The following is a 72089-nucleotide window of genomic DNA, read 5'->3' as shown; positions in this document are numbered from 1 at the left end:
GTCAAAGAGATGGTGTGGCCTAATTAACGGTCATTCGAGCCCTGAGCTTAGTGTTCCACTGGAACTATCTGTGTCAAAGAGATGGTGTGGCCTAATTAACGGTCATTCTAGCCCTGAGCTTAGTGTTCCACTGGAGAGGAACTGCTGCCCTCCAAGCTGGAGCTTCCCTGGTGCTGCCTGCCTCTCTGCTCTCTCTCTCTCTCTGTTCTCTCTCTGATAGACTTAACACGAGGGGATAGTGTCAAGTGCTTATGTCCAGGGTGGATATAACAATGGATGGAACATTCTAGATCCTGAGGAATATTCCTGTTATGATTTCTGTCATGATTTGTCGATTTATTTGAACCCATGGGAGAGACCTGCAGTGGAGAACCCTGAAACCAGGAGTAGAGAACAGAGAGGATTTATAGGTTATTATCCTACACCAGAGGATTCTAGTTTTATGTGTGATATTTGAGTCTGTTTAAAAGCTATAACCGCATGGCTGAGAAAAAAGAGAACGTCTCCAAGTTTGAGATGTTGAAACTCCTGGAGAAATGCAGGAAGGAGAGAGACGATGCGATGCACGGGGAGAGTATTATGAGGGAGAAGCTGAGACAGTACGAGTCCAGGATGAGGTCAACGGAGGTGCTGAAACAGAAAGTCAAGACCATGACTTCGGAGAACAAGGAGCTACGCAAGCATGTCAAGACTCTCCGTCAAGAGATAGGCCTGGAGGCGAGCCCCAAGTTCAACGGCAAGACCACCAAGGACATCATCTCTGACATGCAGGAGAAGGAGCGTCAGTGCAGTTCCCTGGTGGAGAAAACAAGTAGACTCAGTTTGACCATTGATGATCTGACATCAGAACTGGCAAATGCTGTCACGTCCAAAACTCTTCTGGAATATCAGGTGCAGTCATTACAGCAGAACCTGAAGGACATGACGAATAATCAACGCCGTTTGTTGAAACTCTGGGAGGATAAGAGATCTCAGAGAGAGCAGCTCACTCTCCCTGCGATAGGCCTAGCCCAGAGGCCCGGAGAGAAACCTGTGTCTCACAAGGGAGCACAAACGGAGATGTCTATCAATTCAGCCCAGAAACTACCACCCAACGCGTTTGAGACCAAACCTTCTCCTTCACCACGGTCACGACACCACAAGACAAGGTCTTCTATAGATAAACAAGGGGGTTTAACAACACTGGGAAATGGTCATCAGCTGGGGAACGGGAATCACCAGCTGGGGAACGGCAACCATCATACATTGGGAAATGGCCTCCAGCAGGGAAATGGGAATCATCAACGTGAAAAGGAGGATTTATTTCACTATGAAACCAATGAACACTTACTGTAAGGCTTTATAACACATGCTGTGAGGCTTTATAACACATACTGTAAGGCTTTATAACACATACTGTAAGGCTTTATAACACATACTGTAAGGCTTTATAACACATGCGGTGAGGCTTTATAACACATACTGTAAGGCTTTATAACACATACTGTAAGGCTTTATAACACATGCTGTAAGGCTTTAACATACTGTAAGGCTTTATAACATACTGTAAGGCTTTATAACACATACTGTAAGGCTTTATAACACATACTGTAAGGCTTTATAACATACTGTAAGGCTTTATAACACATACTGTAAGGCTTTATAACACATACTGTAAGGCTTTAACACATACTGTAAGGCTTTATAACATACTGTAAGGCTTTATAACACACTGTAAGGCTTTATAACATGCTGTAAGGCTTTATAACACATACTGTAAGGCTTTATAACATGCTGTAAGGCTTTATAACACATACTGTAAGGCTTTATAACATGCTGTAAGGCTTTATAACACATGGTGTAAGGCTTTATAACACATACTGTAAGGCATTATAACATGCTGTAAGGCATTATAACACATACTGTAAGGCTTTATAACACATACTGTAAGGCTTTATAACATGCTGTAAGGCTTTATAACATACTGTAAGGCTTTATAACACATACTGTAAGGCTTTATAAAATGCTGTAAGGCTTTATAACACATACTTTAAGGCTTTATAACACATACTGTAAGGCTTTATAACATACTGTAAGGCTTTATAACATGCTGTAAGGCTTTATAACACATACTGTAAGGCTTTATAACACACTGTAAGGCTTTATAACACATACTGTAAGGCTTTATAACATATTGTAAGGCTTTATAACACATACTGTAAGGCTTTATAACACACTGTAAGGCTTTATAACACGCTGTAAGGCTTTATAACATACTGTAAGGCTTTATAACACATACTGTAAGGCTTTATAACATACTGTAAGGCTATAACATGCTGTAAGGCTTTATAACACATACTGTAAGGCTTTATAACACACTGTAAGGCTTTATAACACGTACTATAAGGCTTTATAACATACTGTAAGGCTTTATAACACATACAGTAAGGCTTTATAATACACTAAGGCTTTATAACATGCTGTAAGGCTTTATAACACATACTGTAAGGCTTTATAACACATACTGTAAGGCTTTATAACACACTGTAAGGCTTTATAACATACTGTAAGGCTTTATAACATACTGTAAGGCTTTATAACACATACTGTAAGGCTTTATAACATGCTGTAAGGCTTTATAACACATACTGTAAGGCTTTATAACACACTGTAAGGCTTTATAACACATACTGTAAGGCTTTATAACATGCTGTAAGGCTTTATAACACATACTGTAAGGCTTTATAACACACTGTAAGGCTTTATAACACATACTGTAAGGCTTTATAACATGCTGTAAGGCTTTATAACACCTACTGTAAGGCTTTATAACACATACTATAAGGCTTTATAACATACTGTAAGGCTTTATAACATGCTGTAAGGCTTTATAACACATACTGTAAGGCTTTATAACACATACTGTAAAGCTTTATAACACATACTGTAAGGCTTTATAACACATACTGTAAGGCTTTATAACACACTGTAAGGCTTTATAACACATGCTGTAAGGCTTTATAACACATACTGTAAGGCTGGCCATGCTTTCCACCTGGCTACCCCTACCCCGGTCAACAGCCCTGCGCTCCCCACAGCAACTCGCCCAAACCTCCCCCACTTCTCCTTCACCCAAATCCAGATAGCTGGTGTTCTGAAAGAGCAGCAAAATCTGGACCCCTACAAATCAGCAGGGCTAGACAATCTGGACCCTCTCTTTCTAAAATTATCTGCCGAAATTGTTGCAACTCCTATTACTAGCCTGTTCAACCTCTCTTTCGTATCATCTGAGATTCCTAAAGATTGGAACGTTGCCGCAGTCATCCCCCTCTTCAAAGGGGGAGACACTCTAGACCCAAACTGTTACAGACCTATATCCATCCTACCCTGCCTTTCTAAGGTCTTCGAAAGCCAAGTTAACAAACAGATCACCGACCATTTCGAATCTCACCGTACCTTCTCCGCTATGCAATCTGGTTTCCGAGCTGGTCATGGGTGCACCTCAGCCACGCTCAAGGTCCTAAACGATATCATAACCGCCATCGATTACTGTGCAGCCGTATTCATCGACCTGGCTAAGGCTTTCGACTCTGTCAATCACACCATTCTTATTGGCAGACTCAACAGCCTTGGTTTCTCAAATGATTGCCTTGCCTGGTTCACCAACTACTTCTCCAATAGAGTTCAGTATGACAAATCAGAGGGCCTGTTGTCTGGACCTCTGGCAGTCTCTGTGGGGGTGCCACAGGGTTCAATTCTCGGGCCGACTCTCTTCTCGGAATACATCAATGATGTCGCTCTTGCTGCTGGTGATTCTTTGATCCACCTCTACGCAGACGACACCATTCTGTATACCTCTGGCCCTTCGTTGGACACTGTGTTAACTAACCTCCAGATGAGCTTCAATGCCATACAACTCTCCTTCCGTGGCCTCCAACTGCTCTTATATGCAAGTAAAACTAAATGCATGCTCTTCAACCGATCGCTGCCCACACCTGCCCGCCCGCCCAGCGTCACTACTCTGGACGGTTCTGACTTAGAATATGTGGACAACTACAAATACCTAGGTGTCTGGTTAGACTGTAAACTCTCCTTCCGGACTCACATTAAACATCTCCAATCCAAAATTAAATCTAGAATCGGCTTCCTATTTCGCAACAAAGCATCCTTCACTCACGCTGCCAAACATACCCTCGTAAAACTGACCATCCTACCGATCCTCGACTTCGGCGATGACATTTACAAAATAGCCTCCAACACTCTACTCAACAAATTGGATGCAGCCTATCACAGTGCCATCCGTTTTGTCACCAAAGCCCCATATACTACCCACCACTGCTACCTGTATGCTCTTGTTGGCTGGCCCTCGCTACATATTCGTCACCAAACCCACTGGCTCCAGGTCATCTACAAGTCTCTGCTAGGTAAAGCCCCGCCTTATCTCAGCTCACTGGTCACCATAGCAGCACCCACCTGTAGCACGCGCTCCAGCAGGTATATCTCTCTGGTCACCGCCAAAGCCAATTCTTCCTTTGGCCGCCTCTCCTTCCAGTTCTCTGCTGCCAATGACTGGAATGAATTGCAAAAATCTCTGAAGCTGGAGACTCTTACCTCCCTCACTAGCTTTAAGCACCAGCTGTCAGAGCAGCTCACAGATCACTGCACCTGTACATAGCTCATCTGTAAATAGCCCATCCAACTACCTCATCCCCATACTGTATTTATTTATTTATCTTGCTCCTTTGCACCCCAGTATCTCTACTTGCACATTCATCCTCTGCACATCCTACCATTCCAGTGTTTAATTGCTATATTGTAATTACTTTGCCACCATGGCCTATTTATTGCCTTACCTCTCTTATCCTACCTCATTTGCACATGCTGTATATATATTTTCCTACTGTATTATTGACTGTATGTTTATTCCATGTGTAACTCTGTGTTGTTGTATGTGTCGAACTGCTTTGCTTTATCTTGGCCAGGTCGCAGTTGTAAATGAGAACTTGTTCTCAACTAGCCTACCTGGTTAAATAAAGGTGAAATACAATTAAAATAAAAAGGCTATATTTCTCTATGAAACCAATGAACACTTACTGTAAGGCTTTATAACACATACTGTAAGGCTTTATAACAGATACTGTAAGGCTTTATAACACACTGTAAGGCTTTATAACACATACTGTAAGGCTTTATAACACATACTGTAAGGCTTTATAACACATGCTGTAAGGCTTTATAACACATACTGTAAGGCTTTATAACACATGCTGTAAGGCTTTATAACAGATACTGTAAGGCTTTATAACAGATACTGTAAGGCTTTATAACACATACTGTAAGGCTTTATAACACATACTGTAAGGCTTTATAACACACTAAGACTTTATAACACATGCTGTAAGGCTTTATAACATGCTGTAAGGCTTTATAACACATGCTGTAAGGCTTTATAACACATACTGTAAGGCTTTATAACACATACTGTAAGGCTTTATAACACATACTGTAAGGCTTTATAACACATACTGTAAGGCTTTATAACACACTGTAAGGCTTTATAACACATGCTGTAAGGCTTTATAACACATACTGTAAGGCTTTATAACACATACTGTAAGGCTTTATAACATACTGTAAGGCTTTATAACACATACTGTAAGGCTTTATAACACACTGTAAGGCTTTATAACACATGCTGTAAGGCTTTATAACATACTGTAAGGCTTTATAACACATTGTAAGGCTTTATAACACATACTGTAAGGCTTTATAACACATACTGTAAGGCTTTATAACACATGCTGTAAGGCTTTATAACACATACTGTAAGGCTTTATAACACACTGTAAGGCTTTATAACACATTGTAAGGCTTTATAACACATACTGTAAGGCTTTATAACACATACTGTAAGGCTTTATAACACATGCTGTAAGGCTTTATAACACATACTGTAAGGCTTTATAACACACTGTAAGGCTTTATAACACATACTGTAAGGCTTTATAACACATACTGTAAGGCTTTATAACACACTAAGGCTTTATAACACATGCTGTAAGGCATTATAACACATGCTGTAAGGCTTTATAAGACATACTGTAAAGCTTTATAACACATACTGTAAGGCTTTATAACACATGCTGTAAGGCTTTATAACACATACTGTAAGGCTTTATAACACATACTGTAAGGCTTTATAAGACATACTGTAAGGCTTTATAACATACTGTAAGGCTTTAACATACTGTAAGGCTTTATAACACATACTGTAAGGCTTTATAACACATGCTGTAAGGCTTTATAACACATACTGTAAGGCTTTATAACACATGCTGTAAGGCTTTATAACACATACTGTAAGGCTTTATAACACATACTGTAAGGCTTTATAACATACTGTAAGGCTTTTTAACACATACTGTAAGGCTTTATAACACATACTGTAAGGCTTTATAACACATACTGTAAGGCTTTATAACACATGCTGTAAGGCTTTATAACACATACTGTAAGGCTTTATAACACATGCTGTAAGGCTTTATAACACATACTGTAAGGCTTTATAACACATGCTGTAAGGCTTTATAACACATACGGTAAGGCTTTATAACACATACTGTAAGGCTTTATAACACATACTGTAAGGCTTTATAACACATACTGTAAGGCTTTATAACATACTGTAAGGCTTTATAACACATACTGTAAGGCTTTATAACACATACTGTAAGGCTTTATAACATACTGTAAGGCTTTATAACACATGCTGTAAGGCTTTATAACACACTGTAAGGCTTTATAATACATACTGTAAGGCTTTATAACACATACTGTAAGGCTTTATAACACATACTGTAAGGCTTTATAAGACATACTGTTAGGCTTTATAACACATACTGTAAGGCTTTATAAGACATACTGTTAGGCTTTATAACACATACTGTAAGGCTTTATAAGACATACTGTTAGGCTTTATAACACATACTGTAAGGCTTTATAAGACATACTGTTAGGCTTTATAACACATACTGTAAGGCTTTATAAGACATACTGTTAGGCTTTATAACACATACTGTAAGGCTTTATAAGACATACTGTTAGGCTTTATAACATACTGTAAGGCTTTATAACACATACTGTTAGGCTTTATAACACACTGTAAGGCTTTATAAGACATACTGTAAGGCTTTAACATACTGTAAGGCTTTATAACACACTGTAAGGCTTTATAACACATACTGTAAGGCTTTATAACACATACTGTAAGGCTTTATAACACATGCTGTAAGGCTTTATAACACATACTGTAAGGCTTTATAACATACTGTAAGGCTTTTTTCCCATTATGAAACGAATGGACACATACAATAAAGACAGAATAGTATATAAAGTATGAATGGAATATATAAAAAGGCTAATGTGGAAACATGAGGATGAATAAAAATAAATGAAGATAAAAAATAAAGATGATTTGGAAAGAAAAACATGATGTTTTCTTGTTTTGATCTTTTCCTGAAAACATCTCAGAGGAGATATGGCTTGTCATGTGATCTGAAAACATCTCAGAGGAGATATGGCTTGTCATGTGATCTGAAAACATCTCAGAGGAGATTATGGCTTGTCATGTGATCTGAAAACATCTCAGAGGAGATATGGCTTGTCTTGTGATCTGAAAACATCTCAGAGGAGATATGGCTTGTCATGTGATCTGAAAACATCTCAGAGGAGATATGGCTTGTCATGTGATCTGAAAACATCTCAGAGGAGAAATGGCTTGTCATGTGATCTGAAAACATCTCAGAGGAGATATGGCTTGTCATGTGATCTGAAAACATCTCAGAGGAGATATGGCTTGTCATGTGATCTGAAAACATCTCAGAGGAGATATGGCTTGTCATGTGATCATCAGTTAATGTTGTTGTTATGCCCTCTGTTGCCTAAAACAGACTGCAAATGGTCCAGTCTATGTTTTTATTTAACAGAGCATTCGGAAAGTATTCAGACCCTTTACTTTTCCCACATTTTGTTGAGATACAGCCTTATTCTAAAATGGATTGTTTTTTCTCCCTCATAAATCAACATTTTTGCAAATGTATTTACAATAAAAAATAAAAAAAGGAAATATTACATTTACATAAGTATTCAGACCCTTTACTCAGTACTTTGTTGAAGCACCTTTGGCAGTGATTACAGCCTCGAGTCTTCTTGGGTATGACGCTACAAGCTTGGTACACATGTATTTGGGGAGTTTCTCCCATTATTCTCTGCAGATCCTCTCAAGCTCTGTCAGGTTGGATGGGGAGCGTCGCTGCACAGCTATTTTCAGGTCTCTCCAGAGATGTTAGATTGGGTTCAAGTCCGGGCCCTGGCTGGGCCACTCAAGGACATTCAGAGACTTGTCACGAAGCCACTCCTGCGTTGTCTTGGCTGTGTGCTTAGGGTTGTCGTCCTGTTGGAAGGTAAACATTCGCCCCAATCTGAGGTCCTGAGCGCTCTGGAGCAGGTTTTCATCAAGGATCTCTCTGTACTTTGCTCAGTTCATCTTTCCCACAATTCTGCCACTGAAAAGCATCCTCACAGCATGATACTGCCACCACCATGCTTCAATGTAGGGATGGTGCCAGGTTTCCTCCAGACGTGATGCTTGGCATTCAAGCGTTCAATCTTGGTTTCATCAGACCAGAGAATCTTGTTTCTCATGGTCAGAGAGTCCAAGTGGGCTGTCATGTGCCTTTTACTGAGGAGATGCTTCCATCTGGCCACTCTACCACAAGGCCTGATTATGGAGTACTGCAGAGATGGTTGTCCTTCTGGAAGGTTCTCTCATCTCCACAGAGGAACTCTGGAGCTCTGTTAGAGTGACCATCGGGTTCTTGGTCACCTCCTTGACCAAGGCCCTTCTCCCCTGATTGCTCAGTTTGGCCAGCTCTAGGAGGAGTCTTGGGGGTTCCAAACTCCTTCCATTTAAGAATGATGGAGAAACTGTGTTCTTGAGGACCTTTAATGCTGCAGAAATGTTTTGGTTTCCTTCCCCAGATATGTGCCTTGACACAGTCCTGTCTCGGAGCTCTAAGGACATTTCCTATGACTTCATGGCTTGTTTTTTTCTCTGAATTGCACTGTCAACTGTGGACCCTTATATAGACAGGTGTGTGCCTTTTCCAAATCATGTCCAATCAATTGAATTTACCACAGGTGGACTCCGATCAAGTTGTAGAAACATCAAGAATGATCAATGAAAACAGGATGCACCTGAGCTGAATTTATAGTCTCATAGCAAAGGGTCCGAATGTTTTTTCTTTTGAATAAATTTGCTAAATTATCTAAAAACATGTTTTTTGCTTTGTCATTATGGGGTATTCTGTGTAGATTGAGACATTTAAAAAAAAACATTTTAGAATAAGGCTGTAACGTAACAAAATGTGGGAAAAGGAAAGGGGTCTGAATACCTTCCGAATGCTCTGTAAGTTAACAGATTTCCAGAATTGAAAATGAAGAGAGTATTGCCAATACCAGGGTAGTTGAAGAATCTATGGTAGCGTTTTGTATAGGCAAACCTGTAACGTCCAGTAATGGACACCAACAATCTTTGTTTAAATCACGTTTTCTGGTGTACAATCTGTAGCTAAGTGGCAGTAGGATGCAGAGCCTCTATCCTTTTCCTTGTAGCCCGGTTGGTGTCATTTATTTAGTCTGTGAGGATGTTATTTTCTTGCTCATAAAGTACAATCCTTTGCTGTGATTCATTCTTCTCTCACTTTTGTCTTCCATGATCTATTCAGCTGTCCTCTCCTTTGTCCTGCTCCCAGAGACCAACCAGGTGCTATTCAGCAAGCATGGGCTCAGCTGATTCCCTCACCTGTGAGGACAACCATCCTACTGCTGTTTGAACTAGCCCCGCCATCACTGTTAGACATTCAGACCACATATGCATTGGCCTGTTGTCTTTTCTTTGTGGGTTTTGTCTTGTAGGTCAGTTAGGATCACCACTTTATTTTATGAATGTGAAATGTCAGAATAATAGTAGAGAGAATGATTTATTTCAGCTTTTATTTTTTTCATCACATTCCCAGTGGGTCAGAAGTTCACATACACTCAATTAGTATTTGGTAGCATTGACTTTAAATTGTTTAACTTGGGTCAAACGTTTCGGGTAGCCTTCCACAAGCTTCCCACAATACACCAGCTCCTGACAGAGCTGTCACAACTTTGGAAGTATGCTTGGGGTCATTGTCCATTTGGAAGACCAATTTGCGACCAAGCTTTAACTTCCTGACTGATGTCTTGAGATGTTGCTTCAATATATCCATATAATTCTCCTTCCTCATGATGCCATCTATTTTGTGAAGTGCACCAGTCCCTCCTGCAGCAAAGCACCCCCACAACATGATGCTGCCACCCCCGTGCTTCACGGTTGGGATGTTTTTCTTCGGCTTGCAAGCCTCCCCCTTTTTCCTCCAAACATAACATTGGTCATTATGGCCAAACAGTTCTATTTTTGTTTCATCAGACCAGAGGACATTTCTCCAAAAAGTACAATCTTTGTCCCCATGTGCAGTTGCAAACCGTAGTCTAGCTTTTTTATGGCGGTTTTGGAGCAGTGGCTTCTTCCTTGCTGAGCGACCTTTCAGGTTATGTCGATATAGGACTAGTTTTACTGTGGATATAGATACTTTTGTACCTGTTTCCTCCAGCATCTTCACAAGGTCCTTTGCTGTTGTTCTGGGATTGATTTGCACTTTTCGCACCAAAGTATGTTCATCTCTAGGAGACAGAACGCATCTCCTTCCTGAGCGTTATGACGGCTGCGTGGTCCCATGGTGTTTATACTTGTGTACTATACTTGCGTACGTAGTTTGTACAGATGAACGTGGTACCTTCAGGCGTTTGGAATTTTTTTTTCTGAGGTCTTGGCTGATATCTTTTGATTTTCCCATGATGTCAAGCAAAGAGGCACTGAGTTTTTAAAGGTAGGCCTTGAAATACATCCACAGGTACACTTCCAATTGACTCAAATTATGTCAATTAGCCTATCAGAAGCTTCTAAAGCCATGACATCATTTTCTGGAATTATCCAAGCTGTTTAAAGGCACAGTCAACTTAGTGTATGTAAACTTCTGACCCACTGGAATTGTGATACAGTGAATTATAAGTGAAATAATCTGTCTGAAAACAATTGTTGAAAAAATGACTTGTGTCATGCACAAAGTAGATGTCCTAACCGACTTGCCAAAACTATAGTTTGTTAACAAGACATTTGTGGAGTGGTTGAAAAACGAGTTTGAATGACTTTCGACTTCAACTGTTTGTCACCTGGGCACATGAATGTTCCTAGAGAGAAGGGGGAATACTGAAGCATGGGTTGATGACAGTACTACATTCTCCATTAGCGGCCCAGCCTTTTGGCATAGATGGTAAAGCTCTCATATCTGGACAGCAACATTGTAAAGATTGTGCCTCCCGCAGCACTTCTCTCTCTATAAACTGCCTGAGACACCTTTACAATCTCTCCCCGTACTCAATAAATGGTGAAACATTAAATGTGTTTGTGTTTGTATGTATATGTGTGAAATGTACATTATGTTAAACACTTCTCACACTCAGTCATAGTCAGTAGAACAATGGATGGATTGGAAAGAATTTAGAAAGTCAGGCTCTTTATCATTCTCCAGACTTTATATATTATTTATCTTTATCATTCTCTTTACTTTATAGTTAAATACATCCAACATTATCCATTCCCACCATGGTATTGGGCAGCTGCTATTGGAGAACTCATCTGGTTTAGAAATCAAACTCTGGTCATCTTTTTGCAGAGCACATTGTACAACTGTTTTTTACAGAAGATTGTATTGCAAGGTATGGTATATGTGTAGGCTAAGATTTGTTGGCTAATATGCAAATGTTACTGTAGTGTTTTTAACCTCCATTCTAGCATACATGAGACACATCATTCTATCTACGTGCTTTTATTTGGGTTTCTATGCAAAGTATATGATTTAATGTTTATTTAAGCCTGCAGCTAGTTACTTAAAATGAGACATATAATTATGCCAAAACATGATTCAACAATGTAATTCACTGACAGTGAAACAGCTAATGAAACACTAGCCTCCTGAGCAGGTAAATGGACATTTACAGTAGCTGGCTTGGCTAGTCAGACTGTAACATTGGTTAGCTTTTAATACATTGGCTATGGCAGTGGTGTAAAGTACTTAAGTAAAAATACTTTTAAGTACTACTTAAGTCGTTTTTGGGAGTATCTGTAATTTACTTTACTATTTATATTTTTGACAACTTTTACTTTTACTTCACTGCATTCCTAAAGAAAATGATGTACTTTTTTACTCCATACATTTTCCTTGACACCTAAAAGTATTCGTTACATTTTGAATGCTAAGCAGGACAGGAAAATGGTCCAATTCACACACTTATCGAGAGAATACGTGGTCATTCCTACTGCCTCTGATCTGGCGAACTCACTAAACACAAACGCATCGTTTGTAAATGATGTCTGGGTGTTGGAGTGTGCCCCTGGCTATCCATACATTTTAAAAACACGAAAATGGTGCCGTTTGCTTTGTTTAATTTAAGAAATTTGAAATTATTTATACATTTTCTTTGGATACTTAAGTATATTTAGAACCAAATACCTTTAGACTTTTACTCAAGTAGGACTTTACTGGGTAACTTTCACTTTTACTTGAGTAACTTTCTATTATGGTTTCTATACTTTTACTCCAATACTGTTGGAGTAAAAGTAAAAGTATAACAATTGGAGACTTTTTACACCACTGGTCAACGGTGTTACCTCTTCATACGATCAGGACAATTCCTATTGCATGCTGCATATTTCACTCCAAAACAGATCTTATTTCCGTCTCTGGAGCACGCGCACACATACACGCACGCACAGGAAGCAGCTCGAGTTTTCATTGGAAGCTGTGTTTACATCCGACAGCCATTGGCTACCTTCATCACGAGGGGTATGTACGGGAGATCCTATTGGATCCAAGTTTAGCAGTTTGCAAATTTGCCTGAGTAGACAGGGTGTTGAAATATAATTTTTATGACAAGTTAAGGTGGCACATTTTTTTTATAGTCATCATAAGAATGTTGTACTGTCATATACAAAATATCAGGTCCTCCCTCAACGGGGATCGATCAACTTCACGTTTTTAGGCTTCGGCCCACCACCTAATTTCTATGTGACAGACCACAGAGTTTCTAAACCCAGAGGCGCAAGATCACGACCCATCTGGGAACGCTTCCAAACAGACTAGGCCGGGGGTTGGGGTTTGAGAAGTCAAAAATATTCATTAATTGTTAATTTTCTCGAAATCTAAAGGCAGAACTGAGATTCAAGCCAACGTCTTAAAAAGTGACATGTTTTCATTTTCGTCAAAAAACAACTTTATATCGATGGAGTGCCTTTGATTTTGACGTCGTGCACATGCGCAGTTCGGCGGCGAGACCGGATGAAGTGTTTTCTACGCATGAGTTTAATTAGCCAACGTCGCCATGACATCGCTTACAACTGTGAAGGGGATTTGTCTTGGAGAAGCAGTTTTAGCTTCTCTTCATACTGTAGTCTCTTTGGACAGACTTTGAAAGGGGTCCTGACTTGTCCTTTGAATGCATGTGCCGCGCGATATGCGAAACTGCACAAGAATATAATGTTGTCTAGAAGTTTGACAACTAGCTAGCACACTTTTTTCAAAAATCAAAAATCTTTATATCGAAAAAAAAATGTTTTCAGCGGATCAAAGTTGTTGGTTCGTTCGTAAGGTAAGCACTGCCCTATTAAAACAAATCAACCACAGTTAGCTAGCTAGCTAGTTAACGTTAGTTACCCGTGGTTGTTATCCAATTACAGTAGCTAGCTTGCTATTTACTAACTAGTTAGCTAGTAACAGTAGCTACATTTCATGGCTAGTATAACAACAAGAACACTAGTTGTTGCTGGCTGTCTGTAATTGTAGAAAAGCTAGCTATATTTTCAAGTTTCACATAAACTAGGTAACTTAGTAGTTTAACGTAGCGAACAGCTTTGACCAGAGGGTCTGTCTCCAATTTCTAGCCCAATACATACTACTCAAAACCCGCACAAAAGGCCTGGTAACCAGCCCAATAGTTGTTTTTTTTTCACAGCAAGAGTGGAGTTGCCGTATTTATACAATACACCCTATATACACACATTTCTATAATGTTATCGCTCCAATTAGAAGGAATAACATAGTAACTTGTAACGACATTAGAAGTGTAATTCGTGTTTCCTCAAAATAATAGTTATTGCAAGCTATGACTGACTATGTGGCAAGAGATTAAATAATTCACCCTTATTAAACTCGCCAGATCATTTTCCATCAATGGATGTCGATTTAACTCGTTTGACTGCTATGATTAAGCAATAAGGCACAAGGGGGTATGGTATATGGCCAATATACCACTGCTAAGGGCTGTTCTTAAGCATGACGCAAAGCTGAGTGCCTGGATTACAGCTCTTAGCCGTGGTATATTAACAACACAGCCCCGGGGTGCCTTATTGCTATAATAAACTGTGTACCAACGTCATTAAAAGTCATGTTTTCTCATACCACATGGTATATGGTCTGATATACCGATGCTTTCAGTTAATCAGCATTCAGGGCTTAAACCAGGTTTATAATTGTAAATAAATCCCCTTTGCGTATGTCCGTAACATAGATGAATCCAACAGGAGAGTTTGAGTGATGAAAGTTGGACAGAGGATCTCAATCTCTGAGCAAGAACCACTTGGACTAACTTTTAATAAATTAATTTGAGGTTATTTTCTGGCAATTTATCTGTTATTCTGTGCCAGATGTTAATACTATAAACCGTTATAAACGGCCCATTTCCTGAGATTGACTTGTCATTTCAATAGGTGTATAAACTACAGACTAAAATCTGGGTTGATGATTGTGATTCAGTTTTGCCATGGTGTGGTTAGATAAAAGCAGGTTGCCTATAGCCCCTGATAGGCCTACATCTAATCTCAGGTAGCCTATAGTATCCTAGACAAGATTTAGACTGAAACATTTAGCAACTTGCTTAAGACTAATTTATTCAACATAAATAGCGAGGTGATTTTTTAAAAGTTTTTTTTTTAGGTAAGTGCTTGTGTTTCCCCAATAGCCTGCATGAATAGCTTACTGATGAAGGGGCTCATAATTTCAGGCAAAAGTTTGGACACACGTACTCATTCAAGGGTTTTTCTTTATTTGACAATTTTCTAAATTGTAGAATAATAGTGAAGACATCAACTATGAAATAACACATATGGAATCATGTCGTAAGCAAAAATATAATTTAGATTCTTCAAAGTAGCCACCCCTTGCCTTGATGACAGATTTGCACACTCTTGGTGTTCTCTCAACCAGCTTCATGAGGAATGCTTTTCCAACAGTCTTGAAGGAGTTTCCACATATGTTGAGTACTTGTTGGCTGCTTTTCCTTCACTCTGCTGTTCAACTCATCGCAAACCATCTCAAATTGTGTTGAGGTCGGGTGATTGTGGAGGCCAGGACTCAAACTCTCATTCTTGGTCAACTAGCCATTACCCAGCCTGGATGTGTGTTGGGTCATTGTCCTGTTGAAAAACAAATGATAGTCCCACTAAGTGCAAACCAGATGGGATGGCGTATCGCTGTAGAATGCTGTGGTAGCCATGCTGGTTAAGCGTACCTTGAATTCTAAATAAATCACTGACAGTGTCACCAGTAGGGTTGCACATTTTGGGGAATATTCAGAGGTGGAAACCTTCTGTGGGAATTATTGTGAATATATGGGAATTAACAGGAATATATGCAAATTAATACAATTTAAATGTAAATGTTTTTGCGTTGGATATATTTACCATATCATATGGAGATAGAAACAGAAACCTTTTCCCTTATCATAAGTAGACATAATTGCAAATAGGTAAATCCTTCCAAAAGAAATACATTCGTAACTAAATAGTTTTTTAAAAATTTAAATGAGTTGACTCTTCACATGGAATGATTTCACTGAACAACAAAAGAAAGGGGAATATTGAATGATCCCCAATGATCCATCACATCTCCCCAAAAACATTTTCAACATACATCTGTAAAATGATAGTCTAGAAACTAAGGCTTTGGTTGTCTTCCTCTCAGGCTTCCATGTCTTCTCCCTGGACCTCCTCAATGTCCACCTCTTGAACATCAGACTCTGAGGCCTCCTCTTCACTGTCACTTTACAACCTTGTCGAGAATGGCTCGTTGTCAGGCTCAAAAAGCCTCATTTGACCGGATGGCCACCAATTTTTCAACCCTTGTATTGATCAGCCTGTTGCGTGCTTTGCTATGTGTGTGTGTGTGTGTGTGTGTGTGTTCCCAAACAAGGACCAGTTGCGCTCTGAGGCAGCTGATGTTGGTGGGATTTGGAGGATGATGGAGGCAACAGGGGAAAGAGCCTCTGATCCACAAAGTCCCTTCCACCAGGTGGCTGATGAGATATGTTGGCACGACTGCCATATTGCATCTACATCCCAAAGCCCTTGCTTGGAAGTGTACTTCGCCAGACTGCCAAGAACCTTGCCCTCGTGCAGTCCAAGGTGGTGAGACACGGTAGTGATGACACCATAGGCCTTGTTGATCTCTGCACCAGACAGGATGCTCTTGCCAGCATACTTGGGGTCCAACATGTACGCTGCGGTGTGTATGGGCTTCAGGCAGAAGTCTTCACACTTTTTGATGTATTTCAGAACTGCAGTTTCCTCTGCTTGGAGCAACAGTGAAGTGGGCAGGGCAGTACGGATTTCTTCTCACATCACTTCTCTTACATCTGCAAGCAGAGTCTGAACATCAGACAGGATGGCAATTGTCTCCGTCAATCTGTGCAATGGCTACTGCTATAGGTTTCAGGAGTTTCAGGCTGCTTACCACTCTCTCCCAAAATACACCATCCAGGAGGATCCTCTTGATGGGGCTGTCCATATCGGCAGACTGGCCATTCCTTGGAGAGACTCCTTCCCTTCCAGGAGACTGTCAAACATGATGACAACACCACCCCAACGGGTGTTGCTGGGCAGCTTCAATGTGGTGCTCTTATTCTTCTCACTTTGCTTGGTGAGGTAGATTGCTGCTATAACTTGATGACCCTTCGCATACCTAACCATTTCCTTGGCTCTCTTGTAGAGTGTATCCATTGTTTTCAGTGCCATGATGTCCTTGAGGAGCAGATTCAATGCATGAGCAGCACAGCCAATGGGTGTGATGTGAGGTTAGGACTCCTCCACTTTAGACCAAGCAGCCTTCATGTTTGCAGCATTGTCTGTCACCAGTGCAAATACCTTCTGTGGTCCAAGGTCATTGATGACTGCCTTCAGCTCATCTGCAATGTAGAGAGACCGGTGTGTCTGTTCTTTGTGTCTGTGCTCTTGTAGAATACTGGTTGGAGGGGTGTATGCTGGGCGAAGAACATTCAGGAATCTCTTCCAATACACATTGCCTGTGAGCATCAGAGGTGAACCAGTTGCATACACAGCTCGAGCAAGACATTCATCAGCATTTCTCTGACTACGTTCCGCCATTGAGTCAAAAAAACTACTGATTCCAGGAGGACCATGAGCTGTTGCTATCGATAAGGTGTCTGATTCATCCTTTTCACCTCGAATAGAAGTAGAGGGACTTTTGTCAGAGGTAGCTTGTTGTGAGCGCTGAGGGAACTTTATGCACTTGGCCAAATGATTCTGCATCTTTGTTGCATTCTTCACATATGATTTGGCACAGTATTTGCAAATGTACACAGCTTTTCCTTCTACATTAGCTGCAGTGAAATGTCTCCACACATCAGATGGTGCCCGTGTCATTTTCCTGTGAAGTTTAGGAATAGAATTAGTAAAAAATAAAATAAAAATACAATTCCATGTACAGATAAATAGTTAAGCAGTTAGATTAAACAGCTCCTTTTGTAAGATGTTTTAAAATGAAACATGTATGGAAACGGGTGAATTAACACTCCTCAGATAGCAGGCTCAAGCAAGCTAAAACCCACATGGTAGCAAAAACTAACTAGCAGAAATTGTTAAGAGGTTATAAATGATTTAAGCACACTTTGCTGTCGGCTACTATTTACTAGTTAACAAAAAATCATGTATGTCATATAAAATATATTCACCCCACCCAGTATTGTAATCAAAACTTACCAGAAAGCATGTAGTCCTTGGCTCAGACAGTGTAGTAGTGTGGGCTCAATAGCATCTCTTTAGTGTGCAAGATCTTGAGAATCAGCTGTACATGTGATGGAAGAATGCACTGTGCATGCAGAGGGTTGCAATCCCATTGAATTGGGGATAGTTTAACCAAAATATGCCACAAGACCTAGAATTGCCTTGTGTGTATCCCACAAAAAAAGGTTCGCTGTTATAAGCGAACTTTTTGTTGATTAATTTAAGCAAAATTCTCCATATTCCTGGGCTTCACTTCCCATGGAAAAATTCAGGAAATTTCCCGGAAAGTTTCCGACCCTTTGCAGTCCTAGTAGAGGTTTATTCTAGCTGAAGAACGATCGACGACGTTCTCTTATACCGAGCTGGAGTGCCATTTTCTAGGAACAACATTGAGGCACCATCAGTCGACGCTTGTAAAAATGTCAATTTTGAAAACCCTTACGTGTACCTACGTTTGTCCTCTACAACTATGTACCATTTACTGAGTTGAGTAACACAAATGAGGAAAAAGTTGTGGTTTTATTCGCAATGTTTTAAAATATATTTTTTCAGGTATGAATTTCAGCACCCTGTGGGAGGAATGCGATTGTACACAACAAACATAGTTACAGGTTATCGTTTTCAGAATTGGCGTTTTTTTCATTTTTATTACAAGCGTCGACTGATGTTGTTGCTAGCAGATCACGCGACCAGTGATCAGAACTCAACTCCACCTCGATATATCAGAGAACAGAGTTCGAGCGTTCTTCAGCTAGGCTCATTCAGGCAAACATTTTCAGGGAACACAGTTATGGCATACGAGTCACTTCCCAATGTGATGTATCTGTGTATGAATGTTGGTGTTTCCAGGTGATTTGTTGGAGAGCAGTAGCCAGTGTGGCGTGGTCTGTCCTCCTGCTGCTTCCCACCACAGCTCTGTTTGTACTTCTCAGCAGATTCAGTCTGTTTCACCCGATACTCTGGATATCAGGTGAGAGAACCTTTCAGAAGCCAATACACTCACCTTGTACACAATGTCAAAATGTATTAGCTCACTGTAGTCGTTCTCTGGCTGTGTAGCCAGTCAGACTAACCTACCTTACTGTAGTCGTTCTCTGGCTGTGTAGCCAGTCAGACTAACCTACCTTACTGTAGTCGTTCTCTGGCTGTGTAGCCAGTCATACTAACTTACCTTACTGTAGTCGTTCTCTGGCTGTGTAGCCAGTCATACTAACCTACCTCACTGTAGTCGTTCTCTGGCTGTGTAGCCAGTCATACTAACTTACCTTACTGTAGTCGTTCTCTGGCTGTGTAGCCAGTCATACTAACTTACCTTACTGTAGTCGTTCTCTGGCTGTGTAGCCAGTCAGACTAACCTACCTTACTGTAGTCGTTCTCTGGCTGTGTAGCCAGTCATACTAACCTACCTTACTGTAGTCGTTCTCTGGCTGTGTAGCCAGTCAGACTAACCTACCTTACTGTAGTCGTTCTCTGGCTGTGTAGCCAGTCATACTAACCTACCTTACTGTAGTCGTTCTCTGGCTGTGTAGCCAGTCAGACTAACCTACCTAACTGTAGTCGTTCTCTGGCTGTGTAGCCAGTCAGACTAACCTACCTTACTGTAGTCGTTCTCTGGCTGTGTAGCCAGTCAGACTAACCTACCTAACTGTAGTCGTTCTCTGGCTGTGTAGCCAGTCAGACTAACCTACCTTACTGTAGTAGTTCTCTGGCTGTGTAGCCAGTCAGACTAACCTACCTTACTGTAGTCGTTCTCTGGCTGTGTAGCCAGTCAGACTAACCTACCTTACTGTAGTTGTTCTCTGGCTGTGTAGCCAGTCAGACTAACCTACCTTACTGTAGTCGTTCTCTGGCTGTGTAGCCAGTCAGACTAACTTACCTAACTGTAGTAGTTCTCTGGCTGTGTAGCCAGTCAGACTAACCTACCTTACTGTAGTCGTTCTCTGGCTGTGTAGCCAGTCAGACTAACCTACCTTACTGTAGTCGTTCTCTGGCTGTGTAGCCAGTCAGACTAACTTACCTAACTGTAGTAGTTCTCTGGCTGTGTAGCCAGTCAGACTAACCTACCTTACTGTAGTCGTTCTCTGGCTGTGTAGCCAGTCAGACTAACTTACCTAACTGTAGTCGTTCTCTGGCTGTGTAGCCAGTCAGACTAACCTACCTTACTGTAGTCGTTCTCTGGCTGTGTAGCCAGTCAGACTAACTTACCTAACTGTAGTAGTTCTCTGGCTGTGTAGCCAGTCAGACTAACCTACCTTACTGTAGTCGTTCTCTGGCTGTGTAGCCAGTCAGACTAACCTACCTTACTGTAGTCGTTCTCTGGCTGTGTAGCCAGTCAGACTAACCTACCTTACTGTAGTCGTTCTCTGGCTGTGTAGCCAGTCATACTAACTTACCTTACTGTAGTCGTTCTCTGGCTGTGTAGCCAGTCATACTAACTTACCTTACTGTAGTCGTTCTCTGGCTGTGTAGCCAGTCAGACTAACCTACCTTACTGTAGTCGTTCTCTGGCTGTGTAGCCAGTCATACTAACTTACCTTACTGTAGTCGTTCTCTGGCTGTGTAGCCAGTCAGACTAACCTACCTTACTGTAGTCGTTCTCTGGCTGTGTAGCCAGTCAGACTAACCTACCTTACTGTAGTCGTTCTCTGGCTGTGTAGCCAGTCAGACTAACCTACCTTACTGTAGTCGTTCTCTGGCTGTGTAGCTAGTCAGACTAACCTACCTTACTGTAGTCGTTCTCTGGCTGTGTAGCCAGCTAAGACAGTTATGTCGGAGACTGCTTGTAAGCACATTATTGTAATGTCTCGTTCCAGAATGCCTGTCCCTATTGACCAGTCCCAGTGGCATCTTCTCCTTCATTCTGCTGTGTGGAGTGGTGCTGCTGGTGGGCTTCTTCAACCTGGAGTATTACACAGGTGAGTCAGTCCATGAAGGGTTCTCCCTGGGGATCACACCTCTGAGTGGACGGAGCCGCTGGCGATTGCTCCACTCCGTCTCTTGAGCGTGAATCTGGGTGCGTGGGTGGAACCAGGACAATACAATTACTGGAGAAAGGAAATATATATAAATGATGGTCTCACTGTACTGTAGGTGCCAATGTCCTGGGACAACACAGTCCCAACATTCACCCTGTACATGGTGGTGGCAATGTCCTGGGACAACACAGTCCCAACATTCACCCTGTACATGGTGGTGGCAATGTCCTGGGACAACACAGTCCCAACATTCACCCTGTTTATGGTGGTGCCAATATCCTGGGACAACACAGTCCCAACATTCACCCTGTACATGGTGGTGGCAATGTCCTGGGACAACACAGTCCCAACATTCACCCTGTACATGGTGGTGGCAATGTCCTGGGACAACACAGTCCCAACATTCACCCTGTACATGGTGGTGCCAATGTCCTAGGACAACACAGTCCCAACATTCACCCTGTACATGGAGGTGCCAATGTCCTGGGACAACACATTCCCAACATTCACCCTGTACATGGTGGTGCCAATGTCCTAGGACAACACAGTCCCAACATTCACCCTGTACATGGTGGTGCCAATGTCCTGGGACAACACAGTCCCAACATTCACCCTGTTTATGGTGGTGCCAATGTCCTGGGACAACACATTCCCAACATTCACCCTGTTTATGGTGGTGCCAATGTCCTGGGACAACACAGTCCCAACATTCACCCTGTACATGGTGGTGCCAATGTCCTGGGACAACACAGTCCCAACATTCACCCTGTACATGGTGGTGCCAATGTCCTGGGACGACACAGTCCCAACATTCACCCTGTACATGGTGGTGCCAATGTCCTGGGACAACACAGTCCCAACATTCACCCTGTACATGGTGGTGCCAATATCCTGGGACAACACATTCCCAGCATTCACCCTGTTTATGGTGGTGCCAATATCCTGGGACAACACAGTCCCAACATTCACCCTGTACATGGTGGTGCCAATATCCTGGGACAACACAGTCCCAACATTCACCCTGTACATGGTGGTGCCAATATCCTGGGACAACACAGTCCCAGCATTCACCCTGTTTATGGTGGTGCCAATGTCCTGGGACAACACAGTCCCAACATTCACCCTGTACATGGTGGTGCCAATGTCCTGGGACAACACATTCCCAGCATGCACCCTGTTTTTTATTAATTGTTTTGATTAATTGATTGATTCCCGCCAGTTGTCCCATCCGTCGCCTGTTCCAAGATCGCCCTCCTCGGTCAGGTGCTCCACCCCCGTCAGTTCGTCCACTCACTGGTGCACTGCATCATGGGTGTTGTAGTAGCTTGGTGTTGTGCCTTCACCATCGGAGGGCGCTACCAGTCCTTGGGGCACCCCTGTACACAGGATGAGAGGTGAGACACCACACAACACGTTTAGGTTTTTACCTGACATGCACACAGGGATGGAAATGAAGATGGCCCGAGGCTAGTACTTATCAGACCGGGCTAGTAGAACGTGTCAAACTAGCTGCCGGCTAGGGAAGTGTTGTACTTTTCAGACCGGGCTAGTAGAACGTGTCAAACTAGCTGCCGGCTAGGGAAGTGTTGTACTTTTCAGACCGGGCTAGTAGAACGTGTCAAACTAGCTGCCGGCTAGGGAAGTGTTGTACTTTTCAGACCGGGCTAGTAGAACGTGTCAAACTAGCTGCCGGCTAGGGAAGTGTTGTACTTATCAGACTGGGCTAGTAGAACGTGTCAAACTAGCTGCCGGCTAGGGAAGTGTTGTACTTTTCAGACTGGGCTAGTAGAACGTGTCAAACTAGCTGCCGGCTAGGGAAGTGTTGTACTTTTCAGACCGGGCTAGTAGAACGTGTCAAACTAGCTGCCGGCTAGGGAAGTGTTGTACTTTTCAGACTGGGCTAGTAGAACGTGTCAAACTAGCTGCCGGCTAGGGAAGTGTTGTACTTTTCAGACTGGGCTAGTAGAACGTGTCAAACTAGCTGCCGGCTAGGGAAGTGTTGTACTTATCAGACCGGGCTAGTAGAACGTGTCAAACTAGCTGCCGGCTAGGGAAGTGTTGTACTTTTCAGACTGGGCTAGTAGAACGTGTCAAACTAGCTGCCGGCTAGGGAAGTGTTGTACTTATCAGACTGGGCTAGTAGAACGTGTCAAACTAGCTGCCGGCTAGGGAAGTGTTGTACTTTTCAGACAGGGCTAGTAGAACGTGTCAAACTAGCTGCCGGCTAGGGAAGTGTTGTACTTTTCAGACCGGGCTAGTAGAACGTGTCAAACTAGCTGCCGGCTAGGGAAGTGTTGTACTTTTCAGACCGGGCTAGTAGAACGTGTCAAACTAGCTGCCGGCTAGGGAAGTGTTGTACTTTTCAGACCGGGCTAGTAGAACGTGTCAAACTAGCTGCCGGCTAGGGAAGTGTTGTACTTTTCAGACCGGGCTAGTAGAACGTGTCAAACTAGCTGCCGGCTAGGGAAGTGTTGTACTTTTCAGACTGGGCTAGTAGAACGTGTCAAACTAGCTGCCGGCTAGGGAAGTGTTGTACTTTTCAGACAGGGCTAGTAGAACGTGTCAAACTAGCTGCCGGCTAGGGAAGTGTTGTACTTTTCAGACTGGGCTAGTAGAATGTATCAAACTAGCTGCCGGCTAGGGAAGTGTTGTACTTTTCAATAACAAGTAGTACATGTTGGACACGGTAAAACTACTAGCCTGGTTGGCCAGTTCCTGCATACACCTTTATGGCTGTAGAGTAGTAATTCCTTATTTATGTAGGATACTCTTATTCATAATTGCCTTGGCACTGTTTATTTGGTCAATGTTGAGGTTGGGCACCTCTACTTGTTTTTGTCCTGTATGAGTGAAAAACACCTGTCCTCATAAGTTGAGGGTTTAGTTGTAACTTTCCTTTTCATCTCAATTTCATTCAAATCAATTTAAGGGCTTTATGGGACACGTATGTTAACATTACCAAAGCAAGTGAGGTAGATAATAAACTAAAGGGAAATAAACGATACAAAATGTACAGTAAACATTACACTCACAGAACGTTCCAGAAGAATAATGACATTTCAAATGTCATTATGTGTGTGTGTGTGTGTATATACAGTGTTATGATGTGCAAATAGTTAAGTTACGAAAGGGAAAATAAATGAATATGGGTTGTATTTACAATGGTGTTTGTTCTTCACTGGTTGCCCTTTTCTTGTGGCAACAGGTCACAAATCTTGCTGCTGTGATGGAACACTGTGGAATTTCACCCAGTAGATATGGGAGTTTGTGTGTTCTGGGGGAAATATGTGTCTCTAATATGGTCATACATTTGGGCAGGAGGTTAGGAAGTGCAGCTCAGTTTCCACCTCATTTTGTGGGCAGTGTGCACATAGCCTGTCTTCTCTTGCGTGCCAGGTCTGCCTACGGCGGCCTTTCTCAATAGCAAGGCTATGATCACTGAGTCTGTACATAGTCAAAGCTTTCCTTTATTTTGTGTCATTCAGTGGTCAGGTGTTCTGCCACGGTGTACTCTCTGTTTAGGGCCAAATAGTGTTCTAGTTTGCTCTACCTTTTTGTTAATTACTTGACACATTTGGAGTAACTATCTTTTTGTTTTCTCATGATTTGGTTGGATCTAATTGTGTTGCTGTCCTGGGGCTTTGTGGGGTCTGTTTGTGAACTGCGCCCTACGACCAGCTTACTAAGGGACTCTTCTCTAGGTTAATTTCTCTGTAGGTGATGGCTTTGTCATGGAAGGTTTGGGAATCGCTTCCTTTTAGGTGGTCGTAGAATTTATTTTCAGAATTGAGAATTAGTGTTGAGAATTAGTGTGTATTGGCCTTATTCTGCTCTGGATGCATTATTTTTGCAGAATTCTGTATGCAGAGAATAAATCTGGTGTTGGTCCCATTTTGTGAATTCTTGGTCGGTGAGCGGACTAATTAAAGTATTTTTAGCCAAATCCGAATTGGTATGTAGATTTGATGTTCCTTTTGATGGCGTAGAAGGCCCTTCTTGCCTTGTCTTGTCTCTCAGCTCGTTCACAGCTTTGTGGAAGTTACCTGTGGTGCTGATGTTTAGGCCGAGGTATGTATAGTTTATGTGCTCTAGGGCAACGATGTCTAGATGTAATTTGTATTTGTGGTCCTGGCAACTGGACCTTTTTTGGAACACCATTGTTTTTGTGTTACTGAGATTTACTGTCAGGGTCCAGGTCTGACAGAATCTGTGCAGAAGATCTAGGTGCTGCTGTAGGACCTCCTTGGTTGGTGACAGAAGCACCAGATCTGCAAACAGTAGACATTTGATTTCCGAGTCCAGTAGGGTGAGGCCGGGTGCTACAGACTGTTCTAGTGTCATCGCCAATATTTTGATATATATGTTGAAGAGGGTGGTGCTTAAGCTGCATCCCTGTCTCACCCCACGGCCCTGAGGAAAGAAATGTGTGTTTTTTTTGACAATTTTAACTGCACACTTGTTGTTTGTGTTCATGATTTGATAATGTCGTATGTTTTACCCCCAACACCACTTTCCATCAACTTGTATAGCAGACCCTCATGCCAAATTGAGCAGTAGACTTTTGTGAAATCAACAAAGCATGAAGACTTTTTGCCTTTTTTGTTTTGTTTGTTTCTTCAAATACATTGATTTGATTTCTGACGTGCTGTTCCTTCTTTTTCTGCAGTGTATTTCTGTATTGTTTTAGTGACACACTATAGTGAAGGTTTTCTGGATCTCTATGTTCTTGGTTAGATAGGTTTTCTCAATTTCTTTCTTAGGTTTTTGCATTCTTCAACAAACCATTTGTCATTGTTCATTTTGTTGACATTTTTAGATTTGATAGGGAAGCTGAGAAGTCAAATGTACTGTTTAGGTTTTCTACTGCCAAGTTTACACCTTCACTATTACAGTGAACTGTTTTGTCCAGGAAATTGTCTAGAAGGGATTGAATTTGTTGAAAAATAGTTTTTTGGTTGATTTCTTTCTTCTTCTTTTTCTTCCGTCTTGTTCCTTTTTCTTTTTCCTCGATGCCTCATGGTTGAGCAAAGCTCCGTTCAAATGTCTCTGTCTGTTGTTGTTGTTGGTTACAGTAGTGGTCCTGAGATGTGCCTGAATGAATATCACCTGGTGTTGCTGCTGGTGGGGGCCTTCATTGGCTACAGCCACAGCCTGGTGGGAGTGGTCTACAACATGAACTACGTGTCCTTCCACACCATGCAGGTACGTCCTGTCTCTTTACTTCCTGTTTCCTTCCACACCATGCAGGTACATCCCGTCTCTTTACTTCCTGTCTCTTTTTATCCTGTTTCCTTCCACACCATGCAGGTACGTCCCGTCTCTTTACTTCCTGTCTCTTTACTTCCTGTTTCCTTCCACACCATGCAGGTACGTCCCGTCTCTTTACTTCCTGTCTCTTTTTATCCTGTTTCCTTCCACACCATGCAGGTACGTCCCGTCTCTTTACTTCCTGTCTCTTTACTTCCTGTTTCCTTCCACACCATGCAGGTACGTCCTGTCTCTTTACTTCCTGTCTCTTTCCTGGGCCCGGTTTCCCAAAAGCATCTTACATTTAAAATCTACCCAAAAATCACTAATTCCTGTGATTTAGTGTTAAATAACACTATGTGAGAACAATATTTTTTGTGAACCGATGTTTCATTATGTCGTTATAATAAGGTTAGTAGCAATTTGTGGAAATCTGTTGCAGCTGAAGTCTTTGACAAAACCTTCGAGGCTGGCTGGCTGGCTGGCTGGCTGGCTGGCTGGCTGGCTGGCTGGCTGGCTGGCTGGCTGGCTGGCTGGCTGGCTGGCTGGCTGGCTGGCTGGCTGGCTGGCTGGCTGGCTGGCTGGCTGGCTGGCTGGCTGGCTGGGTTGATAAAGGTGTACTTGAATATTCTCGTTATTAATCGACTGGTTGAACACCTGAGTATGTCGTTAGATGTTTTTTTGCCCTTCAGAAGATCTAAACATATACCGTACAGGAAGTATTCAGACCCCTTCACTTTTTCCACATTTTGTTACGTTACAGCCTCATTCTAAAATTGATTAAATAAAAAATTGTCCCCAACAATCTACACCCAATACCCCGTAATAACAAAGCGAAAACTGTTTATTTTTATTACAAATAAAAAACATACCATATTCACATAAGTATTCCGAACCTTTACTATTAGACTAGAAATTGAGCTCAGGTGCATCCTGTTTCCATTGATCCTTGAGATGTTTCTACAACTTGATTGGAGTCCACCTGTGGTAAATTCAGTTGATTGGACATGATTTGGAAAGGCACACACCTGTCTATATAAGGTCACACAATTGACAGTGCATGTCAGAGCAAAAACCAAGCCATGAAGTCGAAGGAATTGTCTGTTCAACTCCAGGACAGGATTGTGTCGAGGAACAGATCTGGGGAAGGGTACAGACTTTTTTTCCTGCAGCATTGAAAGTCCCCAAAAACACAGTTGCCTCAATCATCCTTTAATGGAAGAAGTTTGGAACCACCAAGACTCTTCCTAGAACTGGCCGTCCGGCCAAACTGAGCAATCGGGGGAGAAGGGCCTTGGTCAGGGAGAAGACCAAGAACCTGATGGTCTCTCTGACAGAGCAACAAAACTCCTCTGTGGAGATGGGAGAAACTTCCAGAAGGACAACCATCTCTGCAGCACTCCACCAATCAGGCCTTTATGGTAGAGTGGCCAGACGGAAGCCACTCCTCAGTAAAAAGCACATGACAGCCCGCTTGGAGTTTGCCAAATTGCACCTAAAGACTCTCTGACCATGAGAAACAAGATTCTCTGGTCTGATGAAACCAAGATTGAACTCTTTGGCCTGAATGCCAAGCGTCACGTCTGGAGGAAACCTGGCACCATCCCTACGGTGAAGCATGGTGGTGGCAGCATCATGCTGTGGGGATGTTATTCAGCGGCAGGGGCTGGGAGACTAGTCAGGAACGAGGGAAAGATGAACGGCGCAAAGTACAGAGAGATCCTTGATGAAAACCTGCTCCAGAGCGCTCAGGACCTCAGACTGGGGCGAAGGTTCACCTTCCAAAAGGACAACGACCCTAAGAACACAGCCAAGACAACGCAGGAGTGGCTTCGGGACTTGAACCCAGCCAGAGCCCAGACTTGAACCCGATCGAACATCTCTGGAGAGACCTGAAAATAGCTGTGCAGCGACGTTCCCCATCCAACCTGACAGAGCTTGAGAGGATCTGCAGAGAAGAATGGGAGAAACTCCCCAAATACAGGTGTGCCAAGATTGTAGCGTCATACCCAAGAAGACTCGAGGCTTTAATCGCTGCCAAAGGTGCTTCAACAAAGTACTGAGTAAAGGGACTGAATACTAATGGAAATATGATATTTCAGTTTTGTATTTTTAATACATTTGCAATGTTTTAAACCTGTTTTTGCTTTGTCATTACGGGGTATTGTGTGTGTGTGTGTGTGTGTAGACTGAGGGGAGGGGAACACAATTTAATCCATTTTAGAATAAGGCTGTAACTTAACAATGTGGAAAAAGTGAAGGGTCTGAATACTATCCTAATGCACGCTGTTTATCGCTCTGCGACCGCCGATAACTTGGGAACAAAGTTGCCAATGTCTTTACAATTGAACAAGCGAAGGAAAATAATCTGCATTTTATAGGAATGTACGCAGTAGGACCTATAGGCTACCATTGGCCGATATATTTCCTTCATATTGAATTGTTGAGTTCTGTTTGTAGGCTACGTTGTCATATTTATCCTTCAATATATTTCATGATGTGTAACATCGTGTGCTGAATGAATCTGTGATTTTGTGCATTTTTATTGGGTAAGCATTAGAATAAGCTGCCTCTATTTGCAGCCATTAGGTGGTAATATCTCTCTAGGAGCTGATCTGGCATCAGTTATGACACATGGCGGACGTTCTCTGCGTGGTGTTTTGGGAAACGCATGCTACATATTAGTCCGTTGTAGGAACACTGCATCGTTAAAACACTAGTAAGCTTGAGCTCTATCGGGAAACTGGCCCCAGGTAGGGAGAACTCCTGTGTCCCCTCTTCCCAGAGAACTCCTGTGTCCCCTCTCTCTCTTCCCAGAGAACTCCTGTGTCCCCTCTCTCTTCCCAGAGACCTCCTGTGTCCCCTCTCTCTTCCCAGAGAACTCCTGTGTCCCCTCTCTCTTCCCAGAGAACTCCTGTGTCCCCTCTCTCTTCCCAGAGAACTCCTGTGTCCCCTCTCTCTTCCCAGAGAACTCCTGTGTCCCCTCTCTCTTCCCAGAGAACTCCTGTGTCCCCTCTCTCTTCCCAGAGAACTCCTGTGTCCCCTCTCTCTTCCCAGAGAACTCCTGTGTCCCCTCTCTCTTCCCAGAGAACTCCTGTGTCCCCTCTCTCTTCCCAGAGAACTCCTGTGTCCCCCCTCTCTCTTCCCAGAGAACTCCTGTGTCCCCCCTCTCTCTTCCCAGAGAACTCCTGTGTCCCCCCTCTCTCTTCCCAGAGAACTCCTGTGTCCCCCCTCTCTCTTCCCAGAGAACTCCTGTGTCCCCTCTCTCTCTTCCCAGAGAACTCCTGTGTCCCCTCTCTCTCTTCCCAGAGAACTCCTGTGTCCCCTCTCTCTCTTCCCAGAGAACTCCTGTGTCCCCTCTCTCTTCCCAGAGAACTCCTGTGTCCCCTCTCTCTTCCCAGAGAAACGCCTGTGTCCCCTCTCTCTTCCCAGAGAACTCCTGTGTCCCCTCTCTCTTCCCAGAGAACTCCTGTGTCCCCTCTCTCTTCCCAGAGAACTCCTGTGTCCCCTCTCTCTTCCCAGAGAACTCCTGTGTCCCCTCTCTCTTCCCAGAGAACTCCTGTGTCCCCTCTCTCTTCCCAGAGACCTCCTGTGTCCCCTCTCTCTTCCCAGAGGACTCCTGTGTCCCCTCGTTCTTCCCAGAGGACTCCTGTGTCCCCTCGTTCTTCCCAGAGGACTCCTGTGTCCCCTCGTTCTTCCCAGAGGACTCCTGTGTCCCCTCGTTCTTCCCAGAGGACTCCTGTGTCCCCTCGTTCTTCCCAGAGGACTCCTGTGTCCCCCTCGTTCTTCCCAGAGAACTCCTGTGTCCCCCTCTCGTTCTTCCCAGAGAACTCCTGTGTCCCCCTCTCGTTCTTCCCAGAGAACTCCTGTGTCCCCCTCTCTCTCTTCCCAGAGAACTCCTGTGTCCCCCTCTCTCTCTTCCCAGAGAACTCCTGTGTCCCCCTCTCTCTCTTCCCAGAGAACTCCTGTGTCCCCCTCTCTCTCTTCCCAGAGAACTCCTGTGTCCCCCTCTCTCTCTTCCCAGAGAACGCCTGTGTCCCCCTCTCTCTCTTCCCAGAGAACGCCTGTGTCCCCCTCTCTCTCTTCCCAGAGAACGCCTGTGTCCCCCTCTCTCTCTTCCCAGAGAACGCCTGTGTCCCCCTCTCTCTCTTCCCAGAGAACGCCTGTGTCCCCCTCTCTCTCTTCCCAGAGAAACGCCTGTGTCCCCCTCTCTCTCTTCCCAGAGAAACGCCTGTGTCCCCCTCTCTCTTCCCAGAGAAACGCCTGTGTCCCCCTCTCTCTTCCCAGAGAAACGCCTGTGTCCCCCTCTCTCTTCCCAGAGAAACGCCTGTGTCCCCCTCTCTCTTCCCAGAGAAACGCCTGTGTCCCCCTCTCTCTTCCCAGAGAAACGCCTGTGTCCCCCTCTCTCTTCCCAGAGAAACGCCTGTGTCCCCCTCTCTCTTCCCAGAGAAACGCCTGTGTCCCCCTCTCTCTTCCCAGAGAAACGCCTGTGTCCCCCTCTCTCTTCCCAGAGAAACGCCTGTGTCCCCCTCTCTCTTCCCAGAGAAACGCCTGTGTCCCCCTCTCTCTTCCCAGAGGAAACGCCTGTGTCCCCCTCTCTCTTCCCAGAGAAACGCCTGTGTCCCCCTCTCTCTTCCCAGAGAAACGCCTGTGTCCCCCTCTCTCTTCCCAGAGAAACGCCTGTGTCCCCCTCTCTCTTCCCAGAGGACTCCTGTGTCCCCCTCTCTCTTCCCAGAGAACTCCTGTGTCCCCTCTCTCTTCCCAGAGAACTCCTGTGTCCCCTCTCTCTTCCCAGAGGACTCCTGTGTCCCCTCTCTCTTCCCAGAGGACTCCTGTGTCCCCCTCTCTCTTCCCAGAGGACTCCTGTGTCCCCCTCTCTCTTCCCAGAGGACTCCTGTGTCCCCCTCTCTCTTCCCAGAGAACTCCTGTGTCCCCTCTCTCTTCCCAGAGGACTCCTGTGTCCCCCTCTCTCTTCCCAGAGAACTCCTGTGTCCCCTCTCTCTTCCCAGAGGACTCCTGTGTCCCCCTCTCTCTTCCCAGAGGACTCCTGTGTCCCCTCTCTCTTCCCAGAGGACTCCTGTGTCCCCCTCTCTCTTCCCAGAGAACTCCTGTGTCCCCTCTCTCTTCCCAGAGAAACGCCTGTGTCCCCCTCTCTCTTCCCAGAGAAACGCCCAGTGTATAAAACTACAAGATAATGGATGACTGTTACTCTGCTTGGTTGTGTTCTGTAGATACAAAATGTTGAAAGCTACCGGAACCTGTCCAATAACGTGGAATATTGTTTTCAGTTGCATAATGTTTTCCTACAGTCCACTCTACTGAACATAACCCATCAATGTCTACTACTGTTGGGTATTGTAGTTTCTGTTACCTTTGATAGCACTATGTTATGAGACATCAGGAAGTGCCACGTTCTCCTCAAGCTGCTGAGGGGAGGACGGCTCATAATGAGGTCCGGAATGGAGTCAATGGAATCGACCACATGGAAACCATGGAAACAACGCCTTTGTATACCATTCCATTTACTCCGTTCCAGACCTTATTGTGAGCCGTCCTCCCCTCAGCAGCCTCCACTGCTCTGCTTTCATGTTTCAGCAATACAAGTACCTCCGCTTCAAGGGAGCTCTGCCCCTAGTGGTGAAGGCCAGTACTGTTCAGGCTCTCTACGGTCTCAGGAACTTCCTTCTCCTCTATTTCTTCATGGGTAAGGAGACATTACCAAGTCACTTTGTCTATGAGCTATTCAGTGGGGCGTCTCCCAACTGTTCTGTAGTCAAAAGATATTGATGATCCATCTCCCTGTCTTTCAGGATATGCACCACGAGCCTGGATCTGTAAAACACTTGACCTCAACATCAACAGGTTAACCTCACAATATTATTTTAAATCTGACCCCGTCTACCCCCTCGACTGCTAGGCAGCCGACCCCCTCGACTGCTAGGCAGCGACCCCCGTCTAACCCCCCCCCCCCCCGTCTACCCCTCGACTGCTAGGCAGCTGACCCCCTCGACTGCTAGGCATCCGACCCCCGTCTAACCCCCCCCCCCCGTCTACCCCTCGACTGCTAGGCAGCTGACCCCCTCGACTGCTAGGCAGCTGACCCCCTCGACTGCTAGGCAGCTGACCCCCTCAACTGCTAGGCAGCTGACCCCCCTCGACTGCTAGGCAGCTGACCTCCCTCGACTGCTAGGCAGCTGACCCCCCCCCCCCCCCCCCCCGTCTACCCCCTCGACTGCTAGGCAGCTGATCCCCGTCTACCCCTCGACTGCTAGGCAGCTGATCCCCGTCTACCCCTCGACTGCTAGGCAGCTGACCCCCCCCCCCCGTCTACCCCCTCGACTGCTAGGCAGCTGACCCCCCCCCCCGTCTACCCCCTCGACTGCTAGGCAGCTGACCCCCGTCTACCCCCTCGACTGCTAGGCAGCTGACCCTCCCCCCGTCTACCCCCTCGACTGCTAGGCAGCTGACCCCCCCCCCCCCGTCTACCCCCTCGACTGCTAGGCAGCTGACCCCCCCCCCCCGTCTACCCCCTCGACTGCTAGGCAGCTGACCCCCCCCCCCCCCGTCTACCCCCTCGACTGCTAGGCAGCTGACCCCCCCCCCCCCCCGTCTACCCCCTCGACTGCTAGGCAGCTGACCCTCCCCCCGTCTACCCCCTCGACTGCTAGGCAGCTGACCCCCCCCCCCCCCCCCCGTCTACCCCCTCGACTGCTAGGCAGCTGACCCCCCCCCCCCGTCTACCCCCTCGACTGCTAGGCAGCTGACCCCCCCCGTCTACCCCCTCGACTGCTAGGCAGCTGACCCCCCCCCCCCGTCTACCCCCTCGACTGCTAGGCAGCTGACCCCCCCCCGTCTACCCCCTCGACTGCTAGGCAGCTGACCCCCCCCCGTCTACCCCCTCGACTGCTAGGCAGCTGACCCCCCCCGTCTACCCCCTCGACTGCTAGGCAGCTCTATTTAGACTCCTCATTCCTTTCCTGATGTCTTTTAAGTCCTACGTTTGGTTTCCATGGGGAAACTGGACTTCGTCAACGGTACATGCGTGAAGACAGACTGAACGGATGACAGAAGTGTTCTGGTCTCCCCCCCCCCCTCCCAGGTCCATCCATTCCCTGGACAGTGTGTCGAGTCTATTGGACTTGTCCCTCCTGTACCACCTGTGGATCAGCGGGACCTTCCTCCTCCTCACCTGGTACATCACAGTACTGCTCTTCAGGATCTTTGTTACCGAGGTACATATAACTCCCCTGACCCCCGTAACACCTCGATCACACCGACCGCGTCGGTGCACCAGAAGTACATTCATTTCCAATGGAGCTCTGCGTTTCCCTTGCAGCGTCGCTGCGTACGTTGGGATCCATCGTACGCATCGACCTGTACGAGGAGACTTGACAGAAATAGTAGCAGAAGGGTGAATGTTGACCTGTTGTTGCTCACACGTCCAGTCATAATGTTGGATTAGATAAAGAAAACAGTTTGACTGTAGAATTTATTACGTAACACTGATGCAATGACGGTGTCGGTCTGATCGAGGCGTAACCTCTGACCCTCTCCTCCTGACCTTCACCTGGTACTATACATCACCGTACTGCTCCTCAGGACCTGACCCTAACCTCTGACCCTCTCCTCCTGACCTTCACCTGGTACTATACATCACCGTACTGCTCCTCAGGACCTGACCCTAACCTCTGACCCTAACCTCTGACCCTCCTAACCTTCACCTGGTACTATACATCACCGTACTGCTCCTCAGGACCTAACCCTAACCTCTGACCCTGTCCTCCTGACCTTCACCTGGTATTATACATCACCGTACTGCTCCTCAGGACCTGACCCTAACCTCTGACCCTAACCTCTGACCCTCTCCTCCTGACCTTCACCTGGTACTATACATCACCGTACTGCTCCTCAGGACCTGACCCTGACCTCTGACCCTCTCCTCCTGACCTTCACCTGGTACTATACATCACCGTACTGCTCCTCAGGACCTAACCCTAACCTCTGACCCTGTCCTCCTGACCTTCACCTGGTACTATACATCACCGTACTGCTCCTCAGGACCTGACCCTGACCTCTGACCCTGTCCTCCTGACCTTCACCTGGTATTATACATCACCGTACTGCTCCTCAGGACCTGACCCTAACCTCTGACCCTAACCTCTGACCCTCTCCTCCTGACCTTCACCTGGTACTATACATCACCGTACTGCTCCTCAGGACCTGACCCTGACCTCTGACCCTCTCCTCCTGACCTTCACCTGGTACTATACATCACCGTACTGCTCCTCAGGACCTGACCCTGACCTCTGACCCTGTCCTCCTGACCTTCACCTGGTACTATACATCACCGTACTGCTCCTCAGGACCTGACCCTGACCTCTGACCCTCTCCTCCTGACCTTCACCTGGTACTATACATTACCGTACTGCTCCTCAGGACCTGACCCTGACCTCTGACCCTGTCCTCCTGACCTTCACCTGGTACTATACATTACCGTACTGCTCCTCAGGACCTGACCCTGACCTCTGACCCTGTCCTCCTGACCTTCACCTGGTACTATACATCACCGTACTGCTCCTCAGGACCTGACCCTGACCTCTGACCCTGTCCTCCTGACCTTCACCTGGTACTATACATCACCGTACTGCTCCTCAGGACCTGACCCTGACCTCTGACCCTGTCCTCCTGACCTTCACCTGGTACTATACATCACCGTACTGCTCCTCAGGACCTGACCCTAACCTCTGACCCTCTCCTCCTGACCTTCACCTGGTACTATACATCACCGTACTGCTCCTCAGGACCTGACCCTAACCTCTGACCCTCTCCTCCTGACCTTCACCTGGTACTATACATCACCGTACTGCTCCTCAGGACCTGACCCTGACCTCTGACCCTGTCCTCCTGACCTTCACCTGGTACTATACATCACCGTACTGCTCCTCAGGACCTGACCCTGACCTCTGACCCTGTCCTCCTGACCTTCACCTGGTACTATACATCACCGTACTGCTCCTCAGGACCTGACCCTAACCTCTGACCCTAACCTCTGACCCTCCTAACCTTCACCTGGTACTATACATCACCGTACTGCTCCTCAGGACCTGACCCTAACCTCTGACCCTCTCCTCCTGACCTTCACCTGGTACTATACATCACCGTACTGCTCCTCAGGACCTGACCCTGACCTCTGACCCTGTCCTCCTGACCTTCACCTGGTACTATACATCACCGTACTGCTCCTCAGGACCTGACCCTAACCTCTGACCCTCTCCTCCTGACCTTCACCTGGTACTATACATCACCGTACTGCTCCTCAGGACCTGACCCTGACCTCTGACCCTGTCCTCCTGACCTTCACCTGGTACTATACATCACCGTACTGCTCCTCAGGACCTGACCCTAACCTCTGACCCTAACCTCTGACCCTCCTAACCTTCACCTGGTACTATACATCACCGTACTGCTCCTCAGGACCTGACCCTGACCTCTGACCCTGTCCTCCTGACCTTCACCTGGTACTATACATCACCGTACTGCTCCTCAGGACCTGACCCTGACCTCTGACCCTGTCCTCCTGACCTTCACCTGGTACTATACATCACCGTACTGCTCCTCAGGACCTAACCCTAACCTCTGACCCTAACCTCTGACCCTCCTAACCTTCACCTGGTACTATACATCACCGTACTGCTCCTCAGGACCTGACCCTAACCTCTGACCCTCCTAACCTTCACCTGGTACTATACATCACCGTACTGCTCCTCAGGACCTGACCCTAACCTCTGACCCTCCTAACCTTCACCTGGTACTATACATCACTGTACTGCTCCTCAGGACCTGACCCTAACCTCTGACCCTCCTAACCTTCACCTGGTACTATACATCACCGCACTGCTCCTCAGGACCTGACCCTAACCTCTGACCCTAACCTCTGACCCTCCTAACCTTCACCTGGTACTATACATCACCGTACTGCTCCTCAGGACCTGACCCTAACCTCTGACCCTCCTAACCTTCACCTGGTACTATACATCACCGTACTGCTCCTCAGGACCTGACCCTAACCTCTGACCCTAACCTCTGACCCTCCTAACCTTCACCTGGTACTATACATCACCGTACTGCTCCTCAGGACCTGACCCTAACCTCTGACCCTAACCTCTGACCCTCCTAACCTTCACCTGGTACTATACATCACCGTACTGCTCCTCAGGACCTGACCCTAACCTCTGACCCTCCTAACCTTCACCTGGTACTATACATCACCGTACTGCTCCTCAGGACCTGACCCTGACCCCTGACCCGCTCCTCCTGACCTTCACCTGGTACTATACATCACCGTACTGCTCCTCAGGACCTGACCCTGACCCCTGACCCGCTCCTCCTGACCTTCACCTGGTACTATACATCACCGTACTGCTCCTCAGGACCTGACCCTAACCTCTGACTCTAACCTCTGACCCTCCTGACCTTCACCTGGTACTATACATCACCGTACTGCTCCTCAGGACCTGACCCTAACCTCTGACCCTCTCCTCCTGACCTTCACCTGGTACTATACATCACCGTACTGCTCCTCAGGACCTAACCCTAACCTCTGACCCTCCTAACCTTCACCTGGTACTATACATCACCGTACTGCTCCTCAGGACCTGACCCTAACCTCTGACCCTCCTAACCTTCACCTGGTACTATACATCACCGTACTGCTCCTCAGGACCTGACCCTAACCTCTGACCCTCCTAACCTTCACCTGGTACTATACATCACCGTACTGCTCCTCAGGACCTGACCCTAACCTCTGACCCTCCTAACCTTCACCTGGTACTATACATCACCGTACTGCTCCTCAGGACCTGACCCTGACCTCTGACCCAAACCTCTGACCCTCCTGACCTTCACCTGGTACTATACATCACTGTACTGCTCCTCAGGACCTGACCCTAACCTCTGACCCTAACCTCTGACCCTCCTAACCTTCACCTGGTACTATACATCACCGTACTGCTCCTCAGGACCTGACCCTAACCTCTGACCCTAACCTCTGACCCTCCTAACCTTCACCTGGTACTATACATCACCGTACTGCTCCTCAGGACCTGACCCTAACCTCTGACCCTAACCTCTGACCCTCCTAACCTTCACCTGGTACTATACATCACCGTACTGCTCCTCAGGACCTGACCCTAACCCCTGACCCCTGACCCGCTCCTCCTGACCTTCACCTGGTACTATACATCACCGTACTGCTCCTCAGGACCTGACCCTGACCCCTGACCCGCTCCTCCTGACCTTCACCTGGTACTATACATCACCGTACTGCTCCTCAGGACCTGACCCTAACCTCTGACTCTAACCTCTGACCCTCCTGACCTTCACCTGGTACTATACATCACTGTACTGCTCCTCAGGACCTGACCCTAACCTCTGACCCTCCTAACCTTCACCTGGTATTATACATCACCGTACTGCTCCTCAGGACCTGACCCTAACCTCTGACCCTAACCTCTGACCCTCTCCTCCTGACCTTCACCTGGTACTATACATCACCGTACTGCTCCTCAGGACCTGACCCTAACCTCTGACCCTCCTAACCTTCACCTGGTACTATACATCACCGTACTGCTCCTCAGGACCTAACCCTAACCTCTGACCCTAACCTCTGACCCTCCTAACCTTCACCTGCTACTATACATCACCGTACTGCTCCTCAGGACCTAACCCTAACCTCTGACCCTAACCTCTGACCCTCCTAACCTTCACCTGGTACTATACATCACCGCACTGCTCCTCAGGACCTGACCCTAACCTCTGACCCTAACCTCTGACCCTCCTAACCTTCACCTGGTACTATACATCACCGTACTGCTCCTCAGGACCTAACCCTAACCTCTGACCCTCCTAACCTTCACCTGGTACTATACATCACCGTACTGCTCCTCAGGACCTAACCCTAACCTCTGACCCTAACCTCTGACCCTCCTAACCTTCACCTGGTACTATACATCACCGTACTGCTCCTCAGGACCTGACCCTAACCTCTGACCCTAACCTCTGACCCTCCTAACCTTCACCTGGTACTATACATCACTGTACTGCTCCTCAGGATCTCCGTGTGGAGGTGGGGGGCCTGCCTGATTCAGCTGCCATGTTGTGCTGCTACCATGTTGTGCTGCTGCCATGTTATCTTGTGTTGCTACCATGTTGTGTTGCTACCATGGTGTGTTGTCTTAGATCTCTCTATGTAGTGTTGTGTTGTCACTCTTGTCTTGATGTGTGTTTTGTCCCATATTTTTATTTTGTATTTTTAATCCCAGTCCCCCGTCCCCGTCTACCCCCTCGACTGCTAGGCAGCTGACCCCCCGCCCCCCCGTCTACCCCCTCGATTGCTAGGCAGCTGACCCACCATCTACCCCCTCGACTGCTAGGCAGCTGACCCCCCCGTCTACCCCCTCGACTGCTAGGCAGCTGACCCCCCCCCCCCCCGTCTACCCCCTCGACTGCTAGGCAGCTGACCCCCCCCCCCCCCCCCCGTCTACCCCCTCGACTGCTAGGCAGCTGACCCCCCCCCCCCCCCCCCCGTCTACCCCCTCGACTGCTAGGCAGCTGATCCCCCCCCCCCGTCTACCCCCTCGACTGCTAGGCAGCTGACCCCCCCCCCCGTCTACCCCCTCGACTGCTAGGCAGCTGACCCCCCCCCGTCTACCCCCTCGACTGCTAGGCAGCTGACCCCCCCCCCGTCTACCCCCTCGACTGCTAGGCAGCTGATCCCCCCCCCGTCCCCCCCCCCCGTCCCCCCCCCCCCGTCTACCCCCTCGACTGCTAGGCAGCTGACCCCCCCCGTCTACCCCCTCGACTGCTAGGCAGCTGACCCCCCCGTCTACCCCCTCGACTGCTAGGCAGCTGAGCTGAGCCCCCGTCTACCCCCTCGATTGCTAGGCAGCTGACCCACCGTCTACCCCCTCGACTGCTAGGCACCTGTCTGCTTAGTACCGTAGACGAGATCGTTCCTGTCTGCTTAGTACCGTAGACGAGATCGTTCCTGGCTGCTTAGTACCGTAGACGAGATCGTTCCTGGCTGCTTAGTACCGTAGACGAGATCGTTCCTGGCTGCTTAGTACCGTAGACGAGATCGTTCCTGGCTGCTTAGTACCGTAGACGAGATCGTTCCTGGCTGCTTAGTACCGTAGACGAGATCGTTCCTGGCTGCTTAGTACCGTAGACGAGATCGTTCCTGGCTGCTTAGTACCGTAGACGAGATCGTTCCTGGCTGCTTAGTACCGTAGACGAGATCGTTCCTGGCTGCTTAGTACCGTAGACGAGATCGTTCCTGGCTGCTTAGTACCGTAGACGAGATCGTTCCTGGCTGCTTAGTACCGCAGACGAGATCGTTCCTGGCTGCTTAGTACCGCAGACGAGATCGTTCCTGGCTGCTTAGTACCGCAGACGAGATCGTTCCTGGCTGCTTAGTACCGCAGACGAGATCGTTCCTGGCTGCTTAGTACCGCAGACGAGATCGTTCCTGGCTGCTTAGTACCGCAGACGAGATCGTTCCTGGCTGCTTAGTACCGCAGACGAGATCGTTCCTGGCTGCTTAGTACCGCAGACGAGATCGTTCCTGGCTGCTTAGTACCGCAGACGAGATCGTTCCTGGCTGCTTAGTACCGCAGACGAGATCGTTCCTGGCTGCTTAGTACCGCAGACGAGATCGTTCCTGGCTGCTTAGTACCGCAGACGAGATCGTTCCTGGCTGCTTAGTACCGCAGACGAGATCGTTCTACTACAAGTCTGATTTGATAATGATAATTTCTTGCAGGTTTACAGTTTTCCTGTCCAGTCCACGTTCACAGAGGAAGCCCACCAGTGCCTGCCCAAAGTTATCACTGGCACGCAACCAATGATACTGAAGGTAAGCATTTTACACCAATTTAACAATGGAAACATTACAGGATCATCAGCGTTCCCTGTTATGAGTGACTTTGAACAGAGGAAAACAAAATCAAAGTCTCTGTTCTGTAGCCCTCCGGTTAACCCTACCTCTGTCCCTCCGGTTAACCCTACCTCTGTCCCTCTGGTTAACCCTACCTCTGTCCCTCTGGTTAACCCTACCTCTGTCCCTCCGGTTAACCCTACCTCTGTCCCTCTGGTTAACCCTACCTCTGTCCTGTCAGTTCCTAGCCCTCCGGTTAACCCTACCTCTGTCCCGTCAGTTCCTAGCCCTCCGGTTAACCCTACCTCTGTCCTGTCAGTTCCTAGCCCTCCGGTTAACCCTACCTCTGTCCTTCCGGTTAACCCTACCTCTGTCCCTCCGGTTAACCCTACCTCTGTCCTGTCAGTTCCTAGCCCTCCGGTTAACCCTACCTCTGTCCCGTCAGTTCCTAGCCCTCCGGTTAACCCTACCTCTGTCCCGTCAGTTCCTAGCCCTCCGGTTAACCCTACCTCTGTCCTGTCAGTTCCTAGCCCTCCGGTTAACCCTACCTCTGTCCTGTCAGTTCCTAGCCCTCCGGTTAACCCTACCTCTGTCCTGTCAGTTCCTAGCCCTCCGGTTAACCCTACCTCTGTCCTGTCAGTTCCTAGCCCTCCGGTTAACCCTACCTCTGTCCTGTCAGTTCCTAGCCCTCCAGTTAACCCTACCTCTGTCCTGTCAGTTCCTAGCCCTCCGGTTAACCCTACGTCAGTTCCTAGCCCTCCGGTTAACCCTACCTCTGTCCCTCCGGTTCCTAGCCCTCCGGTTAACCCTACCTCTGTCCTGTCAGTTCCTAGCCCACCGGTTAACCCTACCTCTGTCCTGTCAGTTCCTAGCCCTCCGGTTAACCCTACCTCTGTCCTGTCAGTTCCTAGCCCTCCGGTTAACCCTACCTCTGTCCCGTCAGTTCCTAGCCCTCCGGTTAACCCTACCTCTGTTCTCTGTCCCGTCAATTCCTAGCCCTCCGGTTAACCCTACCTCTGTCCCGTCAGTTCCTAGCCCTCCGGTTAACCCTACCTCTGTTCTCTGTCCCGTCAGTTCCTAGCCCTCCGGTTAACCCTACCTCTGTCCCTCCGGTTAACCCTACCTCTGTCCCGTCAGTTCCTAGCCCTCCGGTTAACCCTACTTCTGTTCTGTCCTGTCAGTTCCTAGCCCTCCAGTTAACCCTACCTCTGTCCCTCCGGTTAACCCTACCTTTATCCCGTCAGTTCCTAGCCCTCCGGTTAACCCTACCTCTGTCCTGTCAGTTCCTAGCCCTCCGGTTAACCCTACCTCTGTCCTGTCAGTTCCTAGCCCTCCGGTTAACCCTACCTCTGTCCCGTCAGTTCCTAGCCCTCCGGTTAACCCTACCTCTGTCCCGTCAGTTCCTAGCCCACCGGTTAACCCTACCTCTGTTCTCTGTCCCGTCAGTTCCTAGCCCACCGGTTAACCCTACCTCTGTCCTGTCAGTTCCTAGCCCTCTGGTTAACCCTACGTCAGTTCCTAGCCCTCCGGTTAACCCTACCTCTGTCCCTCCGGTTCCTAGCCCTCCGGTTAACCCTACCTCTGTCCTGTCAGTTCCTAGCCCTCCGGTTAACCCTACTTCTGTCCTGTCAGTTCCTAGCCCTCCGGTTAACCATACCTCTGTCCCGTCAGTTCCTAGCCCTCCGGTTAACCCTACGTCAGTTCGTAGCCCTCCGGTTAACCCTACCTCTGTCCCTCCGGTTCCTAGCCCACCGGTTAACCCTACCTCTGTCCTGTCAGTTCCTAGCCCTCCGGTTAACCCTACCTCTGTCCCGTCAGTTCCTAGCCCTCCGGTTAACCCTACCTCTGTCCCTCCGGTTCCTAGCCCTCCGGTTAACCCTACCTCTGTCCATCCGGTTAACCCTACCTCTGTCCCTCCGGTTAACCCTACCTCTGTCCCGTCAGTTCCTAGCCCTCCGGTTAACCCTACCTCTGTCCTGTCAGTTTCTAGCCCTCCGGTTAACCCTACCTCTGTCCTGTCAATTCCTAGCCCTCCGGTTAACCCTACCTCTGTCCTGTCAGTTCCTAGCCCTCCGGTTAACCCTACCTCTGTCCCGTCAGTTCCTAGCCCTCCGGTTAACCCTACCTCTGTCCTGTCAATTCCTAGCCCACCGGTTAACCCTACCTCTGTCCTGTCAGTTCCTAGCCCTCCGGTTAACCCTACCTCTGTCCTGTCAGTTCCTAGCCCTCCGGTTAACCCTACCTCTGTCCCGTCAGTTCCTAGCCCTCCGGTTAACCCTACGTCAGTTCCTAGCCCTCCGGTTAACCCTACCTCTGTCCCTCCGGTTCCTAGCCCTCCAGGACCTGGCTCTGTCCCTCCGGTTAACCCTACCTCTGGTTAACCCTACCTCTGTCCTGTCAGTTCCTAGCCCTCCAGGACCTGGCTCTGCTGTCTCAACATTCTCCTTCTAGACGTCTGGAGGTGTTCAGTCTCAGCCAACCAGGTGACCCCGCTGCTCTGCCTGCATTAATACATCTAATGAATATTTATACTTTCACATCACAGAATGACTTCCTGTGTCTCATTACTGACAGTAAAACAATAAGAGCACTATCTACACTGTTGACATTGGAAATGTCTCGGAAACATCAACTGACTCTGCAGTATGCATAATGTTCTGTCTGGTAGTCCCAGGGCAATGTTCCCTGGAAGTCCCAGGGCAATGTTCCCTGGAAGTCCCAGGGCAATGTTCCCTGGAAGTCCCAGGGCAATGTTCCCTGGTAGTCCCAGGGCAATGTTCCCTGGTAGTCCCAGGGCAATGTTCCCTGGTAGTCCCAGGGCAATGTTCCCTGGTAGTCCCAGGGCAATGTTCCCTGGTAGTCCCAGGGCAATGTTCCCTGGTAGTCCCAGGGCAATGTTCCCTGGTAGTCCCAGGGCAATGTTCCCTGGTAGTCCCAGGGCAATGTTCCCTGGTAGTCCCAGGGCAATGTTCCCTGGAAGTCCCAGGGCAATGTTCCCTGGAAGTCCCAGGGCAATGTTCCCTGGAAGTCCCAGGGCAATGTTCCCTGGAAGTCCCAGGGCAATGTTCCCTGGAAGTCCCAGGGCAATGTTCCCTGGAAGTCCCAGGGCAATGTTCCCTGGAAGTCCCAGGGCAATGTTCCCTGGAAGTCTCAGGGCAATGTTCCCTGGAAGTCTCAGGGCAATGTTCCCTGGAAGTCTCAGGGCAATGTTCCCTGGAAGTCCCAGGGCAATGTTCCCTGGAAGTCTCGTCCCAGGGCAATGTTCCCTGGAAGTCTCGTCCCAGGGCAATGTTCCCTGGAAGTCTCGTCCCAGGGCAATGTTCCCTGGAAGTCTCGTCCCAGGGCAATGTTCCCTGGAAGTCTCGTCCATAGCCACAGTCGTCATGGCTAAACCTCCCCATTTCTGACCAATTTAAACCTAACCTTAAATTACCCCCGAGTCGATCTCCGTGCTCCCGTGGAATTCTAATTAGTTTAATAAATTCCCCATTTTAAGAAATCTGGTTTAGATACAGAGCCTTCAGAAAGTTTTCCTACCCCTCGACTTGTTCCACATTTTCTTGTTTACAGCCTGAATTCAAAATAGATTAAATCAACAACAACAACAACAACAAATTCTACACACAATTCCCCATAATGACAAGATGAAAACATGTTTTTAGAAATTTTGGTGCATTTATTGAAAATGAAATACAGAATCCTTATTTACGTAATTATTCACAAATCTGAGTCAATACTTTGTAGAAGCACCTTTTTGACGGCGATTACAGCTTTGTGTCGTCTTGGAATTTGTATCAGCTCTGGATTTGGGGATTTTCTCCCGTTGTTCCTTGCAGATTTTCTCAAGCTCTGTTAAGTTAGATGGGGAGTGGCGGTGAACAGCAATCTTCAAGTCTTTCCACAGATTTTCAATGGGGTTCAAGTCTTTGGCTGGGCCACTCAAGGACTTTCACATTCTTGAGAATTGAACCCTGTGGCATCCCCGTAGAGACTGCCAAAGGTCCGGACAACAGGCCCTCCGATTTGACACACTGAACTCTGTCTGAGAAGTAGTTGGTGAACCTATCCCTGCCATGCTTCACAGTAGGGATAGTGTTAGATGGGTAATGAGCTGTGCCTGGTTTTCTCTGCGCTTTGCATTCAGGCCAAGGAGTTCCATTTGTCTCGTTAGACCGTAGAATCTTCTGCCTTATACTCTCTGTCATGTGCCTTTTTTGCAAATCCCAGGGTGCCATGAAGCCTAGATTGGTGAAGTGCTGTAGAGACTGTTGGTCCTTCTGGCAGGTTCTCCCATCTCAGGCAAGGAACTCTGTAGTTCTGTCAGAGTGGTCATTGGGTTCTTGGTCACCTCCCTGATCAAGGTGCTTCTTGCCCGTTTGGTCAGTCTTGGTGGAGTCTGGGTAGTTCCAAAAAATTTTTCATGGATACTGCTATACTCTTAGGAACATTCAACACTCTAGAAATGGTTTTATACCATTCCACAGATATATGCCTCATCACAATTCTCTCTCAGAGAGAGATCTACGGACAGTTCCTTAGACTTCATGGTATAGTTCATACTCTGACGTCAACTGTGGGACCTTTATATAGACGGGTGTGTTTCTTTCTAAATCCTGTCCTAACAGTTGAATTGGCCACAGGTGGACTCCAAGTTGTAGTGACATCTCAAGGATGATCAAATGAAATTGGATGCACCTGAGCAATTTGGAGTGTCATAGCAAAGTGGTGTGAATACTAGGTTTCTGCATTTTAATTTTCAATATTTTCTAAACATATTTTCACTTTGTCATTATGGGGTATTGTGTGTAGATTTTGAATGCAGGCTGTAACCCTACAAAATGTGGTCTAAGTCAAGGGGTATGAATACTTTTTTAAAAAATGGGCTGAGTCTCAATCCACTGCATCCGTCGATGTCGGCCTTCCTCGTCTGTGGCAGGGAGACATCCACAAAATTGGTCTTCTCACAAACATGTCTGTAGCGTTCAAATGGTTTGGTGAAACATTACAAACTAATTTGACTCTCAGGGACACAATGGTGTTCTCGGTTTTGCTCTACAACCCCCACAAGTGTCACGGGACTTGTTTTGAAGGTAACCCGGTACTGGAATGAAAAATACATTTAAGTGAATGGGGCATTTCCACGTCAAAACAATAGTGATAATTCCACGGTAAAAAAAAAAAAGGTAACCATTGGCCTTGTACTCTGTGCTCTATTGTCCCTTTTTAACCACTCTGACTTCAATGCAATCAAAAATCAGAAACACTTATCAAAACGGTATCACGTTAGGCTACATTTTTGACCTCACTGTGATGATCAATTTGACGATAGAAGAAAAACATGGTGTTTTGGATTTTGTTTCAAAGCCAAACACAATGAAAAGGACATTTCTTTAAAGCATTTAAGACGTTTGCATGTGTACTGTTCTCAGAGTAAAACACTGAAAGCTTAATCAAGTTTTTTTTTCTCCCAGAGGGTCAATCTAGCTGTATTAGACAACAACAAAAAACATTCACACAAGAACTAACATTTAACCCTTCCTGCTGGGCTGAGTCTCCTCCTACACATCTGTATAAACATTGTTCTTCACTGCTAGGCAGGACACCTAGTGATACGGACCATAAACTTTTCTTTCTCCCTTAAGGTTAACCTAACCTGACCTCAACCCCTTCCCCCCTTCATCACTAATCTATGGCTCTCTCTCCCCTTATCACCTGCCACATGTGATCGCTTTCCCTCAGTGACATGAATAAGTATATTTCATATTCTCAGAACCCGGCAGTACTGATTTGAAAAATATAAACACAACATTTCCCCCTGATATAAAAGATCCCAGAAATTTTCCTGACGCACACAAAAACATATTTCTATGTTGTGCACAATTCTTTTTACACCCCTGTTATTTAGCATTTCTCCTTTTGCCAAGATAATCCATCCACCTTACAGGTGTCATCAATAAGCTGATTAAACAGCATGATCATTACACAGGTGAACCTTGAGCCGAGGACAAAAAGCCACTTAAAAATGTGCAGTTTTGTCACATCACAATGCCATAGATGTCTCAAGTTTTGAAGGAGCGTGCGATTTGGCATGCTGACTACAGGAATGTCCACCAGAGTTATCAGATAATTTTGTTAATTTCTCTACCATAAGCCGCCTCCAACATCGTTTTAGAGAATTTGGCCGTATGTCCAAACAGCCTCACAACTGCGGGCCACGTGTAACCACGCCAGCCCAGGACCTCCACTTCCTGCTTCTTACCCTGCGGGATCGTCTGAGAACAGCCAACCAGACAGCTGGTGAAACTCAGGAGTATTTCTGTCTGCAATAAAGACCTTTTGTGGGGAAAAACTCATTCTGATTAACCTCTAACGAGCCTCAACCCCGGATCCGGGATCACCCCCCACCCCCCCCACACTGATTAGCATCGCTAGCATAGCGTCACAATTAAATAGTAGCATCTAAATATCATTAAATCACAAGTCCAAGCCACCTAATGAAAGATACAGATCTTGTGAATAAAGCCACCATTTCAGATTTTTAAAATGTTTTACAGGGAAGACACAATATGTAAATCTATTAGCTAACCACGTTAGCAAAGGACACGATTTTTTTACTCCCAACAGCTTTTTCCTGCGTCAGTAGCTATCACTAATTCGACTAAATAAAAATATATATAGCCACTAACCAAGAAACAACTTCATAATATGACAGTCTGATAACATATTTATGGTATAGCATAGTTTTTTTGGGGAAAAATGTGCATTTTTCAGGTATAAATCACAGTTCTACATTGCAGCTGCAATCTGAAATAGTGCTGACCCAGCCAGAACAATTACAGAGACCAACGTCATATAACGAATTACTCATCTTAAAACATTTCAGAAAAATACACAGCGTACAGATATTGAAAGCCCAACATCTGGTGAATCCAAACAATATTTCAGATTTATTAAATGTTTTATAACGAAAACAAAATGTAGCGCTAAATTAGCATAGCTATACCAGGCAGATTCGGCTAGGCGCCCACGGCCAGTTCACATGCACAACAGATATGATATAACATCGTAAATTGGGTCTTACTATGGCTGATCTTTCATCAGAATGTTGATCAAAGTGTCCTTTGTCAAGATGAGTCGTTGGTTCCGTTCAGAAATCTTCCTTTCCCACTCCATTTAGCACAGGTACCGGTCGAGTGGCACAGATCTCTCAAATGTAAATAAATTGTGACAACGGAACACCGCAAAACTCCCAAAAAAATTCAAATAATCTGATTAAACTATATTGAAAAAACATACATTACGTTGATATGGTCACATGTATCAAACAAAATTCGACACGGAGATAGTTTTCATCCATAACGCCAGCAAAACAGTACACAATCGCAGCTCCAACTCGTGCGAATCAGCAAACCGGAAGTTGTCGGTCACGCCAAAGAAATAGGTCTTATTTCACGTCAGTACCAGATAAACAAAGAATTTCTCCTCTGACGTCCTCTTGACACCCAGAGGAAGGCGAATGAGGTGTGTTTCGGGTCATAGGGGGCACGACCATATATAGGCAGAGCTTTGAAGCCAGCATAACACATCTTGATTTTATGTTCTTGGTCATGGAAAGTGCTGTGAAATGACTTCTGTATCACTCAGAGACAAAATTGAAACGGTTTTAGAAACTAGAGATTGTTTTCTTTCCAATGGTATTATTTATATGCATGTAGTAAGAGCAATAATTGAATAAGAGGCAGTTTAATCTGTAGAGCAAATTATGCTAATGGGAAAATAGCACCCCCTGTATTCTCAAGAAGTTAACTGAGTGAACCTATGCCCTCCCAGGCCCACCCATAGGCTGAGCCCCTGCCCAGCCATGTGAAATCCATAGATTAGGGCCTAAAGAATTTATTTCAATTGACAGATTTTTCCCACAGTAAAATCATTGTATTTGTTCCATGTTGGGTTTGGGTAGCCGGGTAGCGGCAGGGTAGCCTAGTGGTTAGAGCGTTGGTCTAGTAACTGAAAGGTTGCAAGTTCAAATCCCCGAGCTGACAAGGTACAAATCTGTCGTTCTGCCCCTGAACAAGGCAGTTAACCCACTGTTCCTAGGCCGTCATTGTAAATAAGAATTTGTTCTTAACTGACTTGTCCAATTTGTAAGTCGCTCTGGATAAGAGCGTCTGCTAAATGACTTAAATGTAAATGTTTGATATTTTATTGCAGTGTAGAACACCATGCACATATTAGAGCGTATGTATACACACAGGACAGTATACATTCTGTTTCTTTAGACCTGAAATAAATCATGGATTTATTGTGACTGTATATATTAAATGGATTTCTAATACTTTTTTAAATGAGGTTTCAATGGCGTGCATCAGTTGCTTGTATGCGTGGAGGCCTGGAGATGCTAAACCATGTTAAGTCAATTGCTGTGAGACTGCTAGTCATTTGTATGACGACAAAATGCAGACACAATTTCATGACTTCCACAGCCCTAGGAGTTACTTAAACACTTCCATGTGATTTATATATTTATTTTCTGTTTTTCAATGCATTTCTAAGGCCAAATGCAATGTTTCATCAAATAATTGTTTATTCTTATACCTTACAGGGATCTTAAAATGCTAAATGATCCTTGGTATGACCATCTTAAATTCCCTCTAACTCTGTAGAACCCTTGGCCTTTTTTGTTGTTGCAAATTTGAGTTTTTGAGCCAATTTTGTCTTTGGGGATGTGGAATCTAGAGGAATGTTGCCCTTTCTGTATGTAATTTCCAGAAGGTAACTTTTCTTTGGCGTTCTCTGTTTTCCCCAGGCGGTCACCCTCACATCTGGACGGCCCTGAGTAAGGAGTGTCTGTCTCTGTTGTCAGACCTGACTGAGCGGCTGGTAGCCCACCATGACACTGTAGCTACTAACGGACGGGCCAAGTCCCAGTCTACAGGAAGCAACAAGCGGCCCACCATCTCCTCGGAAAGCTCCGGTAGCTACACCACTGCTCAGTCACTCTCTCTGAAGAACATTACACTGCATTCAGAAAGTAGTCAGACCCCCTCGACTTTTTCCATATTTCGTTACAGCCTTATTCTAAAATGGAATGAAGTTGTTTTTCCCCTCATCCATCTACACACAATACCCCATAGTGACGTCACAATACCCCATAGTGACGTCACAATACCCCATAGTGACGTCACAATACCCCATAGTGACGAACAAAAGCAGGTTTTTAGAAATGTTTAACTTTATTACAAAAAAAACTAGAAATCACATCTACATAAGTATTCAGACCCTTTACTCAGTACTTTGTTGAAGCACCTTTGGCAGCAATTACATCCTCCAGTCTTCTTGGGTATGTTGCTACAAGCTTGACACACCTGTATTTGGGGAGTTTCTCCCATTCTTCTCTGCAGATCCTCTCAAGCTCTGTCAGGTTGGATGGGGAACGTCGCTGCACAGCTATTTTCAGGTCTCTCCAGAGATGTTCGATTGGGTTCAAGTACAGGCTCTGGCTGGGTTCAAGTCCCGAAGCCACTCCTGCGTTGTCTTGGCTGTGTTCTTAGGGTCGTTGTCCTTTTGGAAGGTGAACCTTCACCCCAGTCTGAGGTCCTGAGCGCTCTGGAGCAGGTTTTCATCAAGGATCTCTCTGTACTTTGCTCCGTTCATCTTTCCCTCGATCCTGACTAGTCTCCCAGTCCCTGCCTCTGAAAAACATCCCCACAGCATGATGGTGCCACCACCATGCTTCACCGTAGGGATGGTGCCACCACCATGCTTCACCGTAGGGATGGTGCCACCACCATGCTTCACCGTAGGGATGGTGCCACCACCATGCTTCACCGTAGGGATGGTGCCACTACCATGCTTCACCGTAGGGATGGTGCCACCACCATGCTTCACCGTAGGGATGGTGCCACCACCATGCTTCACCGTAGGGATGGTGCCACCACCATGCTTCACCGTAGGGATGGTGCCACCACCATGCTTCACCGTAGGGATGGTGCCAGGTTTCCTCCATTGCTCAGTTTGGCCGGACAGGCAGCTCTAGGAAGAGTATTGGTTGTTCCAAACTTCTTCCATTTAAGAATGATGGAGGCCACTGTGTTCTTGGGGACCTTCAATGCTGCAGACATTGTTTTGGTACCCTTCCCCAGATCTGTGCCTCGACACAATCCTGTCTCGGAGCTCTACGGACAATTCCTTCAACCTCCTGGCTTGGTTTTTGCTCTGACATGCACTGTCAACTGTGGGACCTTATATAGACATGTGTGTGCCTTTCCAAATCATGTCCAAGCAATTGAATTTACCACAGGTGGACTCCAATCAAGCTGTAGAAACATCTCAAGGATGATCAATGGAAACAGGATGCACCTGAGCTCAATTTCGAGTCTCATAGCAAAGGGTCTGAAAACTTACATTTATTTACATTTTTTTTTTTTTTATAGATTTGCAAACATTTCTAAACCTGTTTTTGCTTTGTCATTTTGGAGTGTTGTGTGTAGATTGAAGATAAAACATATATTTTTTTTTAAATGTAATCCATTTTAGAATAAGGCTGTAATGTAACAGAATGTGGGAAAGTCAAGGGGTCTGAATACACTGTGGTATCTGTGGCTAGTGTATAGAGTGTATTATGTTTATTTAAAAATGTTCCCAGGTTGGTAAACCCCATTCAGTAGATTAATCAAAACATATACAGTAAAAAAATATATATATTTATTATTCTATATTTAAGCAGTAAGTCACCTCAGGGGTTTGTGGTATATGGCCAATATACCACGACTAAGGGCTGTTCTTATGCACGATGCAACACGGAGTGCCTGGATACAGCCCTTAGCCGTGGTATATTGGCCATATATACCACAAACCCCAGAGGTGCCTTATTGCTATTATAAACTGGTTACCAACGTAATATGAGAAATGTAAAAATAAATGTTGTCATACGGTCTGATATACCACGCCTGTCAGCCAATCAGCGTTCAGGGCTCGATCCACCCAGTTTATAATCATGTTTACATTCTAGAGAACATTCTGAACCAACGTCAAACCGTGGTCAGCCAATCAGCATTCAGGGCTCTAACCATGGTCAGTGGTCAGCCAATCATGGGATGTGCAACTTTTGTTTTACAGCCTTGGACTAACACAGTCCTCTAATCAACTGCTCATCAAGACCTTGATTAGTCAGCGGTGTTGGTGCTGGGCCTGCTCACTCTCTCCCCAGAACCAGGGTTGTAATAGTATGTAAGTCTTTTAAAAACACCCCTCTGACTCCCTCTCCTCCAGTATCTTCTGTAGGTATGGAGGATATGAAGACTCCTCGGCCCAGCGCCCTGCTCAGAACCCCTGGCTCAGTGTTCTTACGTTCCTCTGTCGGGGCGGGGCTGCGAACTCCCCTGACCGCCCCTTTTACCCCGGACCTAGACAGCCCCTTCTCCTCCCCCGCCCTGCGGCGCCTCACTGGCCCCCTGGAGCCTCAGGGGCCCCTGTCCCCCGGCTTCAGCTCCATCCAGAGCCCTCACGTCATGAGGAGGGGCCCCAAACTCTGGTCTGCTTCTACAGGTGAGGGCCAGCCCAGGGGCCACACATGGCTGATTTTACTAATGGACAAGAGTAGTATTTCACTATACTGCTTTTGCTACTATGAGCCATGGGACTGCATAGTATGAGTGGTATCATATTTAATCACTTTAATTATTTGTAAATATTGCATCATCCATCTCATATGTACTGTATTCTAAACTATGCCACTGTATCTTAGTCCAATGCCACTCTTTTATTTATTTATATAATATATATATATATATATATATATATATATATATATATATATATAATATATATATATATATACACACACACATACTTAATCCATTCCTTACTTATATTTCCGTGTATTTTGGGTATATGTTGGGAAACTGTTACAGGGAACCAAAACCGGCTGCGCGTGTGCGCCATCGTGCATATATTTATTTTGTCCCCCCCCCACCAACACGATCACGACACGCCGGTTAAAATATCAAAACAAACTCTGAACCAATTACATTAATTTGGGGACAGGTCGAAAAGCATTAAACATTTATGGCAATTTAGCTAGTTAGCTTGCACTTGCTCGCTAATTTGTCCTGGGATATAAACATTGAGTTGTTATTTTACCTGAAATGCACAAGGTCCTCTACTCCGACAATTAATCCACACATAAAACGGTCAACGGAATCGTTTCTAGTCATCTCTCCTCCTTCCAGGCTTTTTCTTCTCTGGACTTTATATTGCGATTGGCAACTTTCATAAATTAGGTGCATTATCGCCACTGACCTCGTTCGTCTTTCAGTGACCCACGTGGGTATAACCAATGAGGAGATGGCACGTGGGTACCTGCTTCTATAAACCAATGAGGAGATGGGAGAGGCAGGACTTGCAGCGTGATCTGCGTCAGAAATAGAACTGACTTCTATTTTAGCCCTTGGCAACGCAGATGCTCGTTGGCGTGCGCGAGCAGTGTGGGTGCAATAATTGAATAATATAGATTTCTAAATGTATTTTGCAACACTCGCGCACACGACGCGAGCGGTGTAGTCAGCCTGTTATATGTTACTGCACTGTTGGAGCTAGAAACACAAGCATTTTGCTACACCCACAATAACATCTGCTAAACACGTGTATGTGATCAATAACATTTGATTAGATATTATCATTCACCTTTCAGAACCATGGATTTAGTTTTAACGCTGACGAGTCAACAACAGCCATGTTTATTGACCTATGAATTCAGACCATTCTCTGTTTATGGTTGTCTAGACTCCCAGCTGAACGGGAGTCCTCCGCCATCTCCTGGTCCCGCCCCCAGCCAGTCCCAGGCCCAACTCAAACCTGCCTTCCTGGTTACCTTCCTACAGAACAGGAAGGACCAGGTACTGCCTTGTGTTTCTAAAAAAATGTTCTCCCATTTGGTAGCTACTGACCAGTGATGTGGTGTATTATTTTAGTTATTATGAAACTAAGTTCCTTTTTTTATTAACTTTTGTAATTGTCTCATTCAGGTTAAACATTTCTTGGCAAAGCGGGTGCTGATAATGTATCTGTTTAACAAGGTAAGGGTGTGTACCTGCACGCTGTGTCTGGGTTGTGGGGCTAGGATGCTGTCTCTGGGTTGTGGGGCTAGGATGCTGTCTCTGGGTTGTGGGGCTAGGACGCTGTCTCTGGGGTTGTGGGGCTAGGACGCTGTCTCTGGGTTGTGGGGCTAGGACGCTGTCTCTGGGTTGTGGGGCTAGGACGCTGTCTCTGGGATGTGGGGCTAGGACGCCGTCTCTGGGTTGTGGGGCTAGGACGCCGTCTCTGGGTTGTGGGGCTAGGACGCCGTCTCTGGGATGTGGGGCTAGGACGCCGTCTCTGGGGTTGTGGGGCTAGGACGCCGTCTCTGGGTTGTGGGGCTAGGACGCCGTCTCTGGGTTGTGGGGCTAGGACGCCGTCTCTGGGTTGTGGGGTTAGGACGCCGTCTCTGGGTTGTGGGGCTAGGACGCCGTCTCTGGGATGTGGGGCTAGGACGCCGTCTCTGGGATGTGGGGCTAGGACGCCGTCTCTGGGTTGTGGGGCTAGGACGCCGTCTCTGGGTTGTGGGGCTAGGACGCCGTCTCTGGGATGTGGGGCTAGGACGCCGTCTCTGGGGTTGTGGGGCTAGGACGCCGTCTCTGGGATGTGGGGCTAGGACGCCGTCTCTGGGATGTGGGGCTAGGACGCCGTCTCTGGGTTGTGGGGCTAGGACGCCGTCTCTGGGATGTGGGGCTAGGACGCCGTCTCTGGGTTGTGGGGCTAGGACGCCGTCTCTGGGATGTGGGGCTAGGACGCCGTCTCTGGGATGTGGGGCTAGGACGCCGTCTCTGGGATGTGGGGCTAGGACGCCGTCTCTGGGATGTGGGGCTAGGACGCCGTCTCTGGGTTGTGGGGCTAGGACGCCGTCTCTGGGATGTGGGGCTAGGACGCCGTCTCTGGGATGTGGGGCTAGGACGCCGTCTCTGGGATGTGGGGCTAGGACGCCGTCTCTGGGTTGTGGGGCTAGGACGCCGTCTCTGGGATGTGGGGCTAGGACGCCGTCTCTGGGATGTGGGGCTAGGACGCCGTCTCTGGGTTGTGGGGCTAGGACGCCGTCTCTGGGATGTGGGGCTAGGACGCCGTCTCTGGGATGTGGGGCTAGGACGCCGTCTCTGGGATGTGGGGCTAGGACGCCGTCTCTGGGATGTGGGGCTAGGACGCCGTCTCTGGGATGTGGGGCTAGGACGCCGTCTCTGGGTTGTGGGGCTAGGACGCCGTCTCTGGGTTGTGGGGCTAGGACGCCGTCTCTGGGTTGTGGGGCTAGGACGCCGTCTCTGGGTTGTGGGGCTAGGACGCCGTCTCTGGGATGTGGGGCTAGGACGCCGTCTCTGGGTTGTGGGGCTAGGACGCCGTCTCTGGGTTGTGGGGCTAGGACGCCGTCTCTGGGATGTGGGGCTAGGACGCCGTCTCTGGGATGTGGGGCTAGGACGCCGTCTCTGGGATGTGGGGCTAGGACGCCGTCTCTGGGATGTGGGGCTAGGACGCCGTCTCTGGGATGTGGGGCTAGGACGCCGTCTCTGGGATGTGGGGCTAGGACGCCGTCTCTGGGATGTGGGGCTAGGACGCCGTCTCTGGGATGTGGGGCTAGGACGCCGTCTCTGGGTTGTGGGGCTAGGACGCCGTCTCTGGGTTGTGGGGCTAGGACGCCGTCTCTGGGTTGTGGGGCTAGGACGCCGTCTCTGGGTTGTGGGGCTAGGACGCCGTCTCTGGGTTGTGGGGCTAGGTCGCCGTCTCTGGGATGTGGGGCTAGGACGCCGTCTCTGGGTTGTGGGGCTAGGACGCCGTCTCTGGGTTGTGGGGCTAGGACGCCGTCTCTGGGTTGTGGGGTTAAGCACCTTGTCACAGAAAAACACAGCCATTTTTCCAGCCAATGAGGGGAGTCACAAAAAGCACAAATAAAATAAATCACTAACCTTTGATCTTCATCAGATGACACTCATAGGACTTCATGTTACACAATACATGTATGTTTTGTTCGATAAAGTGAATATTTATATCCAAAAATCTCAGTTTACATTGGCGTGTTATGTTCAGTAGTTCCAAAACATCTGGTGATTTTGCAGAGAGCCACATCAATTTACATAAATAATCATCATAAATGTTGATGAAAATACACGTGTTATACATGGAACTTTAGATAAACTTCTCCTTAATGCAACCGCTGTGTCAGATTTCAAAAAAGCTTTACGGAAAAAGCACACCATGCAATAATCTGAGTACAGCCATCAGACAACAAAACAGCCAAACAGATATCCGCCATGTTGTGCAGTCAAGAGAAGTCAGAAATAACATAAACATTCACTTACCTTTGATGATCTTCATCAGAATGCACTCCCAGGAATCCCAGTTCCACAATAAATGTTTGATTTGTTTGATAAAGTCCCTCATTTACGGCCAAATACCTCCTTTTTGTTCGCGTTTAGTACCCAATCCAAAATCACGCCGTGCAGGCAAGTCCATGCGAAAGTTAAGACAAAGTTATATTACAGTTCGTAGAAACATGTCAAACGAAGTATAGAATCAATCTTTAGGATGTTTTTATCATAAATCTTCAATAATGTTCCAACCGGAGAATTCCTTTGTCTGTAGAATTGTAATGGAACGCAGCTAACTATCACGTGAACGCGCGTGGTCAACTAATGGCACTCTGCCAGACCTCTGACTCAATCCCCTCTCATTCGCCCCCACTTCACAGTAGAAGCATAAAATAAGGTTCTAAAGACTGTTATCTAGTGGACGCCTTAGGAAGTGCAATATGACCCCAAAGACACTGTGTTTTCGATAGGGAATGAATTAAAAAACTACAAACCTTGGATTTTTTTCTCCGGTTTTTGCCTGCCATATGAGTTCTGTTATACTCACAGACATCATTCAAACAGTTTTAGAAACTTGAGAGTGTTTTCTATCCAAATCTACTAATAATATGCATATATTAGCAACTGGGCCTGAGTTAGCAGGCAGTTTACTCTGAGCACCTTATTCATCCAAGCTACTCAATACTGCCCCCCCCAGTCCCAAAGAAGTTAGCGCAGTAGGCCGTGTTAGCGCAGTAGGCCGTGTTAGCGCAGTAGGCCGTGTTAGCGCAGTAGGCCGTGTTAGCGCAGTAGGCCGTGTTAGCGCAGTAGGACGTGTTAGCGCAGCTAATTGGGTCAATAGTAATGCTCTTCATGGTTCTGGTTATTTGAATCACACCTGTCATCTCCTCCACCCTCCCCTGTCCTGTCTGTCCCAGCATGCTGTGTGGTGTTAATAGGGCTGGGAATGGCCAGGGACCTCACCATATTATCACCATACTGAAGTGCTGATACCATATGTATTGAGATTCTATTTGTACTGAGATTTTTGTTTGCAAAATATATTGCCAAATTATAACGTTCCAAACATATTACTCACTCTGTCTGCTGCAGAGACGAGAGAAAATTAGGTTTGATAAAAGTTGCTGAAAACATGTTGGCTCACTATTTAAAAAGAAAATGGAGAATAGCTGTAGGATGAAAAATACTGGCGTTTTGATGCAGACTAGCGCTAGCTAACCATACCTTCTAAAACAAAATTGGTACTTGGAGTCAAAGTAGCGATATGCTATAATTCTCTCAGATGTAGTGTATGATGTCATTCACCCTATCACTTCCTGCCGTCCCAGTTAGCCGTGGCTAACACCGTATGATTGCCGCCGTGGCTAACACAGTATGATTGCCGCCGTGGCTAACACAGTATGATTGCCGCCGTGGCTAACACAGTATGATTGCCGCCGTGGCTAACACCGTATGATTGCCGCCGTGGCTAACACCGTATGATTGCCGCCGTGGCTAACACCGTATGATTGCCGCCGTGGCTAACACCGTATGATTGCCGCCGTGGCTAACACCGTATGATTGCCGCCGTCCCAGTTAGCCGTGGCTAACACCGTATGATTGCTGTAATGTAACTTGAGTTTCCTCACTCATTGTTGTCTCTCCCTGCAGCTGCCAGAAGCCTCCAGTCAGGCCCTGTTCGCTGACAGCCAGGTTCACATATGGGCTCTGCAAGGTCTTGCATTCTTCATCACATTTTTTGCAGAAAACCAATTTTTCCCCACATTTTGTCAAGATTTAGATTGTAGCCTAACTTCCTCCCTCCTTACTGTAGGTCTGTCTCACCTGGTGGCAGCGTCCTTCTCTGAGGACCAGTATGGGATAGTTCAGACCACCCTGCCTACCATCCTCAGTACCCTGCTGCTGTTACAGGAGGTAGGAATATACCCTGCTGCTGTTACAGGAGGTTAGACATGGGTGAAGCGTGTGAAGTTAATTTTACAGTTTCAGACCTGTGTACTTCTCACTTCAAATAAAGCTGTTTTAATCTGATAATGGTACAGTATCTGCTGCTTCCTGCTGACATATTCTTAGCTTGTAATGTTTCACTAAATTATTTGATCGATTTATGGGGAAAAATCAACATGTTAGTTAGTCACTAAGCAGTCTTGGTATGGATGGGTTTGTGCTAACTGCCTCCCTCTCCTCACCCCCTCACTCTCCTCAACCCCTCCCTCTCCTCCAACCCCTCACTCTCCTCAACCCCTCCCTCTCCTCCAACCCCTCACTCTCCTCAACCCCTCCCTCTCCTCAACCCCTCCCTCTCCCTCAACCCCTCCCTCTCCTCCAACCCCTCCCTCTCCTCCAACCCCTCCCTCTCCTCCAACCCCTCCCTCTCCTCCAACCCCTCCCTCTCCTCCAACCCTCCCTCTCCTCCAACCCCTCCCTCTCCTCCAACCCCTCCCTCTCCTCCAACCCCTCCCTCTCCTCCAACCCCTCACTCTCCTCCAACCCCTCACTCTCCTCCAACCCCTCCCTCTCCTCCAACCCCTCCCTCTCCTCCAACCCCTCCCTCTCCTCCAACCCCTCCCTCTCCTCCAGGCTGTGGATCGTCACTTCAAGCTACCCCATACCTCCTCTAAACCAGGTCACTGTTCCTGCAGTATGGGAGATGACAGTTACAAGACGCTCCGCTTCGCCCTGCGATCCACCCTCAAGACCGCTGTCTACAGGATCACAGCCACCTTCGGAGGTCACCTCCAGTAAGAATAGCAGCTGTAGTTAAACACTTTAATGCTGTCCTGGACCTGAACGATACGGTACTATGGGGGGGGGGGGCTGGACCTGAACGATACGGCACTATGGGGGGGGGGCTGGACCTGAAAGATACGGTACTATGGGGGGGGGCTGGACCTGAAAGATACGGTACTATGGGGGGGGGGGGGGGGGGCTGGACCTGAAAGATACGGTACTATGGGGGGGGCTGGACCTGAAAGATACGGGAATATGGGGGGGGCTGGACCTGAACGATACGGTACTATGGGGGGGGGGCTGGACCTGAACGATACGGTACTATGGGGGGGGGGGCTGGACCTGAACGATACGGTACTATGGGGGGGGGGGGCTGGACCTGAACGATACGGTACTATGGGGGGGGAGGCTGGACCTGAAAGATACGGTACTATGGGGGGGGGGCTGGACCTGAACGATACGGCACTATGGGGGGGGGGCTGGACCTGAACGATACGGTACTATGGGGGGGGGGCTGGACCTGAACGATACGGTACTATGGGGGGGGGGGGCTGGACCTGAACGATACGGTACTATGGGGGGGGGGGCTGGACCTGAAAGATACGGGAATATGGGGGGGGCTGGACCTGAACGATACGGTACTATGGGGGGGTCTGGACCTGAACGATACGGTACTATGGGGGGGGGCTGGACCTGAACGATACGGTACTATGGGGGGGTCTGGACCTGAACGATACGGTACTATGGGGGGGGGGCTGGACCTGAAAGATACGGTACTATGGGGGGGGCTGGACCTGAAAGATACGGTACTATGGGGGGGGCTGGACCTGAAAGATACGGTACTATGGGGGGGGGCTGGACCTGAAAGATACGGGAATATGGGGGGGGCTGGACCTGAACGATACGGTACTATGGGGGGGGGGGGGGGGGGGGGGGCTGGACCTGAAAGATACGGTACTATGGGGGGGGGGGGGCTGGACCTGAACAATACGGTACTATGGGGGGGGGGGGGGGGGGCTGGACCTGAACAATACGGTACTATGGGGGGGCTGGACCTGAACAATACGGTACTATGGGGGGGCTGGACCTGAACGATACGGTAATATGGGGGGGCTGGACCTGAACGATACGGTACTATGGGGGGTTGGACCTGAACGATACGGTAATATGGGGGGGGGCTGGACCTGAACGATACGGTACTATGGGGGGGGGCTGGACCTGAACGATATGGTACTATGGGGGGGGGCTGGACCTGAACGATACGGTACTATGGGGGGGGGCTGGACCTGAACGATACGGTAATATGGGGGGGCTGGACCTGAACGATACGGTAATATGGGGGGGCTGGACCTGAACGATACGGTACTATGGGGGGTTGGACCTGAAAGATACGGTAATATGGGGGGCTGGACCTGAACGATATGGGGAGGGTTGGACCTGAAAGATACGGGGAGGGTTGGACCTGAAAGATACGGTAATATGGGGGGGGGGGGGTACTATGGGGGGGGCTGGACCTGAAAGATACGGTAATATGGGGGGGGCTGGACCTGAAAGATATGGGGAGGGCTGGACCTGAAGGATATGGGGAGGGCTGGACCTGAAGGATATGGGGAGGGGGCTGGACCTGAAGGATACGGGGAGGGTTGGACCTGAAGGATACGGGGAGGGTTGGACCTGAAGGATACGGGGAGGGTTGGACCTGAAGGATACGGGGAGGGTTGGACCTGAAGGATACGGGGAGGGTTGGACCTGAAGGATACGGGGAGGGTTGGACCTGAAAGATACGGGGAGGGTTGGACCTGAAAGATACGGGGAGGGTTGGACCTGAAGGATACGGGGAGGGTTGGACCTGAAAGATACGGGGAGGGTTGGACCTGAAAGATACGGGGAGGGTTGGACCTGAAAGATACGGGGAGGGTTGGACCTGAAAGATACGGGGAGGGTTGGACCTGAAGGATACGGGGAGGGTTGGACCTGAAGGATACGGGGAGGGTTGGACCTGAAAGATACGGGGAGGGTTGGACCTGAAGGATACGGGGAGGGTTGGACCTGAAGGATACGGGGAGGGTTGGACCTGAAGGATACGGGGAGGGTTGGACCTGAAGGATACGGGGAGGGTTGGACCTGAAGGATACGGGGAGGGTTGGACCTGAAGGATACGGGGAGGGTTGGACCTGAAGGATACGGGGAGGGTTGGACCTGAAGGATACGGGGAGGGTTGGACCTGAAAGATACGGGGAGGGTTGGACCTGAAGGATACGGGGAGGGTTGGACCTGAAGGATACGGGGAGGGTTGGACCTGAAGGATACGGGGAGGGTTGGACCTGAAGGATACGGGGAGGGTTGGACCTGAAGGATACGGGGAGGGTTGGACCTGAAGGATACGGGGAGGGTTGGACCTGAAGGATACGGGGAGGGTTGGACCTGAAGGATACGGGGAGGGTTGGACCTGAAGGATACGGGGAGGGTTGGACCTGAAGGATACGGGGAGGGTTGGACCTGAAGGATACGGGGAGGGTTGGACCTGAAGGATACGGGGAGGGTTGGACCTGAAGGATACGGGGAGGGTTGGACCTGAAGGATACGGGGAGGGTTGGACCTGAAGGATACGGGGAGGGTTGGACCTGAAAGATACGGTAATATGGGGAGGGGGCTGGACCTGAAGGATACGGTAATATGGGGAGGGTTGGACCTGAAGGATACGGTAATATGGGGGGGGGGCTGGACCTGAAGGATACGGTAATATGGGGGGGGGGCTGGACCTGAAAGATACGGTAATATGGGGGGGGGGCTGGACCTGAAAGATACGGTAACATGGGGGGGGCTGGACCTGAAAGATACGGTAATATGGGGGGGGCTGGACCTGAAAGATACGGTAATATGGGGGGGTGGCAGTTGAGCACACTGAAGTAGAGGCCAAAAACTCAATTGCTCCAACACAGTACTTTATAATGTTTTGGTCAGGTCATCTACTACTGCTATAGAATAGGTGTAATCATGTTTTGGTCCCACAATGAGTTTGGTCAGGTCATCTACTACTGCTATAGAATAGGTGGAATCATGTTTTGGTCCCACAATGAGTTTGGTCAGGTCATCTACTACTGCTATAGAATAGGTGGAATCATGTTTTGGTCCCACAATGAGTTTGGTCAGGTCATCTACTACTGCTATAGAATAGGTGGAATCATGTTTTGGTCCCACAATGAGTTTGGTCAGGTCATCTACTACTGCTATAGAATAGGTGGAATCATGTTTTGGTCCCACAATGAGTTTGGTCAGGTCATCTACTACTGCTATAGAATAGGTGGAATCATGTTTTGGTCCCACAATGAGTTTGGTCAGGTCATCTACTACTGCTATAGAATAGGTGGAATCATGTTTTGGTCCCACAATGAGTTTGGTCAGGTCATCTACTACTGCTATAGAATAGGTGGAATCATGTTTTGGTCAGGTCATCTACTACTGCTATAGAATAGGTGTAATCATGTTTTGGTCAGGTCATCTACTACTGCTATAGAATAGGTGGAATCATGTTTTGGTCAGGTCATCTACTACTGCTATAGAATAGGTGTAATCATGTTTTGGTCAGGTCATCTACTACTGCTATAGAATAGGTGGAATCATGTTTTGCCGTTGTGGATGTGAAGCTTAGTTTGAAAGTTTATTTTTGTCCTACTCCTGCAAACACGGATTTGATTGTCTGATTCGTGTCTCCCTGGTTTCCAGCGCTGTCCAGATGTCAGCAGAGCACAGGAAGAGACTGCAGCACTTCCTGGAGTATAAAGAGTGACGGCGTGAGCGAGTGTGTCTGTCACTTAGCTGATGACAATGGTAGTGTGACTGAGTTGATATTAAGTGTGTGTGTGTGTGTGTGTGTGTGTGTGTGTGTGTGTGGCTGTGCTTCCTATTGAAAGGTCTTGAAAGTGCCAAATTTGAATTGGATGCCTAGACTGTTTGTAGAAAACATGGATGCTTCCAAGTTCTTGTTAGTTGGTTTTTGTTTGTCAATAATGTTTTATCCATCTGACAAATTGCTACAAAAGATGCTTGTGAATGTTGTTTTCCGCTTTAAACTGAAATGAACGGGATTGTGACATACGTCTAGGAAGTCTTTGAAAAGTCTTAACTTGAGTTCACGTATGATCGATGACTACATAGTGAATGAATAAAATGTTTTGTAAAGATGCCTTGGTCTCATTTTGGTTCATGCGTATACATCTGTAGAGAAGTGTTTTGCCCAGCAGAGGGCGCTGCAGTGCGTACTGCCACACAGACCACTCCAGGTACAGCGTAATCCTCAACACGCCCTGTGACGTTTCCACTACCGGAGTAGATTATTGGCACATGTCGCAGGAGAGAACCTTACTCTGAAATATGTGTAAATCTGGTTCCTTGAAGGGATATTAAACTCGACAAGAAAATAATACTTTAATAAACATAACTTTTTTATAAAATTCTATGCTGAGTGACTATCCTATTCTACATAATATTTTAGCAATACTTTAATGACTGCTGAAAAACAGTGAATTATGAAAACATTTTGTGTTGCTACACCAAGCTACTACATCGTTTAGGTCTTAATGTAGGTAACATGTTTTAACCTCATAACATCTAAGTGGGACACCTCAACATGAATACATATGTGTATTTCATAATAGCCTACATTAAGTTTGTCAACAATACAGTATGTTTAGGTTACATGGGTTACATGACAAACCATGCAGAAAGGTCGCAAAGATCTCCCAGGTGACAGGTGTCTTCCCAGGTGACTACAGGTGTCTTCCCAGATCACCCCCTTTAGATCTATTCTCTATAGAATGTCTGTGGTTCCCCTGTAATGGGATCTAACCATAGGAACCCTTGTTTAGGCTAGCGTTAGATCTAGAACCAACATGAATAGATCAACTTTCATGCACAGACGTTCTCAGTCATATGTTTGATAGTAAAGGACTTGAGGTAAGTGGAGGAGAAAGTATCCAGACCGCTAGACTTTTTTACTTTTTACACATTTTGTTACGTTACAGCCTTATTCTAAAATTGATTAAATAAATTGTTTTCCTCATCAATCCATAAGCAAAAGTTATTTTTTAAATAAAATATATTAAAAAGAAACAGAAATACCTTATTTAAATAAGTATTCAGACCCTTGGCTATGAGACTTCAAATGGAGCTCAGGTGCATCCTGTTTCCATTGATCATCCTTGAGATGTTTCTACAACTTGATTGGAGTCCACCTGTGGTAAATTCAGTTGATTGGAAATGATTTGGAAAGACACACACCTGTCTATATAAGGGTCCACAGTTGACAGTGCATGTCAGAGCAAAACCAAGAAATTAGGTTGAAGGAATTATCCTTAGGGCTCCGAGACAGGATTGTGTCGTCTTGGTAAGCAACTCCAGTGTAGATTTGGCCTTGTGTTTTAGGTTATTGTCCTGCTGAAAGGTGAATTTGTCTCCCAGTGTCTGGTGGAAAGCAGACTGAACCAGGTTTTCCTCTAGGATTTTGCCTGTGCTTAGGTCCATTCCATAAAAAATTTTATCCTGAAAAACTCCCCAGTCCTTAACGATTACAAGCATACCCATATATACCCATATATATGTTCTATTGGATTTTAACAAACATAACACTTTGTATTCAGGACAAAAAGTGAATTGCTTTGCTATATTTTTTGCAGTATTACTTTAGTGCCTTGTTGCAAACAGGATGCATGTTTTCAATATTTTTATTCTGTACATGCTTCCGTCTTCTCACTCTGTCAATTAGGTTAGTATTGTGGAGTTACTACAATGTTGTTCATCCATCCCCCGCAAGAGACATTTACATCACCGGCCGCTAGAAACATTTACATCACCGGCCGCTAGAGACATTTACATCACCGGCCGCTAGAGACATTTACATCACCGGCCGCAAGAGACATTTACATCACCGGCCGCTAGAGACATTTACATCACCGGCCGCTAGAGACATTTACATCACCGGCCGCAAGAGACATTTACATCACCGGCCGCAAGAGACATTTACATCACCGGCCGCTAGAGACATTTACATCACCGGCCGCTAGAGACATTTACATCACCGGCCGCAAGAGACATTTACATCACCGGCCGCTAGAGACATTTACACCACCGGCCGCTAGAGACATTTACATCACCGGCCGCTAGAGACATTTACACCACCGGCCGCTAGAGACATTTACACCACCGGCCGCTAGAGACATTTACACCACCGGCCGCTAGAGACATTTACACCACCGGCCGCTAGAGACATTTACATCACCGGCCGCTAGAGACATTTACATCACCGGCCGCAAGAGACATTTACATCACCGGCCGCTAGAGACATTTACACCACCGGCCGCTAGAGACATTTACATCACCGGCCGCTAGAGACATTTACACCACCGGCCGCTAGAGACATTTACACCACCGGCCGCTAGAGACATTTACACCACCGGCCGCAAGAGACATTTACACCACCGGCCGCTAGAGACATTTACACCACCGGCCGCTAGAGACATTTACACCACCGGCCGCTAGAGACATTTACACCACCGGCCGCAAGAGACATTTACACCACCGGCCGCTAGAGACATTTACATCACCGGCCGCTAGAGACATTTACATCACCGGCCGCAAGAGACATTTACACCACCGGCCGCTAGAGACATTTACACCACCGGCCGCTAGAGACATTTACACCACCGGCCGCTAGAGACATTTACATCACCGGCCGCTAGAGACATTTACATCACCGGCCGCAAGAGACATTTACATCACCGGCCGCAAGAGACATTTACATCACCGGCCGCTAGAGACATTTACACCACCGGCCGCTAGAGACATTTACACCACCGGCCGCTAGAGACATTTACATCACCGGCCGCAAGAGACATTTACATCACCGGCCGCTAGAGACATTTACACCACCGGCCGCTAGAGACATTTACATCACCGGCCGCAAGAGACATTTACATCACCGGCCGCAAGAGACATTTACATCACCGGCCGCTAGAGACATTTACACCACCGGCCGCTAGAGACATTTACACCACCGGCCGCTAGAGACATTTACATCACCGGCCGCTAGAGACATTTACATCACCGGCCGCAAGAGACATTTACATCACCGGCCGCAAGAGACATTTACATCACCGGCCGCTAGAGACATTTACATCACCGGCCGCTAGAGACATTTACATCACCGGCCGCTAGAGACATTTACATCACCGGCCGCTAGAGACATTTACATCACCGGCCGCAAGAGACATTTACATCACCGGCCGCTAGAGACATTTACATCACCGGCCGCAAGAGACATTTACATCACCGGCCGCTAGAGACATTTACACCACCGGCCGCTAGAGACATTTACATCACCGGCCGCTAGAGACATTTACACCACCGGCCGCTAGAGACATTTACACCACCGGCCGCTAGAGACATTTACACCACCGGCCGCTAGAGACATTTACACCACCGGCCGCTAGAGACATTTACATCACCGGCCGCTAGAGACATTTACACCACCGGCCGCTAGAGACATTTACATCACCGGCCGCTAGAGACATTTACACCACCGGCCGCTAGAGACATTTACACCACCGGCCGCTAGAGACATTTACACCACCGGCCGCAAGAGACATTTACACCACCGGCCGCTAGAGACATTTACACCACCGGCCGCTAGAGACATTTACACCACCGGCCGCTAGAGACATTTACATCACCGGCCGCTAGAGACATTTACATCACCGGCCGCTAGAGACATTTACATCACCGGCCGCTAGAGACATTTACACCACCGGCCGCTAGAGACATTTACATCACCGGCCGCTAGAGACATTTACATCACCGGCCGCTAGAGACATTTACACCACCGGCCGCAAGAGACATTTACACCACCGGCCGCTAGAGACATTTACATCACCGGCCGCTAGAGACATTTACATCACCGGCCGCTAGAGACATTTACACCACCGGCCGCTAGAGACATTTACACCACCGGCCGCTAGAGACATTTACATCACCGGCCGCTAGAGACATTTACACCACCGGCCGCTAGAGACATTTACACCACCGGCCGCTAGAGACATTTACACCACCGGCCGCAAGAGACATTTACACCACCGGCCGCTAGAGACATTTACACCACCGGCCGCTAGAGACATTTACACCACCGGCCGCTAGAGACATTTACATCACCGGCCGCTAGAGACATTTACATCACCGGCCGCTAGAGACATTTACATCACCGGCCGCTAGAGACATTTACACCACCGGCCCCTAGAGACATTTACACCACCGGCCGCTAGAGACATTTACACCACCGGCCGCTAGAGACATTTACACCACCGGCCGCTAGAGACATTTACACCACCGGCCGCTAGAGACATTTACACCACCGGCCGCTAGAGACATTTACACCACCGGCCGCTAGAGACATTTACACCACCGGCCGCAAGAGACATTTACACCACCGGCCGCTAGAGACATTTACATCACCGGCCGCTAGAGACATTTACATCACCGGCCGCTAGAGACATTTACATCACCGGCCGCTAGAGACATTTACATCACCGGCCGCTAGAGACATTTACACCACCGGCCGCTAGAGACATTTACACCACCGGCCGCAAGAGACATTTACACCACCGGCCGCTAGAGACATTTACATCACCGGCCGCTAGAGACATTTACATCACCGGCCGCTAGAGACATTTACATCACCGGCCGCTAGAGACATTTACATCACCGGCCGCTAGAGACATTTACATCACCGGCCGCTAGAGACATTTACACCACCGGCCGCTAGAGACATTTACACCACCGGCCGCTAGAGACATTTACACCACCGGCCGCTAGAGACATTTACACCACCGGCCGCTAGAGACATTTACACCACCGGCCGCAAGAGACATTTACACCACCGGCCGCTAGAGACATTTACATCACCGGCCGCTAGAGACATTTACATCACCGGCCGCTAGAGACATTTACATCACCGGCCGCTAGAGACATTTACATCACCGGCCGCTAGAGACATTTACATCACCGGCCGCTAGAGACATTTACATCACCGGCCGCTAGAGACATTTACATCACCGGCCGCTAGAGACATTTACATCACCGGCCGCTAGAGACATTTACATCACCGGCCGCTAGAGACATTTACACCACCGGCCGCTAGAGACATTTACATCACCGGCCGCAAGAGACATTTACACCACCGGCCGCTGGAGACATTTACACCACCGGCCGCTGGAGACATTTACACCACCGGCCGCTGGAGACATTTACACCACCGGCCGCTGGAGACATTTACACCACCGGCCGCTGGAGACATTTACACCACCGGCCGCTAGAGACATTTACATCACCGGCCGCTAGAGACATTTACATCACCGGCTGCAAGAGACATTTACTGTAACGTGGTGAGGTTGGACACAGGTGCAGAGAAGAGACCAGACGAGGAATCAGTGGTTAAGAATAAACATAAAAGGCCTCCCGGGTGGCCCACTGCATCGCAGCGCTAGCTGCGCCACCAGAGACTCTGGGTTCGCGCTCTGTCGCAGCCGGCCGCGACCAGGAGGTCCGTGGGGCGACGCATAATTGGCCTAGCGTCGTCCGGGTTAGGGAGGGTTTGGCCGGTAGGGATATCCTTGTCTCATCGCGCACCAGCGACTCCTGTGGCGGGCCGGGCGCAGTGCGCGCTAACCAAGGGAGCCGGGTGCACAGTGTTTCCTCCGACACATTGGTGCGGCTGGCTTCCGGGTTGGATGCGCGCTGTGTTAAGAAGCAGTGCGGCTTGGTTGGGTTGTGTTTCGGAGGACGCATGGCTTTCGACCTTCGTCTCTCCCGAGCCCGTACGGGAGTTGTAGCAATGAGACAAGACAGTAACTACTAACAATTGGAGACTATGAAATTGGGGAGAAAAAAGGGGGAGAAAAATAATACAATTTAGAATGGTGTCGTCTGCGTAGAGGTGGATCAGAGAATCACCAGCAGCAAGAGCGACATCATTGATATATACAGAGAAAAGAGTCAGCCCGAGAATTGAACCCTGCAGAGACAGACAGAGCCTGGGCTCGAACCCGGAGTCTCTGGTGGCACAGCTAGCACTGTGATGCAGTGCCTTACACCACTGCGACACCATTCTGTATACATCTGGCCCTTCTTTGGACACTGTGTTAACAAACCTCCAAACGAGCTTCAATGCCATACAACTCTCCTTCTGTGGCCGTCAACTGCTTTTAAATGCATGCTCTTCAACCAATTGCTGCCCTCACCTGCCCTCCCGTCCAGCAGCACTACTCTGGACGGTTCTGACTTAGAATATGTGGACAACTACAAATACCTTGGTGTCTGGTTAGACTGTAAACTCTCCTTCCAGACTCACATTAAGCATCTCCAATCCAAAATTAAATCTAGAATCGGCTTCCTATTTCGCAACAAAGCCTCTTTCACTCATGCTGCCAAATATACCCTCGTAAAACTGACTATCCTACCGATCCTTGACTTCGGCGATGTCATTTACAAAATAGCCTCCAGCACTCTACTCAACAAACTGGATACAGTCTATCACAGTGCCATCCGTTTTGTCACCAAAGCCCCATATACTACCCACCACTGTGACCTGTATGCTCTTGTTGGCTGGCCCTCGCTACATATTCGTCGCCAAACCCACTGGCTCCAGGTCATCTATGATTCTTTGCTTGGTAAAGCCCCGCCTCACTGGTCACCATAGCAACACCCACCCGTAGCACACGCTCCAGCAGGTATATCTCACTGGTCATCCCCAAAGCCAACACCTCTTTGGCCGCCTTTCCTTCCAGTTCTCTGCTGCCAATGATTGGAACGAATTGCAAAAATCGCTGAAGTTGGAGACTCATATCTCCCTCACTAACTTTAAGCATCAGCTGTCAGAGCAGCTTACCGATCACTGTACCTGTACACAGCCCATCTGTAAATAGCCCACCCAACTACCTCATCCCCATATTGTTATTTTATGTTGTTGCTCTTTTGCTCCCCAGTATCTCTACTTGCACATCTATCACTCCAGTATATAGTATTTTCACCACTATGGCCTATTTATTGCCTTACCTCCCTAATCTTACCACATTTGCACACACTATACATATACTTTTTTTATTGTGTTATTGACTATGTTTGTTTATTCCATGTGTAACTCTGTGTTGTTTTTGTCGAACTGCTTTGCTTTATCTTGGCCAGGTCGCAGTTGTAAATGAGAACTTGTTCTCAACTGGCCTACCTGGTTAAATAAAGGTGAAATAAAAACTAAAATAAAAAGTTAAACTGTACATAAAACTTTTATTCTTATTTTCCCTAAGTAACAGCTATATATTGCATGTATGTGCCGGACTCAATTTATTGCGACTTTTTCTAGCTGTAAATTGAACCATATTTTCTATATTACTTTGTTGATATGAACTATGCACCATCATCTCCAACACTACTATCTAGTGTTCATAGGCAGTAAAGTCATTTGACCACTTTCACGTTTGAACACTTGTAACGTTGCGCAAAAGACGACCACCAGAGCGCGCACTAGTACTAGGCTACAATATTACCGGGGCGCGGGAAGGGTGTACCGTGAACTATACCGGAGATGCATTAAGGGAAGTTTGCGCTCCTTTATCCTCTGTCAATGTTTGTAAACTCGCACGCGCACACACACACACGGGAAGCAGAATTTCCACATTCCGTTTGGAGTTGTACAGTGCTGGAAGGGACACACCTTCACTGGAGAGCCCCAGGAGAGAGGAGGGAGGGATTAGTTAGTTAGTTAGCTTGACGTGATAAGGAGGGCTTGGCTTCTGTGTCTGCTGTTGTAAGCGTTTTACACTTGGACACATACAGTACGGGCTGTGGAGGACAGGTTGACAGCCATGGTCGTTGGCTGTGCCTGGACATTTAGTGAAGACCAGGCAACAGGTTGACAGCCATGGTCGTTAAAGGTAAGACAAATAATACACTCATTTACATATGTGTTTATTAGAAATGGGGAATAGCAAGAAAGTAAATTGTGATAGTTAATGAACGTGTTATTGTGGTTTGTAATATTATATTCAGCGCTGAATTATCTTTGTGTTTACAGTACCTGCTGCATCCGTAAGTAATTAGTTTGTTTTGGTTTATTGTCATATATATATATATTTTTTTTTAAGTAACATCTAAGTTCAGTTATTGTGAAGTACTCGTAACCATTTGGTAAAGCAGGAGATGATCCCCTTGTAACTAAAGTGTTTCACTTGTTAATTTATGTCTCTCTAACTTTCAGTCCAGTGGATGTAATGAAGTATAAATCTAGTCTAGTTAAGGGTTCCGCAGCTAAATTGGTCAAACCTTATTGTTGGTACGAAAATGCTAATTCCCGTGAGATGATATGGCCTAGGAGGGTGCAACCTTGCATGATGGTAAATGGCCAAAGGCCACACCCTCTGACATGCAATCCCCAATGCCAATTGGCCAGATGGTGGCGCTATAACAAGCAGGTTGAACATGCACAATTTGAAAGCTCACGCCTCTCACACCATTTGACCTAGAGTCGTGAAGTTTTATACATCGGTCTCTCGCCACTCAAGGATGAAATTTGCCTCAGAAACCATAAAGTCCGCTTTGATGTATTTCCCGCCATTTTGAGAAAAACACTTTAAATGGTACCTCCCTGGCACCGAATGACCAATCGGCACGAAACTTGATACATGGCATGTATTTTTTTAACCTTTATTTTACTAGGCAAGTCAGTTAAGAACAAATTCTTATTTTCAATGACGGCCTAGGAACAGTGGGTTAACTGCCTTGTTCAGGGGCAGAACAACAGATTTTTACCTTGTCAGCTCGGGGATTCAATCTAGCAACCTTTCGGTTACTAGTCCAACGCTCTAACCACTAGGCTACCTGCTCTAACCACTAGGCTACCTGCTCTAACCACTAGGCTACCTGCTCTAACCACTAGGCTACCTGCTCTAACCACTAGGCTACCTGCTCTAACCACTAGGCTACCTGCTCTAACCACTAGGCTACCTGCTCTAACCACTAGACTACCTGCTCTAACCACTAGGCTACCTGCTCTAACCACTAGGCTACCTGTCTCTAACCACTAGGCTACCTGCTCTAACCACTAGGCTACCTGCTCTAACCACTAGACTACCTGCTCTAACCACTAGGCTACCTGTCTCTAACCACTAGGCTACCTGCTCTAACCACTAGGCTACCTGCTCTAACCACTAGGCTACCTGCTCTAACCACTAGGCTACCTGTCTCTAACCACTAGGCTACCTGTCTCTAACCACTAGGCTACCTGTCTCTAACCACTAGGCTACCTGTCTCTAACCACTAGGCTACCTGTCTCTAACCACTAGGCTACCTGTCTCTAACCACTAGGCTACCTGCTCTAACCACTAGGCTACCTGTCTCTAACCACTAGGCTACCTGCTCTAACCACTAGGCTACCTGCTCTAACCACTAGGCTACCTGCTCTAACCACTAGGCTACCTGCTCTAACCACTAGGCTACCTGCTCTAACCACTAGGCTACCTGTCTCTAACCACTAGGCTACCTGTCTCTAACCACTAGGCTACCTGTCTCTAACCACTAGG

At 47.2% G+C, this 72089-nt stretch overlaps 3 protein-coding genes across 3 annotated transcripts in view; all 3 read left to right on the top strand.

The window, feature by feature from the left end:
* Positions 1 to 480: 480 nt before the first annotated feature.
* Positions 481 to 1335, top strand: zgc:113691 (uncharacterized protein LOC503529 homolog). Its single transcript, XM_039003291.1, has one exon. The coding sequence runs from the start codon at positions 481 to 483 to the stop codon at positions 1333 to 1335; it is 855 nt and encodes a 284-aa protein (XP_038859219.1).
* A 12241-nt stretch (positions 1336 to 13576) lies between these two features.
* Positions 13577 to 62371, top strand: ndc1 (NDC1 transmembrane nucleoporin). The gene is made up of 19 exons (XM_039004442.1): positions 13577 to 13770; positions 19046 to 19166; positions 21010 to 21111; positions 22391 to 22565; positions 26244 to 26373; positions 32014 to 32122; positions 32229 to 32280; positions 33518 to 33650; positions 40238 to 40330; positions 42753 to 42834; positions 49158 to 49325; positions 51623 to 51898; positions 53135 to 53247; positions 53377 to 53427; positions 57391 to 57454; positions 57554 to 57654; positions 58321 to 58481; positions 62197 to 62304; positions 62352 to 62371. The coding sequence occupies exons 1-18, from the start codon at positions 13732 to 13734 to the stop codon at positions 62258 to 62260; spliced, it is 2034 nt and encodes a 677-aa protein (XP_038860370.1). The 5' UTR covers positions 13577 to 13731; the 3' UTR covers positions 62261 to 62304; positions 62352 to 62371.
* Positions 62372 to 70299: 7928 nt separating this feature from the next.
* The window catches only part of si:ch211-106k21.5 (SLIT and NTRK-like protein 3), a 22818-nt gene continuing 21028 nt past the window's right edge, over positions 70300 to 72089 (top strand). Inside the window, exon 1 of the mRNA XM_039003571.1 lies at positions 70300 to 70445. Coding sequence (XP_038859499.1) covers positions 70433 to 70445 — 13 coding nt within the window. The 5' untranslated portion in view covers positions 70300 to 70432. The remainder of the gene's footprint in view (positions 70446 to 72089) is intronic.

This window comes from Salvelinus namaycush, chromosome 11 (genome assembly GCF_016432855.1).
Source record: "Salvelinus namaycush isolate Seneca chromosome 11, SaNama_1.0, whole genome shotgun sequence".
NCBI classification, from domain to species: domain Eukaryota; kingdom Metazoa; phylum Chordata; class Actinopteri; order Salmoniformes; family Salmonidae; genus Salvelinus; species Salvelinus namaycush.
Note: the sequence above shows the minus strand (reverse complement) of the source record. Positions and strands in the feature narration are given on the sequence as shown.

Bases quoted from the DNA above. Each gene is read 5' to 3' on its own strand.
- zgc:113691 (XM_039003291.1), top strand. From the start codon at position 481: ATGGCTGAGAAAAAAGAGAACGTCTCCAAGTTTGAGATGTTGAAACTC.
- ndc1 (XM_039004442.1), top strand. From the start codon at position 13,732: ATGTTTTCAGCGGATCAAAGTTGTTGGTTCGTTCGTAAG. The intron at 22,566-26,243 runs GTGAGACACCAC...TGTTGGTTACAG, and splicing joins CCCTGTACACAGGATGAGAG to TAGTGGTCCTGAGATGTGCC. The intron at 58,482-62,196 runs GTAAGAATAGCA...CCTGGTTTCCAG, and splicing joins ACCTTCGGAGGTCACCTCCA to CGCTGTCCAGATGTCAGCAG.